Here is a 72,089-nt window from a genome sequence, read left to right on the forward strand (position 1 = left end):
TAGTCGAGGGGTTATTGTATATGTATATTTGTGTGTTTTATGTTTACTTTCTTTCCACTGTTTGACAGTCAGTGTTGGTTTGTTTACGTTCTCGTAACTAGCAGTTCGGCATAAGAGAACGATACAATAAGTATCAGTCTTGGAAATTAAGTCCTGGGTCGGTGGTGGAGGAGCCGATTTATTCGACTGAATCCTTCAATACGGTGTCCAACCATGGCCGCAGTCCGATGAATGAAACACGTTAAAATAAAATTCGTATTTAAAACAAATTAACTCTGCAAGTATAGCATGTATGTGTGTATGTTCTTCTGGATTGCTTCTGGGTTGTTCAAAAGTGCCCCTAATAGGAAAAAGTCGGCTTCCGGCCCAGAAACGGGGCTATTTCATGAAAATTTAAACATTAACTAGATCCTCATGAATGTTTGTATGTATGTTTCTGATATGTCCCAATGGCGATATTGTCCGAACCCTGGTCACCACTGACACATCCTCTCACAAAGCTTTCTTCGGCCCAAAGTTTTCGTAGAAGACACTTTCCCGGAGTACTGCGTAGTGGGGCTGAACTCAGAATACTGTGGCTGGGAAGCAAACTCCTTAGCACACAGCCACGCCTTTTTTGTTGTTTTCTTTCGTCTGTTTTTGACGAAGAACTATTGTCCAAAACGTCGACTTCAGAATTCAATCATTGTCCCTTCCTTTCTTCCTTCCTTCTTTCCTTACTGATAGTCTATTTATATACTTTGAACTTTCGTTCGTCGTTTTATGGTTTCCTGTTATCCTCGAGACTGTAGATAATCCAGTGTCACAATGACGTTGACTATACAGATTACCATACGGATTTACATTAGTACATTTTTTTTTAACTTCTCTGTGAAATAGGATTTGAGACACGCCATCTGTTGACTGAAATGTGAACTACCAACTGTCAAACTGATTAAATATATTAATCAAGTAGAAAACCACAAATACACGTCTGGATGTTTGTACAATCGGATTTAGAATATATCCGTTGTTCTTCTCTATTTTATGTTGTTTTTTTTTATTTTTGTAATTAAGCAGCTTTTAATTCCAACACTACAGAGACATCGTACCATAAAGTGTGTATGTATGTGTATGTGCTTGGACGATTGAGTGTATGTGTCTATGAATGTATTTATGTGTTTGTACGTATTAGTTTATGTATGTATGTATGTATGTATGTATGTATGTATGTATGCATGTATGTATATATGTATGTATATATGTATGTATGTATGTCATTATTCAGCTTTATTTCAAGATTTCTTGCCAGTAGAGAATGAGTCGGTTTCTAACCCAGGTCTAAGACTTCTTCATTGGAATTTCAACATGAACAACAGGGTATTTTTGTATGTAGATAGATAGACAGATAGATAGGCAGATAGATAGATAGATAGATAGATAGATAGATAGATAGATAGATAGATAGATAGATAGATAGATAAATAGATAGATAGATAGATAGATAGATAGATAGGTAAAGTGACAGACAGGCAGACAAACGGATAGGTAGGTAGGTAGGTAGGTAGGTAGGTAGGTAGGTAGGTAGGTAGGTAGGCATACAGACAGACAGACAGACAGACAGACAGACAGACAGACAGATAGATAGATAGATAGATAGATAGATAGAGTTATTGATCGATTGGCTGATTATTGATTAATTGGTTATTTCGTGAATTAACCGCACGGAAAATTTCATCTGCATGTAGCGTCCTTTGAAAGCTTTAAGTTTGCTGGATGCAGTAATTGAATCTTTTATTTATTTTTTATTCATTTCTGGGAATCATTAAATGGAAAACATGAGTTACCGTTCGATTATTTTGTCTTATTGGTGATGTTGTTAAACCATTCTCTTATGGAGGAACCAATGAAAACTGAAGCAGACCATTCAGGAATGACCCGTCCATCTTCAAGTCGAGCCCATTGGAGACTTCTTCTAAGCTGACCTGTTTTAGATAAGCTTCATTAAACACAACTTTGAATGTTGTTCTATAGCAAAATGTTTTAAAGGATTCACCAATAAGAAAACATAATCGAACGATATCTTAAATATCCGTGAATAATTCCAAGAAATAAAAAAAATCAATAACTGAAGTCACCAAAAATGGTTGAAACATTCTCATGTCATGCTGACCCAGACTTTCTGAACAGTTCGATGGCTGAAATATTTTCACTAACTCAGGAAGTGAAGATACTTGACACCAAACTAACAATATCTAATTACTTTTCCTACCTTCAATTTGGCTTCCATTCCTATCCTCTCCTATGGTTGAAAATGTTGGGAAACGACCAAAAGAGTACGATCGCCGATAGAATCGGCCGAAATGAGGTTCCTCCGAAGGATCTCTAGTATAATTTTACTCGACGAGATGTGAAGGCCAGAGATCAGGGTGTCTCTCCAGGTCGAGCAGCTATTTTTCGGTATTGAGAGGTCTCAGCTTCAAGTACTACAGACATGTGATTAGAATGTCACGGGAAAGAATCACAAGGCGGATTTGTCATGCTGCCGAGCCATCCAGCAGAAGACCTCTCTTCTTCTTGTTTAGTGATATTCACCCGGGAGGCGTTAAACCGGCCTCTGTTGAGTTCATCGCGTCACGGGTCAAGGCGATCCACGCATGTCTATCGGCAGCCGATTCTGCAGCGTGTTGAAGCCACTCTCGGTTCCAGCGACGAACGCCAAAGACTCGAAGGCTGGAAACGAGCTTTATATCTGCTTTGACTGTGGTGAGCCACGTCTTAAGCTGATCACATCCCCGCTTACGATTGAGATGGTTGGATAATATCCAAAATCTCAGATGGTCCCGTTTGGGAATCCATCCGGAAAGTCTAATAACAGTTGGTTTTGATAGGACCCGATGGAGGAGGGGCTTTAAGACATTACTCCAATGATTCTACCGGAAACTAGTAGGTAGAGAAGATGAGTGGATGGATTCTTGTAGTTCCCGATGCAGATCTAACCATTGAATGACATAAATGGATCAGGCTTTGCGGAAGCTGTATTGATGTTCACTGAGGAGAAAGAGAGATTCAAGATAATGAAGAACGTTACTGTCCATGGCTGTTTCTATTTCCTTGGAGATGTTGGTAGTGACAGCAAGGGTGCCAAAATTGGGTGGGTCGGTGGTGGGGAGGGGCTTGCCTTTCTTTGAAATGGGACACTGAAGAGTCCACGCGACTCCACAAATATATATATATATATATATATATATATATATATATATATATATATATACACACACACACACATACACAGATATATATATATATATATATATATATATATATATATATATATATATATATATATATATATATATATATATATATATATATATATTAAGTAAAAGTAACCTTTTGAAAAGTAGCTTACTGGCGATAACCTAAGTGTCTAAATCGTACCAAAGTAAGTTTCAACTCTCATCTTTTTAAAACTACAAGAATCAAGTTTAAGCTTCCAGCCCTGTGAATCCCAGTGATCCGAGAGTGAATGAATATTTCTTAAAGAAATTGTCCAGGCATTAGTGTTGCATGTGACAGTCTGACAAAGCGTAATGTTTTCTGTTAGAAGGAATGTCAGGAAAAAATATAAATCTTTTCCATCAACCTCTCTATTAAACTGATGCACTTGACAACTTTATCTCCGAAGACATCTTCTCTCTGTGACTTCTATCGTGCACCATTGACACACACACGCACACACACAAACACAGAACTCTCCACACACACAACACATGCAGAACTCTTCACACACACAACACATGCACATACGCACAGATGTGTATCGAAGGTGAGGGAGACAGCAAACAGCAAAGAAAGAAGGAATTGCTTTTCAAAATTCTAACGTAAACTCACAAATGGTCGATAAAGCTCTTCTTATCTAGATTGACTGTCGAAATCCAATAAGACATATCTAAAATTTGAATACACTTTGCAGTGATTTGAATTCCTTGTAATAATGACATGGAAAGTCAAATTTTATTTGAAAATTCTGATTTCGTCATTTTTATTTTTATATATTTCGTTCTGGTAAACACTATTGTTTTCTCCCGAACCACAGCTCGGATACAATTTTTTTCAGAATGAAAAAGCAGACGCGATTATTTTCATTAATTAATCTTTCTGATATCAACCCGCCTCAGATCGTCTTTAGGTCTATGATACAAACTTCTTGTTTTCAAGTCATCTAAAGCAAAACCTTCCATCAAAATTTTATGTCAATTTATGTTGCAAACGCCAGGTTAATAATGACGAAGTTATGTTTCTAAATTCTGCATTGCTTTCAAAATTAGTTGAAACAGACGTAGAGTATTTTAATAAAAATACACTGTTGTTGTTGTTGCTGCTGCTGTTGTTGTGGTTGTGTTGGTGGTTGAGAGAATGGATCAGTCACTAACTAATCAACATGTTTCTTTATCGAAAGAAAGCCATGAGAAACAGCATTAGAGTTTTGATTTAAATGTCCATGTTTATGACATGGCTTCACCTACAGGCTCTAGAAAATATCTACTCCTTCTTTCCTTATTTCCTTTCGAATTACATAATTAGTCCAAAATTAATTATACGTCAACACATTTTTTTAAAAGCCATTGTAAACTGCCTAGCAGAAAAGCCTTCGAGTGATAAACTAGTAACTTTTAAATTTAAGTCACAATTTTTATTTTTCTATTTTCAAATGGTGCAATTTTTCTTTTTTAAATGTAACAATTTTAATTTTTAGAAATAATTCTTCTGCGTTAAAATTTAGATTAGTTTCCAAACTTTAGCACAAAATTAAATTATGGATTCTTGTTCAAATATGCTCGGAGCGTTTTCGTTCTTAAATTCTATTAAATTGTTTTTACACTTTTTATTTTAAAAAAATTAATAATAACTAAAGCTCAAAAATACTGATCGATGTCGATATGAATTATTAAAACCTAAAATAATAGCATATACTTTCGAACTGTATTTATTACAACACCGTGTATCGTTGACGAACCGTGGTGGTGGTAATGGTGGGAGAAGGGGCTTCTACACTCTCTATCGGTCAGAGTTTTAATTAGTAGGAAACATTTCATATTTTATAAATTACTGTATTTAAAGCAGCGATCTGGCAAAAACAAATGTTGGCAGATTGGACAAAACGTGTTGCATTGTTTCTTCAGGCGGCGCTCTACATTCTGGGTCTAAATGCTGCTGAGGTAGACTTCGAATTTGCCTTTCGTCTTTTCGGGGTCAATGTAATAAGTCCTAGATGCGTGCTGAAGTCGATTCTCTACGAAAATACTTGATAAAAAGTTGTTGCTGTTGGCACTCCGTCGCTTACGACGTCGAGGGTTCCAGGGCAGCGGACTCGCGATCATAGGATCGCGGTTTCGATTCCCAGACCGAACGTTGTGAGTGTTTATTGAGCGAAAACACCTAAAGCTCCTCGAGGCTCCGGCAGGAGATGGTGGCGAACCCTGCTGTACTCTTTCACCACAACTTTCTCTCACTCTTACTTCCTGTTTCTGTTGTGCCTGTAATTCAAAGGGTCAGCCTTGTCACACTGTGTCACGCTGAATATCCCCGAGAACTACGTTAAGGGTACACGTGTCTGTGGAGTCCTCAGCCACTTGCACGTTAATTTCACGAGCAGGCTGTTCCGTTGATCGGATCAACTGGAACCCTCGACGTCGTAAGCGACGGAGTGCCAACAAAAAAACAACAAAAGAGAAAGTAAACGAAAACCTAGCGGTAATTGCAATTAACTCTCATAGAAAATAAGATAATTTCATGAAATTAAGAATTAATGATTCTAATGAGAAATTGTAAAGGTCATAAGTTAGATAAAGGAAAAAATCTGATTAAAGAACTTTAGAAACTAAAACTTCATTGTAGTTACTAACCTTATCGTTCCTAATTTTCTAGACACAGCCTTGATACTGGGCAATAGCCGCTTCACACATACACAAGCAGTCGATTCACCCACACAAGGTGATTCCCACTCGAGTATCTCGAGAACAGTCGACAACGTTATTAATCGGGTATCCTCGATATCTTCCGATAACGATGCTTTTATAGAGACTTCTGTGTATTATAATGAAGCGCTTAGAAACTCAAGATTCTCCGATAAGATTAAATACGTAAATAGCACCGAGACTATACAGCGTAAGAGCAGGAATATTTTATTGTATAACATAATGCTTCGTTTAGCGGTAAGAAATGATATAGCTAGGAAATTTCTAAATTTAACAGACTACAATTTTCCACCAGGAACATAAATATAAGATATTAAATAAGGACTATGTTAAGGTTAGCTATCCATTTTGTAAGCAATTTATTGTTATATCAGAGGAAATAATGCTACAAGGTTAAAGAAAAAAGAAAACAGTTGGCCAATTTTAATCATGCAACTTTAAAATTCGTGAGAGTTGCCCAACAGACACAAACTGATTGGAAAAATCGATAGTATAGAGCACTAAAGTAGAAATAAAGAGGAAAGATAAACCTAAAATATATATTGGAGCAACCAAAGTGACATTCTAAAATCGATTTTATCAGTACAAACATTCATTTGTCAACGTTACAACTTTGTCGGGATATTTATGGTTCCTACGTGAAACAAGTCTTCTCAAATTCAAAATTATCAGGTTGACGCAGATAAAGTACAACCTTACAGAAACGGCAGCTTCAAATCATAAATGCGGTGTGACCTTTGAGCAAAATATTAAGAATTTGTTTCAAGGAAGTAACAGCTTGAACAAAAGAACTGAACTGTTGGCTCTTTGTATGCATGGTGTTAAGCAGTTTTTGTGTAAATACTATTTCAACTTAGTTCGGAGAAAAATATTGATTTCGAAGCTTTTAAAGTGTTGCTCAAACATCGCAATTTCACAATAGAACAGTTTTAGAATGATCTGCCTTGAATGAGATTTACAAGTTGAATGCAACGGTAAATTAAAATGGAAAGATGTTCAGAGTATTCCCACGAGAACCAGAAATGATAAGAAAAGTTTGAGCTTGGAACAGCTACCTTTGCGCGGGTCACAAGCACAATTCTTCAAAATGTATAAAAATAGTGTTTTCTTCATTGTTCTTGAAAAGTATTTCAAAATATATTCAAACAATAGCTAATTCTACAGAAAAGAGGCTTGGGTTACCATCAGAAATGGGGAAACTCAGAGCCCTTTAGCTGTAATGTATTAAAGAGAACTCCACATTTTCACATTGAATTCTGTAACTTACCGCTTCGCTTCGTGGTGAATCAACACACACACACACACACACACATATATATATATATATATTGAGAAAAAAGGTCACCAGCATGTTTTCGAAAACAATCTTTTTATTTATTCATTCATTATTATTAACGCTTTCGTTCGTTTCTCGGCCTTGTCAAATAGAATTTTGTGAATGTACAAAAAAGCTTGTTCATTTATATAAAACAGATGTTTGTTTTTGTAGGGGGGGGTTGTTTAGAAGAGGAGAGCATTGTTTTTGTTTTTGGGGGTGAGGTTCCATGACAATAGAGATAGATAGACAGATAGAGAGAGAGGAGGGGAAAGGGGATCCCCCCTTCCTATTCACCATTCATTCATTTAGTAATTTACCCTTGTATTTAAATGAGTTTTAGGATGGTGACCTCTTCAAGAAAAAAAAAAAAAACAGGTGTGCTGTGGTCATCACTGACAGTCTTTCTGCTTTCTTTCTTTTCTCCTCCTTCCCTTCTTTCCTTTTCTTTTTCCTTTTTTCCCTTTTTTCTTCTCTTTCTTCTTTCTTTTTCTCCTCTTTGAGTTATATTTAGAATCAAAAATGTACTGTGTCCGCTTTTCTTTCAAACATTTAATTTTGGAGAGAATAAAAGCGGCTGAAATGAGATCCCGGTAAAGGATTTCCGAAATGACGCAGTTCGGAGATCGTGAGTCTCCCCAGTTCAAGCCTCTACTTCTCTGCATTGATGGGTCACGGTTCAGGTACTACGGACATGTGATTAGAACACCAAAGGAAAGAATTGGAAGGCGGATTCTTCAAGCTGAACCAGTCAGCGGGGCGATCTAGAGGTAGACCAAGAACGAGATGGTCTGATAATATCCAGAGTTTCAGCTGATCACGTTTGGGTAGCAATCGACAAAGTGTAACGACGGTTGCTTTTGATGGGACCCTATACAAGAAGTGTCTGAGGACTCTACCCCAACAACCATCATAAGAATAGTGGACGGAGAAGATGGATGGATGGATGGATGGAATTTAGAATAATTCTTATTCTAATGTTGATTGTTTGTAAAGTTTTAATACACACATGGGGCTGGAATAAAAATAAAAGAAAAGCGAGGTCTGAAAGGCACAAAAATTAGTTAAGGACAAAATGAATAAAGGAAGACGTTGATAATCACTACCGGATGCATTGTACCTGTTGATCTAGGGAGATGGCATAGGTATTTATTCATATATGATCAATGGAATACAACTTTATATACACATGCATACCTATCTAAATGTGTGTGACTGTTCGCTAGATTATAGGCAGTACAAATACATGCATGGAACCTACTAATGCACTACTAGTACTTCACTGTACCACAGTACAGACATGCGTGCAGAATAAGTGTGTGTGTATGTGTGTGTGTGAGCATGTGTGTTAATGATGTGTGTGTGTGTATGTGTGTAGTAATGAATTATTTTATAATATTACACAGATTTTTCGGTGAAATTAGTCTGTCTTCACAGCAAAAATATCGATCCGAACAGTTATTTATAGAATAAATATTTGTGTAGAACCAAAATACTTTATAGCCACTATATTTCCATAGCCTCGGAAGTATTTCCCATGTGGTCTAGTGGTTAGGATTCCTGGCTCTCACCCAGGTGGCCCGGGTTCGATTCCCGGCGTGGGAACTTATTTAAATTTTTAACTCAACCACCCATTTATTATTTACACACGCGACAGCGTATATAAATGTATATATTCATATATAGAGAGGGGAGAAAGATATTTAAGGACAACTATCCTTAAATTACTCCCTTCGACCAATGAGAAGGTTTTTATTTCGTTCAGATCCTCCAAGCAATCACAATTCATCAAAACATTATCTATGACGATGCCGGAAAGTCAATGGTGGCCATCGCCAAAGAACTTCTAGTATTGGAGAGGACTGGCAGAACTGTGGTACATTACGACATTTGATGCAAGTCGTATGCACTGAGTGGAGGTCAACTATTTGATCCGTGCGGAGCAGTTACTTATCAAGGTTAAAAATCATCATGAACATGACACGCTTTGTTTCTTCTCTGATGAAAAAGAGACTTCGACCAAGGCCGAAGGTCAAACAGAAGAAATGGCAGTTGATTACGTAAAGATCCTTCCGATACCCCAAGAGTATCCATCAGCTTTTACGGTTTTAGGAGTAACGAAGGTTATGTCATTCTACATCACATCTCTCCACAGGGTCTTAGAATCAATGCTATTGGATACGTTGAGGTATTGGAGGCAGTTGGTAGACCCTGATGGATGAAGTACGCATTGGAAAGCCATACTTGTTTCAACAAGACACAGCAGCTTCTCTTAACCCAAGAATGAATGTCAGACAATCTTTACGATCATGTGATATCGAACTGATCGATTCTAAATTCAGCAGATTTAAATCCCATGGACTACTACTTTCGGAGCGTTGTTGAAAGTTAGACTAATCGACGTCCTTACAATACTATAGTTTTACTGACGGCTATCATTGTCCAGGTGATGTCCGAAATAATTAATGACAATTTAATGCAGGTTTTGCATTGAAGCAGTCATCGAAGCTGAAGGCAAATTCATTGAATAATCTCATAAAAAAGTTCATCGAGAACATGTGCACAAATTTTTATTAAAATACATGTTTTCTGCTAGATTTGAGTGGTCTATTAAATTACCAAATAGAAGGGGAAAGCTGTGAAATTTGATTTGATGTTACTTGTGCATCTGTCTTTCTGTTCACTTAAAAGAATCTGTCTGTATTGCGGGAACCGGATCTGCTCTTTATGTAGAGTGGTTCCCTGTCTCAATGTCATACTCGTCTGTCCTATATAATGGTGTCCACAACCCGAGCAAGTTATTACATAAATTAGATTCTTAGAGGCACAAGTGAAGCTGGTTTTAATTGTGAGCCTCTCTCCTTGTTTGAAAAGGAAATTCGAGCCTTCAAGTATATGCATATATATATGTGTGTGTGTGTGTGTGTGTGTGTGTGTGTGTGTATGTCTATCTATCTATCTATATCTATTTGTCTATCTATCTATCTATCTATCTATCTATCTATCTATATATATATATATATATATTTATATATATATATATATATATATATATACACATACATGTATGTATGTATTTATTTCAGTTTCCATCCACCAAATCTCCTCACAAGGCTTTAGTCGGCCCGAGACTATAGCAGAAGACACTTGCTGAAGGTGCCACGCAGTGGGACTGAATCTGGAACCACGAGGTTGAGAAGGAAGAATAACAATGTTGAGAAATTATGTACAACAACCAAATCGATCAGAAACTAATGGAAAAATAATGACGACCTAAAGAAACTGGACGTAATATGGAAATCGAACATTACTTATCAGACAACACCCAAGATGATGCATTTAGCGACTTGCCAACGAATTATAATTTAGATTAACGAGATACGATAATGAAATAGACTAACAATAAAAAAAATACTGTTGTATACTGGGAGAGTCATTACATACACACTCTTTCAATTTCGCGTCTTTATTACTAAATTGGTTAGTTGTTTAGCCAACTAACTAATCGATTGCTCGGTTAATCAATAAATCAATTGTCTGTCGATTAGTAAGCTGATTAAATAATTAACCAATTGATTTATAATTTAGAAGTGAGACAGAACCAGGGCGTGTGTTTATTATTGGCGTAATGACCCTCTCGAGATACAACAAAATCTGCTTCACATGAGTTGACATCAAGAATCTTGCAAACCAAATACAAAAACGGAATAAAAATATACAACACCCTAATGCGGTATTTAGTTACTTGCCAATAAGAATAACGCGCGCGCGCACACGCACACACACACACACACACACACACACACACACACACACTAAAGAGACTGCTGTGGTAGAATTTAATCTTAAAATTTTTCCATATCTCTTGATGAGCTCTTTATGTTATTTTTCAATGGCGCTCCTAACTCCATTAGGATTAACTCCATTGGCCAATTCACGTCTCAAGACCTTCTCTGCTTCATCATCACTGTGCAATGACGGTCGTCGTGGTGTCTTGCTCGATCACTTTGTGGTAATTCGCAGAGTATTATGGGAATACTGCTGTAACCATCAAAGTCGGTGTGTCCATTAGATGAAACAATCAGCTCATATTGGGATTCGAAATCTGAATCTGTCCCGCAAAATCGGCGAAGCCGAAGAAATTGGGAAAATGACAGAACAGATTTAGGGTGTTTGGGATAAGAGGGAAAATAGTGAAGACAGAAAAGGAGTCGGTAGGCTTGCGGTAGGCGAGAGGGATTAGGGGGTTGGTGGATATTGCTAATAGTGATAGAGATATGGAGAATATAGTAACGGAGATGTTGGATACGGTGGTGGTGGTGGTGGGGAATTCCAAGGTATGAGGAAAAGAGTTAATAAAAGAGATGAACTTATCGATCTGTTGTCTGGTGAGGATGGTTGCACCAACACAGTTATCTATAGAGTCGTTCGATCTGCTAAAAATAGCAGCGAAATTCTTCAAAGAAGGATACATTGATGCAGGTATAGCTGTGTGGTTAAGAAGCTAACTCTGCAACTATATGGCTTGGGGTTCAATCCCACTGCGTGGTACCCCCCAAGGCAGATACCTTCTACTATAACCCTTGGAAGTGAATTTAGTAAACGGAAACTGTGTAGAAGCCCGTCATATGTACGAGTGCGTGTGTATGTGTGTGTGAGTTTGAGTTTATGCTATGCTTATCCCCTACCACCATTTATCAATCGGTGTTTGTTTGTTTACGTCCCCCGTAACTTAGCAGTTCTGCAATGGAGCACGATAAAATAAATACCAGGCATTATGAAAGTAAGTAACAGAGCCGATTTATTCGACTAAAACTCTCCAGTACGGCCGCAGACCAACATAAAACTGCTCAATCAGACAAAATAAGGATTAGACAGCAACAAACCTCCTTAATCCTCTTCATACGCCCTTTTCTGATTATAATATTTCGTGGGTGGGTCCATATGTGATTATACTGTCCCCGACTGAAATATATATATATATATATATATATATATATATATATATATAATATTATTACTTTTTGCATCGTCATTATCACCATTATTTCTGCAATTACGTATTAAAAGTAATCAGGATTTTCGTAAAATTAATTAATCTCTGTTAATTAATTAAGCTTCAGTTTTATGGATGGCTTACAGTTAAAACTTGAATCGATGAAATCGAAAGAAAAACAAACGAACAGATTTCCAAAATTAATGGAATTTTTAGTTTGGCACTTGTCTGCAACAGATGCTTCATTTGATTGTCCGCTTATCACAGTCAGCTGACCGTAGTTGTAGTAGTAGTAGTAGTAGTAGTAGTAGTAGTAGTAGTAGTAGTAGTAGTAGTAGTAGTAGTGGTGGTGGTGGTGGTGGTGGCGGTAGTAGTAGTGGTGGCGGTAGTAGTAGTAGTAGTAGTAGTAGTAGTAGTAGTAGTAGTGGTGGTGGTGGTGGTGGTGGTGGTGGTGGTGGTGGTAGTAGTGGTGGATGTCGTAGTAGTGGTGGTGATGTGTGTACTAATAGTAGTAGTAGTAGTAGTAGTAGTAGTAGTAGTAGTAATGGTAGTGGTGGTAGTAGTAATAGTAGTAGTAGTAATAGTAGTAGTGATGGTGGTCGTGGTAGTAGTAGTAGTAGTGGTAATGGTGGTGGTAGTAGTAGTAGTAACAATGGTGGTGGTGGTAGTAGTAGCAGTGGTAGTAGTAGTAGTAGTAGTAGTAGTAGTAGTAGTAGTAGTGGTGGTAGTAATGGTGGTGGTGGTGGTGGTGGTGGTAGTAGTAGTAGTAGTAGTAGTAGTAGTAGTAGCAACATCAGTAGAGATTGTTCTTGTATATTGATTGTTGCTGCTGTTGATGCCGTTGCTGTTGTGGTGGCTGTCGTCGTCGTCGTCGTCGTCGTCGTCGCTGTTATTGATTCGAGTCCTTAACTCCAGAGAAGAACTGACGAGCAACACTCAGAGACGCACTCTGCATGAAAACCAAATGCTAAAGTTGGTGTGAAGATACTTAATGGTGTAAACGAAGAAACTTCTTTAATTTATTAAAATCTCACTCGTAACGAGAGGAAGTAATCATTAGATTAATTACTAATTCTGATTAAGAAAGCCAGGGGAAACAACCCTGAAATCTTAATTAATTAAAAATATTTAAAAATAGAATGTGTGCCATGCAAGAGGAAATATGCCTGACTTTGATAGAGAGGGGAGAAAACTCCAAGCATATTTCGGTCTTATTAGACTTCTTCAGTGTTGTTAAATGAAAATGAAGATGTATCTTCTTTTACTTGTTTATACATACATACATACATATATATATACGATAGGCTTCTTTTAGTTTCCGTCTACCAAATCCACTCACAAAGCTTTAGTTGGACCGAGGCTATAATAGAAGACACTTGCCCAAGGTGTCACGCAGTGGAACTCAACCCGGAAACATGTGAGATTTCCTTTTTTTCCCGTTTTTTTTTTTGCAAATGAACACCGAGTGGTGTTATAAAATCAACGAATTATTTTTTTTAGGGGGGGTGGGGAACATAACCGCATAAAAGTTCCTTCGTTGATTTGTGTTGTCCTTATGTTTCTGACAGGAAGATGTATTTGATACAAGGAGTGAAGAAGACGTTTTTCCCAGCTAATATTGATTCTTTTGGCGACTAATCCTGTAACACTATGTGAAATAATTGATTTCGCTTGCTGTACTCAGACAAGCATTGCTGTTATAAATAATATTGTGAATGATACAAGTTGCACGAAGATCTGATAAAATCTTGGAGATCGTTGTTGTTGGCACTCCGTCGCTTACGACGTCGAGGATTCCAGTTGATCCGATCAACGGAACAGCCTGCTCGTGAAATTAATGTGCAAAGTGGCTGAGCACTCCACAGACACGTGTACCCTTAACGTAGTTCTCGGAGATATTCAGCGTGACACACAGTGTGACAAGGTTGACCCTTTGAATTACAGGCACAACAGAAACAGGAAGTAAGAGTGAGAGAAAGTTGTGGTGGAAGAGTACAGCAGGGTTCGCCACCATCCCCTGCCGGAGCCTCGTGGAGCTTTAGGTGTTTTCGCTCAATAAACACTCACAACGCCCGGTCTGGGAAACGAAACCGCGAGTCCGCTGCCCTAACCACTGGGCCATTGCGCCTCCACAAAGACAATCTTTAATCTCTGCAGATTAAGAGAAACATTTTTTTTTTTTTTATGAAGTGAATGCTTCAATAATCACGGGTTCGGATTCGAAATAGGACTTAGGAGATTGTTCAAATAAAATAATAGACATTCTTTCATACAATTTCTTTCGGTCTTTCTGCCTTATTAGTTTCTAAATTTGGCAAATTTAGAAATGAATCGAGTGGATTTCAGATTTTTTTAAATGATTAATTTAAATATTTTATCATTACAATCTCGTTTTCTTAAGCTTCTGGACAACGAGGTGATCGAACCTTGCAAGCTGTATTTGAAGGATTTCATTTTCCTAGCATTAACATAGGATAAAATAATCTTATCCGATATCAAGGCTGAGCCATCGGCGTAATCTGGATCTGTTATTGTAAAAGCTCGGTATTTGGAACTTCTTTTTGTAAGGGCAAAACCGTGTTATATTTGTTGGGATCTCCTTAAGTGCAAAGAAAGGATCAACATAAAGTAAGAATGGAAAATGTACAAGTGTGTCTCCTTGTAAAACAACAGAAAGAATGAAATAATTCTGTGTCTCCTTCAGATAAACCTGCTTTTTATCAAGTATTTTCGTAGAGCATCATTATTACACCTATTATTTCTTGAGGGATTTCAGAAGCTGGTATAATTTGTAGCATCTTAAAATTCACCAGTAACAGAATGGCAGGGAGACTTTTTGGCCCCAACGACATCTATAATTCGTCTGAGAGTTAATATTTACCCAGTTGTCGAAAGATTCTTTTCGAATTTATTCTGGTTTCTAATAAAAACTCTTAACGAGTTCCAGCCATATACGATCGTATATCATTATGTCACCATTCTTTGCAGCAACAGCTGTTAAAGTAATACTCCGATAATTCCGTCCAAAGTCTAAATAACTTTTTATAGGGAAAAGGATGATACAACCTTCAGTCCATTTCCTGGATGGGTTACGATCGTAGATAGAGTTGCACAGTTGGAGAAGTACAGCAATAAATACTCCAGCTTTCCGGACCGCGTGGCGGTATGTTACCTAAGACAGGAACTCTTTCTGTTTTCGATTTTAGTCAGAGCTTCTGTTAATTTATAAGCTTAATTTATCCAGTTTGATATTCAGTTTGTTTTATGATTATTACTAAATATTATTGCTGCTGACTGATGTTTTCCCCAAAAAAATTCTGACTTTGTAAGATTGTCTCATTAATTCGGATTAATTTGGTGCGCGAGCAAAACTGAAGTTTATTTACATTAAATTAAAAGAAGTTGTTACTAAATACATAGGAAACCACACACGGTGCATTCAGTTTTTGTATGCGTTCGTTTAATTATTATTTTGACTTTAAAAAAAAAATTATTGTTGATCTTCATGCATGAAAGACTGTCTTCCATTTGCAGATTGTTGATCGATCACGACTGCTTTTAACTGAAAAACAAATCAACCACATCTGGATATATTTACTCTAATCCAGTCAATTACAGGAAGTTTTAGTAATGATTATCCGTTTATAGATTGTCTTCTGATGTGGCCACACTTCTTCACTGGCAGCAAACCACCGTTCATTAACAATTATGACGCTAACAACATTGACGACACACTATGATGCGAAAAGAGATTACCAATCAGTCTGTAGCTAAAAGCTTCTTCGAGATACTATACGGGGTCTGATCAAAATGTATCGGGACTGGTGCTTTAAAAAGAAAACTGTAAAAAGAAAACTACAACACATATTAATTCGGCATTCAATCTCCTTCGAACTAGTTCTCTTTTTATGTCACACATTTTATCCAGCGTCGTTTCCGTAGATAGCAGCATTCCTGAAACTCCGTTTTTTTTTTGGGGGGGGGGGGGGAGGACAGCGAGCAGTTTCCTCCTAGCATTCTCTTGGATTTCCTCCGTGTCTTGAAATCTTGTTGAGGTCTTCCACTATGAAGATTGAGGCTTGGTTTCGGGGTCACAAACACAGACCCACAATGTGTCACCTGTTATGACCGTTTCCAAAAAGTTTTCCTCTTCCTCAACACAATCAATAACATCCTGCGCAACTGAAACCCGATCTTCTTTTTAAAACGACCACACTCTACACACTTTTCAGGCTTTTCTTCGAAGCACTGCTGTGAACAACGGAAGTGAATGAGAACGTTATAACTTTGTGTGCGTACGTGTCAGCATTCATGGCCAAACGCCTTCACTCTGAGCACTTTGGCTTCATTACCATAGCAACAGTTCCGATACATTCTTTTATCAGTAACTAAAAATATAACCAGTGAGTTTAGGTTCAGAGAGGAATAACGCTTGAACTGACATTAAAGAATGACTCGAACCTTCGACCCTTTTAGACACATCCTTTCATCGTTCATTCATTCATCTCTTTCAATCAAACTACAACCCAATGTGTTCTTATCAAAATGCAATGTGTTGCTTGATCTTTTCTTCGAGTGTTTAATACAAGAAATTGAGTAAAACACAGCAGGAATTAGAAGTGACGGAGATCTAGGTTCACTGACTGGGTTTGGAGAGAGTGGCACATGGGTTTCTGGCTCATGAGGAGACAGGCTTTTGTCTGTATGAAACGTATTAATGAGCGAAAGTTTACATGTCAGGCTGATGATCTTCTTTTGGATACGGTGTGTGTGTGTGTGTGTGTGTGTGTGTGTGTGTGTGCGCGCGGGGGGCAGCATTACTATCGTGGGTATGTGAGCAGTAAGCTAATGGAAGATGCACTTCTGCCCTTATAGGCATTGACAACTGCAGAATTTACAGACGCTGAAGGTGAAACCTAACGTTTGTTGCCAGTTACAGTGACTGTTAAAGATCATCAGAAATTGTGAAAAGTGCTTACATTTGTAGCATTTTACGTTCAAGAAGAAGAAGAAGAAGAAGAAGAAGAAGAAGAAGAAGAAGAGGAAGAGGAAGAAGAAGAAGAAGATGATGATGATGATGATTTCGGTAAATAGCCTAATGTAGCAAAGATGGATGGTTGGGTGACCAAAGTTCAAATCTGAAACCATTTACTTCAAAACTTCCACAATTAAGTTCTTCAGTCACCAACTTCCCTGTGGTACGAATACTGGGCTGTAAGACATGTATCCTTAAAGTCTATTTTAAATAAACTTAAATCAGTTTATTAGTATCCATGATGTAACAGCCTTATTTTATTTTTCTTGAAGTTAAATTCCGAGTACATAATGTTTATATCAATTTTAGAATATTTATGTTTTTTCTGAACTATATATAGTTTTAACCTATTCCAAGATACAACGTGTTGAGAGATTACAAACTCAATCTGTTGGATTTTCAATACTGCCAATAAAATCAAAACAAAAACGTTATATCTTAAATTTTAATTAAAATTACCATATTTTTGTTAAATGTAATGTATTTTGATATTTACTACGAAGTTTAAGGCGGCGAGCTGGCAGAGTCGGTAGCACGCCGGACGAAATGCTTAGCGGTATTTCGTCTGCCGTTACGTTCTGAGTTCAAATTCCGCCGAGGTCGACTTTGCCTTGCATCCTTTCGGAGTCGATTAAATAAGTACCAGTTACGTGCTGGGAATTGATGTAATCGACTTAATCCCTTTGCCTGTCCTTGTTTGTCCCCTCTATGTTTAGCCCCTTGTGGGCAATAAAGAAATGAATATTAACCTAGTGGAGGGTGGCGAGCTGGCAGAAACGTTAGCACGCCGAGCGAAATGCTTAGCGGCATTTCGCCTGTCTTTACGTTCGAGATCAAATTCCGCCGAAGTCGACTTTGTCTTTCATCCTTTCGAGGTCGATAAATTAAGTACCAGTTGCGTGCTGGGTCGATCTAATCGACTGGCTCATTTCCCAAAAATTTCGAGCCTTGTGCTTAGAGTAGAAAAGAATATCTTTAAAGCGGCGAGCTATCAGAAACGTTAGCGGGCGAAATGCCTAGCGGTATTTCATCTGCCGAAGTCGACTTTGCCTTTTATCCTTTTGAGGTCGATAAATTAAGTACCAGTTACGCACTGGGATCGATCTAATCGACTGACCCCCTCCAAAATTTCATCCGTCTACACGTTTTGAGTTCAAATTCCGCCGAGGTTGACTTTGCTTTTCGTCCTTTCTGGATCGATAAAATAAATACCAGCTGAGTGCTGGAGTCGATATAATCATCCAACCCCATCCCCTGAAGTTGCTGGCCTTGTGCCAAAATTTGAAATTAATATTCACAGTGAAGGTAAGGCGACAAACTGGCAGAATGGTTAGTTGTTGTTGTTGTTATTGTTGGCACTTCGTCGCTTACGACGACGAGGGTTCCAGTTGATCTGATCAACGGAACAGCCTGCTCGTGAAATTAACGTGCAAGTGGCTGAGCACTCCACAGACACGTGTACTCTTAACGTAATTCTCGGGGATATTCAGCGTGACAGAGTGTGACAAGGCTGACCCTTTGAAAATACAGGCACAACAGAAACAGGAAATAAGAGTGAGAGAACGTTGTGGTGAAAGAGTACAGCAGGGTTCGCCACCATCCCCTGCCGGAGCCTTGTGGAGCTTTTAGGTGTTTTCGCTCAATAAACACTCACAACGCCCGGTCTGGGAATCGAAACCGCGATCCTATGACCGCGAGTCCGCTGCCCTAACCACTGGGCCATTGCGCCTCCACAGAATGGTTATAAGACCGGGAAAAAATACCTGGCGGCATTTTGTCTGTCTTTGCATTCTGAGTTCGAATTCTGCTAAGGTCAACTTAACATTTCACCCTTAAAATAAGTACCAGTTGAGCACTAGGGTCGATGTAATCGACTTGTACCCTCCCTTGAAGTAGCTGGTCTTGGGTCAAAATTTGAAATCAATATTTACCATAAAGCCATTGTAGGAAATGAAAAATAAATGTTTCAAATATAATTTAACAGTAGGTGAACCAGTTCTACGTAGACATCTACGTCTACCTTATGTAGGTACCTCAAAACCTTCAGAAGGATATTAAAGAGCTGTGAGCCCTTGATTCTCATGCTATTACAGTATCTAATCCTGTATTTTGATGGGATTTTTGGAACAATGCGATGGCACCCTGTCCTTGTGTTAGTGTAACTTTCAACGTCAAAGTCTGGGAGCAAACGAAAAAGAAAATATCTGTCCTATCGTCGCATTTAGAATTTCTGCGAAATGCCGAAACAATGCTATAAAGTATGGCGAAAGTTACGTCCCTTATAACTGAAACTTAACACACGTATCTTTAACAAGACGAGTCGGTGCCAGACCATTTAACTCGCTAGAAATAACAACGGCACCAATGAGACATTGGGTAAAGTAGTTCTACCTATTCCTGCTGAATTAGGTTTGACCTGAAGTTTCATAACAGTAGAGGTGGGATGTGAGGAAGGTTGAGATTATTCAAATTTAAATCAACCAAACGTATTTAACTCGATATTAAAGATAGTTTAGTTGTGAATACCCGTTTTTTTTTTTATTTTATATTTGTTTGTTTACCTTTTTTGTAGAAACATGAACTTTGTACTTCGTTATCCAAATTGTAATTTCGTTTATTGACCATCGAGTGTGATTTCAGAGACATCTAGGGGCAAGTGTAGTTTTAGATAATAGAATGGGAGTTACCTCCCTTGAATCCTTCAACAACGAATGGTTCTAACGGTTCGCGACAAAATTTTCAGATCAGAGTAAATTGATTAAATCGACCCCAGCACTTGATTGATACTCATACTGTGTAATATCTCTCTTTCATCAATAGTAAGGTTACCAAGTATAAGACAGAAAAAGAACATGGAAGAAGGAAAAAGCCTCCACAACTAAGAAGAGAATTTGAGGAGGGGAAGTGGCTTTATGCTTGTATAAGGGATAATAGGGGGACAAACACTGGTCTCTTGCTATAAAGGAGATGCATGGATACCCTACATTTTATAAAGATGGGAGTAGTTAGGAACGAGATAAAAAGGGTAGTAATACCAGAAGAAATTCTCCAAGTACAAGAAGGGGAGCCTTAAAGAAGATACAGACAGGAGATCCGGAGAGGAGGAAGGAGAGGGTGGTTAGTTTCATAGGTTTTATTATCAGTTTTAGCCAGAGGCTGTGACCATGCTGGAGTATTGCCATTAAATGCTGGGGCACCACTATTGAATGCTGGAGCACTGTGATTAAAATGTTGAGGGTTGCTCATAGGAATTGAACTCATATCTTCTGTGAAAATAACAGATGTGCTACCGTTACACCAAAGGACATGATAAGAAAAAAATAATCCAAATAAAGCTTTATTTCATTACTGATATATTATATGTCTTAATAAATGACACTGAATATTCATAGCATGGCACCAAAATTACAAAATCAAAACAAGGGTTTTTTTTTATATATATATATATATATAATCCATTATGTTTGTTCAATCAATATTTACATACACCCAAACACACACACACTGTCAGTTCTAATTATGAATATTCCAACTATTTGATCAACTGAACTATCAACTTGTATTAACAGGTATTTACTACCAACTTCTTGTACCAACATGTATGTAACGAGTGAAACTTGGACCCTTAAGTCAGACAGAGTATGACAAGGCTGGCTTTTTGAATTACAGGGCCCAACTGAGAGGGCCTCCATTCAAATTTCTACCTCCCTAATTTCACTCAGAATGCTCGTGTCAAACCAAGGCTTTTGATATTTTCTCAAGAAGCTTTTGAAGTCAGATCAAACCCAGTACATGATGATTTCAGAGTGAGTTTCTTAAGCATCTGAACATGACTGCAATTTTGTGTACATCGTTGTTGTGGTCATCATCTTCGTCATCATTTTACATCCATTTTACTTCTCAGCATAGATTCAATGGGTCATTGCTGCTCCTTTAACTTTAGATGGGTCAGAGAAACACGTGCATTATTTAGATGTGTGTATACACACGTATCTGTGTATGTACGTGTATGTATGTGTGTGTGTATATGTGTACGTGTGTGTGTGTGTGCATATATGTGTATGTGTGTGTGTGCACGTGTGTGTGTACATGTGTGTGTGTGTATGTGTGCGTATGTGTATGTATGTGTGTATATGTGCGTGTGTGTGTGTGTGATGTCTCTGTTGTTAAGAAGATCACTTTGCAACCATGTTGATCCAGGTTCAGTCCCACTGCACAGCACCTTAGACAAATGTGGTCTATTGTAACCCAGGGCCAACCAAAGCTTTGAGTGGATTTTCCAGGCAAAAAATGAAAAGAAGCCAGTTGTGTAACCATGTATGTATGTATGTGTCTTAGTCAGGGGTGTATATTCTGGGTGTGCTAGGTGCCATCGCAAATGGCAAATTCATTATACTCATTAATTTAATCACAAATCTTAATGGAAAACTTTTGTTACACCCCTGCTTGAAATTTGGTGGCATTGGGGGTGACAGCACACCCAACACAATAACCATCATACACCACTGGTCTCAGTGTGTGTGTGTCTGGACAGTGAGAAATACTGAGTCAATTTTTAAACTAATAAAACATCATGAAAGCAGTGTCATTTGTTTGCAGTCTTCCAAGAAAATGTCTGAAGGGAAGAGAATATTACCATGCTTGGGACCAGGTGGGGTGGGGAGTGGGGCAACAGGGAGAGCATTCAGCCAGAAAAAAAAATCTGCCAAAAAAATCTGACTGATGCAAACATGGAAAAACAGACATTAAAACAATGATGATGATGATATATATAAAACATACAAATATATATATATATATATATATATATAGATGTAAATGAGATCTGTTTGTGTGTGTTCATGTGGAGTGTCAGACATATAGAAATAGAAACAGGAGATAAAAAAAATAAATATTTCTCTGTGATATTTGAATGAAAAAAAAGAAAAAGAAAAAAAAACTCTACAAAATATAATCATCTAGAAGAGAATCAGGGATTTCATTTTGGATTTCATCAAAATCACTGCCAGACAATACTGTTGGCGATGTTTCGTTTGAGTCCTTGTTTTTAACGTTCAAGGTTTCTTCATTAAGTTTCTGTTCAGTGTGTTGTTTGGCAAATTCAGGAATAGTGACCAGTTGTTCAATTTCTTCTAATAAAGCTTCTCTTTTTTCGTCTAGAAGCAGCTACAAGATAAAGCAATAAACAATGATTAGATGGGAGAGGGTTGTAGTTTGCTTGAAGCATTGTACATTGTTTGTAAAGAATAAAAAGTTTTGAATGATACAACAATATTGTACCATATCCGGCCCAGAATATTCTACCTGTTTAATGTTCAAATGAGCCAGATCTGGCCTCTTACACTTACCCTACAATGTCATTCTAAAAATAAACAATCACATCATTGAAATTTCATAGCTACGAGATAAAGCACGATTAATTCGAACCAATGTGAATAAATAATCATTGCAATCAAGAGAATAAGCTGAAGTAGTGGTGTTGCAGTGTTTGTAATAGTATGGCAGTGGTTGTACTTGTGTAGCAGTCAATGTAGTTGTATTGAAGTGGACGTGGTGGGGTAACAGTTTAAGTAATAGTGTGACAGTGGAGGTATTGGAGAATGCAACGGTATAGCACCACTGTTGCAGTATAGGCTACAGTGGTGTGGCAATAATGGACATAATGTAAATGGCTGTAGTACCTGTAGAGGTATGACATTAGCTGTAGAAGTGTAACTGGGAAAAAAGGTGAAAGCTGGACGATAGAGACAACTGGATAAGAATAGAAGAACCAAAGAATGAGTAAGAGAAAGAGCGAGGAAAAAAATCATCTCATGGTCATTTGGTAACTTATTTACCTGCGCTGAAGCGATAATCTGTCGAGCAAGTTTCTTGGACATGTGTTCTATATCCTTCACCAAATCCTTCACACTAGCTTTGGCTACGAGTGCTAGAGTTTTATAGCCAGCATTATAAAGCTGGTGAGCACGGCCCTGAAACAGAAACAATGCAAGATATTGGTCAGTTAATGAGAATACTTACATATATACACACATATATACATTTGGTGTTAGGAAGGGCATCCAGCCGTAGAAACCATGCCAAATCAGATGAAATAAACGAGTACCCTGTTCAAGCCTGTGTTCTTGTTTTTCTTATTATTGATGTGCTCTTTATATTATGTTATGGCCCTCCTCAGGATGCATAGGATCTTATATGATCACACAATGGTGAGTGTTTAATCTTTTAGCATTTAATCCAACCATATCCGGCTCAAATATTCTACCGGCTTTATGCTAAAACTGGCCAGATCCAACCTCTCACACCTACCCTACTATGTTATTCTAAAAATTTTACAAGTACACCATTGAAATCTGGAAGCTGTAAGAAAATGCATGATTAATTCAAAGCAATGTGAATAATAAGGATTACATTTGACGAAGAAATCAGAATGCTGTAGGGTTAACGTGATTAACAACATCTGGCATTAGGAAGGGCATCCAGCTGTAGAAACTCTGCCAAATCAGATTGAAGCCTGGTGTAGCCACCTGGTGTAGCCACCTGGTTCACCAGTCCTCAGTCAAATCGTCCAACCCATGCTAGCATGGAAAGCGGACATTAAACGCTGATGATGATGATGATGATTATGAGGTGAAACCTGAAGGGTAAAATTTTTGCATACTGAGCACAGCCATTCCTCTGTGTGTTTGCACATGTGTGTGTGTGTGTATGTGTGTGTGTGTGAATGTGTGTGTGTGTGTTTATGTGTGTGTTACTGTCTCCTTGCTTTGATATTTTGTGATAGTCGTAAGCAAGTGTCAACCTCACTCAAACAGTGTCTTTCATTTCCAATCTTCTGAGAGATGTCTGGACGGGGAGTGGTGGTGGGGGGCGCAGATATTACCTTGCCTGGAAACAGGTGAATGTTGGTGACAGGAAGGGTACCTCAGCAAATTTCATCAGAAGCAATGATACAGAGAAACGGTGGGGGACATTAAACAATGACGATGATGACGACGACGAAGAACTATCACCATAACCACCTCTATGTCAACTGACGATAAAACTTAACCCAGACACGGAAAACAAGATGAGATGGTGCTTACCTTTTTCACTCCAGGTATCTCTATCAGTGGAATAAGATCAAGAATGGTGCTGTATGACAGTTGCTGAATGAACAGCTCAAACAAGGCACTGAGGCCCCAGAATTCTTTTATTTCCTGCAATATTTACAAAGATTCTTTCACAATATGTCAACAACACATTATTACCTGTTTTATAAATTGCAAAATTCTAACTGATTAGCATTTTAATTACATCATCAAATGCAATGCTTATTATTTCCATTGTTTTTAATTAATAATGCATTATCCCATAGCTTTAAGGTTTCGATGTTGTGATTACTTTTAGAATAAATATATTTGATTTCTCTTTTCATAACGAGTTTCTTTTGTGAGGTAATTACTTACATGACACATGAATATACACCTTGAGAAGAAGACCCATCAAACCGAGCAAAATCGCAGTTGTAGCAGATACCGGTGTCACACAAATTGGTACCTCTGTCAGTGGCACATAAACACACCCTGGTGTCATGCAAATGGCACCCATGTTAGTGGCACGTAAAAGTACCTATGATACTCTCGGAGTGGTTGGCATTAGGAAGGGCATCCAGCCACAGAAAAACCATGCCAATTCAGATTGGAGTCTGGTACAGCCTTCCAGCATCCCAACCCAGGCAAACCATCCAACCCATCCCAAAGTGGACTACAGATGTTAAATGATGATGAAGATGATGATGATGATGACGTGCAAGAATTAAAACGAACATTGTTTACACATATGTAACATGCACAAACCTTGCAGAAGTAAGAAACGCATGTAGCAAAACTCAAAGCACTGCTGACGAGATTCTGCACAAAACCTCTTGGTTGTTGAAAGATTTTAGCCACTTCCCAGATGGTCTTCTGTTTCCACACTTCAAACAACATCAAGGTTAGATAAAATCGGTTCACAGCAAATTCATCAACAGGCTACAAGATAAACAAACAGAGAAAAAGAAAAATGAAGGCAAAGAGTCTTACAGTCTTCAGATGTTGAAATTTTGATAGAGATATTATTTATATTATTTGCATTATTTACATTTGACGGATATTTGTCCTCATCTTGTTTGTTGTTAACACAACGTTTCGGCTGATATACCCTCCAGCCTTCATCAGGTGTCTTGGGGAAATTTCAAACCTGGGTTAAGACCAATACACCATATGCCCAAGGCATGAATTTATAAAATATTTTCAGACGGTCAATTCATTAATAATTGCTTTCTGTTAGTAACCGTTACATACTAAATTAATAAGCATCTTTCTCCATTATAATATAGATATATACACACACACACATATATATATATATATATATACATATACACTTCCCAAAATTGCTGGCCCTACACCAAAATTTGAAACCAATATTAAAATACCTTATTAACAGTTCTTACCTGTTTCACCACTTGACCAGAAGCTTTTCGAGCTACATAGTTCTCAGTGATCCCCATGTAATTAGCAACAGAGAGTTCATCTGATTTTAGACTACTCAGCTGAAAATATATACATACAACAGACAGTCATACATTAATACACATATATATACAGTTAAAACTGAACTGTGAAAAAACAATTTCTTAGCAAATTCTTTTGGCATTAAGCATTTTTAATAAATTACTTTTTTTCATCAAGAGATGCCCGTTGAATTGCCAACAAAATTCAATTGATATCATCACCATCATCGTCATTTAATGCCCTCTTTCCATACCGGATTGGGTTGGTCAGTTTGACAAAGAGCTAGTCAGCCAGAGGAGAGTGCCAAGTCCCACTCTCTGCTTTGGCATGGTTTTCTCAACTGGATACTCTTCCTAATACCAACCACTTTCCAGAGTGTGTTGGATGCTTTGTTTACATGGCACATAGACCAGTGTGGTCACAAAGTAACTCACAATACTACTTCTTCCTGACTCAACTGGGGAATAGTTCTGATGGAGGTGGCTTTGTGCCAGGTGATGAGAGGTTAATGCATGACAGGGGGACAAAAAGAGGTGGAAGGGATTTTACGGTTGGATGCCCTTCCTAACACCAACCTCTCTGCAGAGTGAACTCAGTGCTTTTTATGTGGCACTAACACAAGCGAAATTAGTTTTGGCATGACTTTTTACAGCTGGATGCTCTTCCAGATGCCAACCATGTTACAGTGTGGGCTGGATGCTTTTAACATGGCACCAGCACTGGCAGAGCAACCAAGTAATTCACAAGACAAGGAATTATGATAGGGGCAACTTGTGTCAGAGCATGAAAGGTTAGAGGGTGACAAAGAGACAGAAGCAGGTGTTTTGCCACAACAGAGGTGGGCATTAGAGGAGGAGATCCAATATCAAATGATGAAAGGATAGAGTGTAACAGAGAAATAGAGAGGCAGAAATAGGTGTCTTGCTATAGAGGAGGTACATGGGGGAGAGAGAGAGGAACAGGAAAGGGGCCAGAAACAAGTATAAGTCTAATGAAAATATATGATGCTAGAAACTAAAGCACCTGATCCCAACTAATAAGCCATACCTGTTTGAAATAAATTATCCAAGAAGGTGTTACGGTAGAGACAATGTCATAGGGTGTTGTAAGGGCCAGCATGTGTAAATAGTTGGACACAACTAACATCTCAGTGGACTTCTTTAAATCATTATACAGCTTGTCACTGATATCAATATCAATGGACCCTGAAATAAAAAGGTTACACAATGTACGTGTATTTATGGAGGGCAGTGTGAAGCAGGAATGATATTACTATTGTACAGGTAATGAGAAAAAGTAAACGAGGTTAAGTTCTTGCTAATTAAAATCAATAAACCAATTTCAAATCTTAAAACTCTTTACATTTCACACTTATTCCATAACATGCTAATTTACCCACAGCCAAGACTGGACAAATGTAACTACTCCAGGTCAGTGAAGACCGGGGAACAACAGTGGCCAAAAGATGGTTCCAAACCCCTCATAACCTTTGAACTCCTGAATCAGGGGCCGCTACAGGATGCAGTTTAAAGTTAAACAAAGGACAAATATTGAAAATTAGATCAGCATTAACCTACCTTTATATACTGCCCTTCCTAAATCACTGATAGCCAAATTAAAATTAGCAGAAATGGAACTGTTTTCTGTTTTATCATCAGCATTTTCTACATGTGAAGCAGTATTTTGTTTTTGTTTAACAAGGCCCAAGTCCAGCAAGGACTGAAGGCAGTTTTTCGTTAGTTCATTGATATCACATTCCAGTTCTTTACTTTGGACATTCAACAAGCTATTAGAGATTATCACAAAGAGACTTGAAACATCTGTAGCAATCTGTGAAGAGAATCAAGAAAAATTCTTCTATATTTTTGTATAAAACTTCCACAAATAGTGTCACATGTTTAAATTGATCATTACCATCATCATCATATTTTAAAAACATCGAATGACTATGAAGGTGCAGCTGAATAAAATAGGGATCATAAGGGTCCATAGTTAAAAGAATTGGTTGAGAATTGTTGCTCTAATTCCACTGCCAATATTTTACTGCAAAACAGTATTCTATTTTCCCTTATACGGGCCTACCTCAACTTAGCAACTTCAGTTGTTTTGAGTTTTATCTTTTTTGATCTTCTGTCATTTTTTTAATGAAATTAGTGGAAAAAAAAAAAAAGCTGGGGTATGCCTGTTCTGCTTTTCACTCAAAGAGTGAAAGATTTTGTTTCCCAGTCAGTCAACAGGTTGTCATCATCATGTTTGATTTTTTTATTTTACTTGACTCAATTAGAATAAACCAACAGGATAGCAAATCTTTAGCTGAAAGCTTATGGTGAAAGTGAAATTGTGATTACCTGAAGACCAACAAGAGACAGGATTAGCAATCGAATCCCTTTACCATCATCATATGCCAGACTGCTGTGACAGCTTTCCATTGGCTTACTGATCAGTTCTTTAACCTGAAGGAAGACAAAATAGAAAAAGTAAAAACAAAAACAAAAAAACATTATAGACTTAATAAATGAATTTCATCTTCATCATCATCATCATTATTGTTTTAATATCCATTTTTCTATGCTCATATGGGTCAAATGAAATTTTCTCTAGTTGGATGCCTTTCTTGCCATCAACCCTTGTCTCCAAGCAAGGAGAAATATATCTGGCCCCCGTTTTTCCCACAGAAGACCGGAAATGTACACCCTCACTTACTACTAAGTTATGAGAATGTTAACAAACTAATTAATACAGGTTGTGAAGCAGTGCTGGGGGTAAAAACACAACACAAACGTAAATATGCACTCTCACACATAGACTCATATACATACAAAGGGTTTCTTTCAGTTTCCGTCCACCAAATCCACTGACAAAAATCTGATCAGCCTGGAACAAAACTTGAAGACGTTTCCCCCCAGGTAACACACAGTAAACCTGAAGCCAGCGAAGGAAATTACACCACTTTACAACTACCTTTACAACTACCTTGTTCATACATCTTCATAAATAAATATGTACACATCTTCACACCAAAGTAAATTTAAGGTGAACATCTGAATGAATTGTGGAATAATATTTTTTTTACATCTTTAAGAATCCATGGAAATTTAGTTTGCGAAACCTTAACAAAACTCGTTACCTTTTCTTTGTCCTTTGGTGCAACTATCAGAATGCTTTCTCCCGATTTATCAATACCTGCTCTACCAGCTCTTCCGATCATTTGTAAATACCTACATCTGCTGATGAAGTACTTACCAACATAAGGGCTGCGCAATATAACTCTAAGCAAAAAAAAACAAAAATAAATAAATATTTGAATTTTGTAACAGTAGCTGCTCTATAGTAAAAACTTAATTAATATAATATATTTAATATTAATATAATATATTTAATATAAGGGGGCAACCTGGCAGAATCGTTAGCACGCCAGGAAAAAAGCTTAGCAGTATTTCATCCGTCTTCGCTTTCTGAGTCCAAATGCCACCGACATCAACTTTGCTTTTCATCCTTTCTGGGTCAATAAAATAAGTACCAGTTATGCACTGGGGTCGATGTAATCGACTTACACCCTCCCCAAAATTACTGTGAATTTGAAACCAATGCAACATACTTAATGTATGTCTGTGTTTGCAAAGTGAGAAGCTGTGGTTTTTGTCTGAGAAAAATCTTTTTATAGATGTATTATGTTAAAAAACATGAGATGCTTCAGAGCTCATAAAAATGAAACTGCCCCAGAAATGACTGCGACAGTGACAGATATGTATTTCGCCATTGTTGTGGCTTTTCAATGTCACACACTTGTGTCACTTCTGAAATGAAATCAATCAAATCTCTGAGGTATATATAGAGATGGTATACAAACTATACACTGATTTGAAATAGTGCTGCATGAGCAAGATAAAATTCGAATTATGCAATAGGAACAGCTCTATAGTGAAAACTTTATCATATAACTTGCTTAATTTCTGTATGCAGCAAAAGAACCCAAAGCTGCAGTTTTCATCTACAAAGGGATTTATTTTTCTCAGACAAAAATCACAAATTCTGGCTTTTCAACTGTACATGTGTGTTCAGTATGCTATATTGATCAACTTTTTAATAAATAGATAAACTGAACAGAATGAGTGTCAAATACAATTGAGTTAAAAGAGTTTGTGGCATTCAACTGAAGAATTCCTCATTTTCCTTGCTGGCATGGACCACGTGGCTTTTCAAGGACTAGGTGAGATTTTAATCTAAATTATTGCTCTCTTAGACGTAGTATGTACGTAGAGAGGCAGGCTATTGCATAAACAGGTAGATTGAGATGAAGATGTACAATTATAAATTTACAAAGGAAAGTTTGAAATTTCTTACTTTCATTTTGAATGAATATATAATTCAAAACAAACCGTTTAGCAGGAAGATTGACACCTGCCGCCAATGTTGAGGTACAAGCTAATAAGCACAAAATGTTAGACGAGTATGCATCTTCTATCGACCTCCGTTCATCACTTGTAAGCCCACTGTGGTGGTAAGCAAGACCAAAAGGAATTGTTTGTGCTAAAACCGGGCACAAATAGCCATTGTTGTCAGCTTTTAAATCTTTCAGCAGTTGTTTTTTTTGAGATTTGTGAATATCTAAGAAGTTCCTGCAAATAGAAATGGTCAAGATATAGAAGAAAGAAAAAGACATTAGCTGCATTTAACAAAAAGATGTTCCTTTAACCAATGAGGGTATTTTAGCTACTTCACTGTCTCTAGAATGAAAACTGCATGCTTATAGCACCAAACCAGAAGACTAACTTAGCTAGAAATACCAATAAAATGAATCATTTGAAGAGTATGGAAGAAAATGATCATGAACAAAAGTGGCTGAAATGGGGTCCCTCAAAAGGATCTTTGGAGTAACATTACTTGACAGAGATCGGGGAGCAGCTACTTCTCCACACTGAAAGGTCACAGCTCTGGCACTATAGACACATGATGAGAATATCACAGAAAAGAATTGCAGGTTCTTTTCTGTTTGGCTGCCACTTTTCAATTTCTGTTCCAATTCATTTCATATTAGGTGTAATGATGTAGTTTTATATGCTAATCATTGACATGAAATTCCAGGCAGTGCACAACATAGTCATGTTATTATGAAGAATTTATAAGAAGACTAATGCTGAAAGATACATGAATCATGAGAGATGAGAGGTCTTCAAACATTTAGAAAATTATGACTTGAGTATGGCCCATGAGATGTCCAACTTAAATCTAAAACAAGTGAGTTGAGAAAGAAAGCAGACATGTGGAATACCAGTCACTGTGTGCAAGAGAGATTACTCAGATGTTTAATAAAGTATAAATGAAGAACTCCCATCAATGAGTAAACAGTCGAAGGTCTCAAGGTGGAGCAGAGACTCAGAGAAAGTGGAAAAAATCTATGGCTTTCACAGAAGAGGTGGACATCAAATTGGAGATTACACTGTTTAAAAAACACCTATGGTTGTGTGGTTGAGGAGGTCTCTTTGCAATCACATGGTTTGGGTTCAGTTATGAGGGTAAGTATCTTCTATTATAGCCCTGGGATGACCAGTGCCTTGTGAGTGGATTTGGTTGTCAGAAACTGTGTGGAAGTTTGCCGTGTGTTGTGTGTGCATGTGTGTGTGTATACACACATAACACACACACACATATAGTAAATCCAAACAAAATGATGACACAAACACAATAAATAACAATGCGAGGATGTGGTACGTGTGAAGTATTAGCAGACGCTCAGGGAAAGAAAGAAAGGAGGTTGAATATGTTTTCAGCAAAGCTCTTCTTCAGAAACAGAGGTAAATCCAATAGAAAAGGAAGACAAAGGAAAAATAAAAATATATTCGTCCTCAGCCGCCTGGATTACTGCTCACAGCTGTGGTCACCCACCAGTCTGAAATTAACAGCAGACCTTGAAGCAATCCAGAGGAGATTCACAAAGAAGATTGTCTCTTTGCAACTGGTCAGCTACTGGGAAAGGCTGAAACAGCTAAGACTCTACTCCCTGGAGAGAAGGCGGGAGAGGTATGCAGTAATATACATCTGGAAGATCCTGGAAGGAATTGTGCCAAATTTTGGCATTGAAAGCTACACCAATGCCAGAACGGGACGGCACTGCATAGTGCCAAAGATCCCAGCAATGCCATCGCGCTTCAGGACCAGTTACTGCAACAGCTTGGGATTCAGGGGCCCACAGCTTTTTAATATTCTCCCAAAGAGCCTGAGGAATCTGCACAAAGTAGATGTAGGAGTTTTTAAATCAAAGCTGGACCTCTTCCTATCGAGAGTTCCAGATGAACCTACCTCGCGGCAGGAGGTGCAAATGAGAGTTGCTAAATCAAACACCATTCTTCACCAAGTGCCACATATTGTAAGAGGCTCCCTGTAATAACAGTGTAGCAACACGGTGGTGCATCAGCATGGCCGCAGCTCTGAGCTGAAACTTTGAAATGAATATATATATATATATATATATATATATATATATATATATATATATATATATACACACATATATACATACACACACGCACACATACACATATATGCATTTATGCATGTATGTGTATCTTTGTGTTTGTCCCTCCAACATCACTTGAATACCAGTGATGGTTTATTTATGTCCCTGCAACTGAACAGTTTGAGAAAAGAGTCCAACTGAATGAGCACCAGACTTAAAACTCAAGCACCGGGGCCGATTTGTTCAACTAAACACTGCAAGGCTGTATCCCAGCATGGCCACAGCCGAATGACTAAAACAAGCAAAACAAACGGAAAATATGAATCAAAATGGTATAAAGACATTCCATACCTTTTATATTTGGCCAACATTTTGGTCAGCATGGTTGCCACATTTTCACAGTTTTTCTTTGTGGAACAAAATACCAAACATGAGTTGTCAGGAATGACTTCCAATACGAGACCCAGCAGATGGTCAGGATCTATTTTGCACATTTCCTTTTTGTACTGAAATAAGAAACAATACAAGAATCTTTAACCCTTCAGCATTCGGATTATTGCATCAATGTGTAATGCTTATTTATTATTCATTGCTTTGAAATTAATGATACATCACCTTATATACTCTTTTACTTGTTTCAGACATTTGACTGTAGCCATGCTGGAGCACCGCTTTAGTTGAGCAAATCGATCCCAGGACTTATTCTTTGTAAGCCTAGTACTTATTCTATCAGTCTCTTTTTGCCAAACCGCTAAGTTATGGGGACGTAAACACACCAGCATTGGTTGTCAAGCGATGATGGGGGGACAAACACAGACACACAAACATATATATATATACATATGCATATATATACGACGGGCTTCTTTCAGTTTCCATCTACCAAATCCACTCACAAGGCTTTGGTCGGCCTGAGGCTATAGTAGAAGACACTTGCCCAAGGTGCCATGCAGTGGGACTGAACCCGGAACCATGTGGTTGGTAAGCAAGCTACTTACCACACAGCCACTCCTGCACCTATTTCAATGATAAGGTTGTTTACTTTTAGAATGACATTGTAGGGTAGGTGCAAAACTCCAGATCTAGTTGGTTTGAACATAAAACAGGTAGAATGTTGTCACTGGACATGGCCAGTTTGAATACTAAAGGGTTGAAGAGAAAAAATCAAGAGGTTTGAGCTGGTTGGCCGAGTTGCTCTCAGCCATGCTGCTGTGCCTTGAATGGAGTTCACAGAGATCACCGGACACCCGGCAGAGACCAACACAAAGGCGAAGGTGTGGCTGTGTGGTTTGAAGCTTGCTTCCCAACCACATGGTTCCAGGTTCTGATCCACTGTGTGGCACCTTGGGCAAGGGTCTTCTACTATAGCCTCGGGCCAACCAAAGCCTTGTGAGTGGATTTGGTAGAGGGAAACTGAAAGAAGCCCATCGTATATGTGTGTGGGGGGGGGGGATCCCTGCAACACTGCTTGACAATTAATGCTGGTGTGTTTACGTCCCCATAACTTAGCGGTTTGGCAAAAAGAGACTGATAGAATAAGTACTGGGCTTACAAAGAATACGTCCTGGGGTCGATTTGCTCGACTAAAAGTTGACTGAAACAAATAAAAGAATAGTCCACCTCTTAAGAGATCAGAGAAATCGTTTAAAAATCAGTTACCAAATTTTTTTTTTTTTTTGTTAAATGTGTAAAACAAAATACAAAAATTAATAACAAACCTGAAATGTGGCCACTCTGTTATGAACTAGGATCTCTTCTGAAAATTTTGGACATACACGATAGATATTGTCGTCAAGCTTGATGTATTCAGTGAGTGTAACCTTTTTTTAAAAACAAAATATAGCAGATCAAAGAATAAATGAGAAAAGATTAAGTTTAGAGACCATTGCTCCTCCACTCCCCCTCTACACACACATAAACAAAAAGTCAAATCTTAACAGTAAAACCATAATGATGTGTCCCTGGACAATAACCGGTATGTAACCCAGGCTATATTTTCTTAATGTATGTTTAAGCAACATTAATCATGGACTCAAATCAACGCTTTTACTGGACCATACTCATTTATCTCAGTTCTGAGTTCAAATTCCAACGAGGTCGATTTTGCCTTTCATCCTTTCAGGGGTCGATAAATTAAGTACCAGTTGCATACTGGTGTAGATCTAATCAACTGGGCCTCCTCCCAAAAAATTTCGGGTCTTGTGCCTAGAGTAGAAAAGAATCGTTAGCATGCCAGGCGAAATGCTTAGCGGTATTTCGTCTACCGTTACGTTCTGAGTTCAAATTCTGCCGAGGTCAACTTTGCTTTTCATCCTTTTGGGTTTTGGGGTTGATTAAATAAGTACCAGTTACACACTGGGGTTGATGTAATTGACTTAATCCCTCTGTCTGTCCTTGTTTTTCCCCTCTATGTTTAGCCCCCTGTGAGCAATAAAGAAAAGAATATATAAATATGATATCTGGGTGTGCCTCTTTCTGCCCCCACATAGGCATATGTACGCATGGGAATGTGTACACCTTGCTCAGAGTTGCACTAAACACTAATTGAGATGTTGTAGCCTTATTTACACTGCCCTAACTTTAGTGGTTTGGCAAAAGTGACCGATACAATAAGCACCAGGCCTTAAAATAAATACCAGGATCAATTGTTCAGCTAAACCCTTCCTAAACCCTTCAAGGCAGGGCTCCAGTATGGCCACAGTCTAGAGAATGAAACGAGTAAAAGATGAAAGATATTACTCACAGGTCGAAAATCATTTATGTAAAGCTCTGCCTTCAGGAATGTCTTCAGGTCGTTGATGTTACTTAATGTGGCACTCATACCAATTATTTGGCAGGAATCTGTAAGAAGGGAAAAACCAACCATCAACAACAATATTTAGCAGATGACAAACGACAACAGCAAAATTTCTTTCAACTAGAAGCATTCAAATCATTTTCCTACTTTAGATGTTTTTGCAAACAACTTGCACATGCAAGTGCTACCAGTCGAGAACTCCACATACCGGAAGCCAGCAAGTGTAGGGGGTCATCAAGAGAGAATGTGCGCTGTTTCAGGGCCTACCTCTCGATGGCATCATTGCGCACAGGTTCCTCTCACTGATATGAGGCCCCACTTGCTAGATCAACTGGTTATCAAATAAAGCTCAATAGAGATGCAGGAGTGACTGTGTGGTAAGTAGCTTGCTTACCAACCATGTGGTTCTGAGTTCAGTCCCACTGCGTGGCGCCTTGGACAAGTGTCTTCTACTATAGCCTCGGGCCGACCAAAGCCTTGTGAGTGGATTTGGTAGACAGAAACTGAAAGAAGCCTGTCGTATATATATATATATATATATATATATATATATATACATATGTGTGTGTGTGTGTGTGTGTGTGTATTGCTGTTTGTCCCCCCACCATCGCTTGACAACCGATGTTGGTGTATTTATGTCCCTGTAACATAGCGGTTACAGGGACATGATCTCCTTAATGTATAATAATGCCATAAAACATAAGACTGTACTTCAGTAGTTCAAGTCGAAGTTACTTACATCCATAACTTAAAGTTTTAATTAAAGTTGCTTCCAGCACAGCACCTCTGCGCCCTCCTTCACCCAACATGTGCAGCTGAAACAGAAAGTTGAAATTCTCTTATATTAAATATATTTTACAGAAAATTCTAGATTAAAATCTACATATTTTGAATCAGTGCTTCATTGAAATAGTTACAGTAGTTGACATCAAACCAAGAGGTCAATAGTTCATATTTCATCATCAACTTTTTCATGCTTGCATGGGTCTGTTGTGGTGGATTTTCTATGGCTGAATGCCCTTCCTGTCAGATGGAATTTGAGCCAGCTTTTATCTACAAATGCCGTTCCTGTCACCAATCCTCACCTGTTTCCAAGCAAGGCAATATTCTCCGATGACCATTCATGTCTCAAAAGATTCGAAAAAACAAAAGGACACTGCTGTATGACCACGTTTGGATGGGGCTTTTTACATACCACTGTCACGAGGAGCCAGTCAGGCAGCTCTGGCAGTGACCCACGCATGAATGAATGGTGCTTACCGCGTGCCACCAGCACTGGTAACAGCCACAACTACAATTTCCTCATGTCTTTTCTAAAAGATATTAGAGTCAAAGTTGAATAAAATTGTTCCAACTGGCAATAGACACACACACACACACACATAAATGAAAAGAAAGATCACTGGCGTCCGTCCAAGTTTCTGTATAAGACTACAATAGAGATGTAATGTTACCGTGCTCTCTCTCTCTCTCTCTACATATATGCAAACATCCATAAGCATTTTTTTTTTAGAGATGAGGAATAATGTACATTATTTACATTTGACGGATATTTGTCCTCATTTTCTTTGTTGTTAACACAAGGTTTTAGTTGATATACATTCCAGCCCTCATCAGGTGTCTTGGGGAAATTTCGAATCTGGATTCTCATTCCCACAGGCATATGGTACAGTGGTTAAGAGCGTTGGCTATTAACCTCAAGATTTCGAGTTCGATTCCAGGCAGTGACCTGAATAATAATAATAACATCGAAAAATACCTTAGGAATGAGAACCCAAGACACCTGATGAAGGCTGGAGGGTATATCAGCCGAAACTCTGTGTTAACAACAAACAAGATGAGGACAAATATCCGTCAAATGTAAATAATATCCATAAGCATGTCTAAGCATTTTTATGTTTTGTCAAATATAATCAAGAGCATATACATCATGATTACTATTGCTTAAATAAATTTTTAAAAAATTAACAACAAACAAAAGCCTTACTTCATCAACAACCATCAATCCCAGTTTGCCCATTCGATTCAGTTCAATAAATTGATTAATCAAACTGTGAGCCTTCTCAATGGTTGCAATATACAGGGTTCCCTTCTGGGGACGATTAATTGGTGGGTAACGACCTTTGCTCCCTGCATACTCTTCTACATGGAAGTTCAATTCAACAGCCAGTTCTGCAATGGCCTTCACCTTGGTTGAAAGACAACAAATGACGATTATGGATTTATTTTTATCATTAGATAGCTGAAACAATAGACTTCTAGATTTTAAAAGCATTATTTACAGCAACATTGAGTGCACCCATCTCCTTTATTTTATTATATTCTATAATAAGTAATTAATTACTGACATGTCAGCATTAATATTCATTTATTTATGCGCCCTTTTCAAGCCTAGCCAGGCTCATGGGCCCGATTTCCCAGTTTCTATGGCGTATGTGTTCTCCCCAGCTGGACGGGACATCAGTCTATCGTAGCATTACTCAAGAAACAGGAAGAAAGAGTGAAAGAAAGTTGGGGCGAAAGAGTACCACAGGGGTCGCCACCACCCTCTGCTGGAGCCTTGTGGAGCTTTTAAGTTTTCCATGCTAGCATGGGTTGGACGATTTGACTGAAGACTGGCGAACCAGATGGCTGCACCAGGCTCCAATCTGATCTGGCAGAGTTTCTACAGCTGGATGCCCTTCCTAACGCCAAATACTCCAAGAGTGTAGTGGGTTCTTTTACGTGCCACCGACACAAGGGCCAGTCAGGCGGTACTGGCAACGTGTGTGTAGTAAATATAAAGCAAACAAGATATGCTGATGATAAAGTGAGGGTCACTGTATGACATCTAAAATACAAAAGTGATAATGATGATAGTGGAATCATCAGACCACTAGCATAGCTGGGGAGGGCGGTCCGCTCTGGGTGGCACTTTTGGGTCTGGTGTAGGCAATATGTGTTTTTTGTAGGATCTGGGAGCAGCAAATGGAAGAGCCACCCTGGGTGGTACACACTCTGGCTACACTAGTGCATTAGACATAATATGGGATGATTTTGATAATAAATATTTGTGGTCAGACTTTACCTTTTCTTGTACGATTGAAACGTAAGGTAGGACTAACATGGCGTTTTTCTTTTGGCACAGCAACTGTCGAAGAATGAGTATTTCAGCAACAAGAGTCTTGCCACCACTTGTAGGCAAAGAGTAAATGAGATTCTGATTGGTTGATTGTTCAGCTAATGATAAACACTCTTCCTGCCAATCTAAGATGAAGACATAAATAAACTGATTTTGATAAAACAATGTAGTTGATCAAAAAGTAATGTCGTTTACAATTGTTCATCAACAAAACAGCCAATGCTTTGACAAACACACATGCAATCATTAACACACGCACACACACACATACTATTTGGTTTCTGTCAACTTTTTAAAAAAACACAAAAAAGGTGGCTGAGTGATAAGTAGATTGTTTACCAACCACATGGTTCTGGGTTCAGCCCCACTGCGTCGCACCTTGGGCAAGTGTCTTCTACTATAGCCTCGAGCCGACCAAAGCCTTGTGAGTGGATTTGGTAGACGGAAACTGAAAGAAGCCCATCGTATATATATATATATATATATATTATATGTGTGTGTGTGTATATATATATATATATATATATATATATATATATATATATATATATGTATATATATACATGTGTGTGTGTGTGTGTGTGTATATGCTTATGTGTCTGTTTTTGTCCCGCCAACATTGCTTGACAACCGATGCTGGATTGTTTACGTCCCCGTAACTTAGCGGTTCGGCAAAAGCGACACGATAGAATAAGTACTTGGCTTACAAAGAATAAGATCCTCGGGTTGATTTGCTCGACTGAAGGCGGTGCTCCAGCATGGCCGCAGTCAAATGTGTGAAACAAGTAAAAGAGTAAAAAGAATAACAGAATATCAACAGAATCTTAACTCACCATAAAGTTTCTTGATGCCTCTCTGTTTCTCAAAGAGTTCTTTGACTTTCAAAGGAAGACCATAGAATGGTCCAATATCAAAATTGCCAACGCCCATCTCCTTCTCTTTCTGCACAATTTCAAGACCTGCTTCTGCTTCAGCACGCCTATCATGTTGCATTTTCTCAACGTATTTAGCAATGTTTTGCGAAGTGTGCCCTTGAGCATTCTGGAATAGGCGCTGGTGGATGTGTTTCTTTAGAAAAGATGTACCCATGGTCTTTGGATTTGAAGAGGTTTTCGAATTTGTATCATCTTCCTTAGAAAGGACACTTTCTTCCTAAACAAGTTGAAAACAAAGGTTATGATTCAAACATGAAGTGGACAAATATCCGTCAAATGTAAATAATGTAAATAATTTAAATAATGTGCAAAGAATATGAGTTGAGAAAAAATATCATCATCATCATCAGCCTTAACAAATTCCATCTAACCCATGGAAATGTGGAGAAATGAATATTAAACAAAGAAGATAATCACATTAGACACACCAGATAATGCATTCTATAGATAACCTTACTCACTTTCGAAGAATTTTTGACTTGTTTCTCCTCCTGGTTCTTGAAATGATTCAGAGATTTCTTTTTGATTTCAAAATCATCATTTCCAAAGATTGAATCTAACATTGTTGAGATTGATGAGGAGAACATATCACTCTGGGAACTACGAGTTGGTGAAAAATGGTCGGCATCTACCGACTCTTTAGAAAGCTTTCTTCGGAAAGGGCTGGATTCTGAGACTTTTGCACTGCTGGTTTTAGTCGAATCTTTTGCTGGTTTGTGAAGTGGAGACAGACTGAAAAGTTCGGTCGAATAAGTTTTGACTGAGTGAGGTAGATGCTGACCAGAAAAGAGATCAGCGCTTTCAGATTGTACAATAATTTCATCTGGTGGTGTTTCATATAATCCAGTAACTGTTTTATTTCCTTGAAATTCTTCTGTTCTGTCATTACAGAATTTTTTCTGTTGCTGGACGGCACCAACAAAATGTGTGAGCTGAGCTGTTTGTGGGGCATTTTGCTGCCTGTCATACTGAATAGCAATTCCAGAAATATCAAGCTCTGCTAGATCAGCATCACTGTTCTCAAATAAATCTCCCTCATCATCACAATCACCATCATCTATTAAAATATCCTGAAAATAAAATAAGAAGTGCCAGAGAAAGGTATGTAATGCACCACTCCACAATTCCATCCTGGTAATCAACAACTTGACTGAAATAGGCATCAAATCTGTCCCTCACCCTCCCTCCAGTCCTAACCATGCTCCCTGTAACTTTTGGTCGTTTCCCCAAGCTGAAGCAGATGAGACACCTTTAGGCAGAGGACTTCAGTTTGGAGGACTTCCATGGGGCCTTCATGAAGTAGCCAGAGCACTACAACAAATGCAATGAAGTCATCATATCTTACTTTGAAGGAGATTAGAGTTTGGTACTTCTTTGAAATTAATAAAAGTCTTTCCTGAAAAAGTCTCAAAACTTCTGGGACATAATACAGGTACACTATAAAGTAGTAATAAGTTTGAGGAATCATGTCCTTCATTTCTTTTGCAGAGAAACCAACTTTAACCCACCTCTAAATGTTGAACCAGAGGTAAAAATTAATGAAAGCAAATAAATCAAATATCATTTTTCACAGTGTCAATAAAGGAAAACTTTTTTTTAAGAAATACCTGAGATAAATGTGTTGATGACAGTTTTTTAGATTCTTTTCTACAGTGGCCACTTGTTTTTATTGGACGTATCATCTGTTCTGAATTTTTGGGATTCGAGATGTTTGCATAACCTTCCTCTGCAAATGTGCTCTTAAACCAAATTTGTTTTTTCTGAGGGGAAATTTTTGATGATGAGGCTTTAGTGGCAACTCCAGATGAACGTTGTGAGGAGTTTTCCGTTTGATTATCTTCAGTCTTCCTTCTGCTTGCTGACGGAAACTGAAGGCTATAATGAGACAATGCTCTTTTCTGTACTCTCGCCTTACGGCATGGGCCTTCTTCAATAACATCATCATTCATAGCAGTCCCTATCAAGGGTGCATGAACTAACAGCAGGCTGACAGATCTGAAATAAGTTGTGCACATATATTAGCTAAACATACAAAACAAATGGGATACAATGCAATGTTTGCAGTAAACTCTATCGAAAACTGTTTTGAGTTCAAATCCCATCAGAGGTGACTTCACGTTTCCTCACTGCACCCATCTGGAAAAGTAACTGCAACTTACAGACTAGTTTCTTTGAGATTTGCCTCTAAACTTTCATACTGTACCGATCCCTCCTGTCTGAACTTGGATTCATGGACAGGCTAACATTACGCAACATGGTAACATAAACCTATAAGAATTGGATGAGATATGATGGCTCGGCCGTCTCTCCCCAGTTCTTATATTAATCATTAAAATTCAGAAATACAACAACACGAGGGATAACGGTAACAACAGATCAATAGTTTATTCTAGGTTGGTGTAGAGCCGTTTCGTTCCTGGGTAAATAGGCATGCCACTAGAATACCAAAGGAAGCTTCGACCACATGTCGGTATCGAGCTGAGAGAATACGTGTTGTCACCACCGCTGCTGGAGAGAAAAGAGATCGGACGCTATAGCTTTCTCTCCACCTGTTGCATTGCGCATGCGTGCTCGGGTACTTCCGCTGACGGCAAGTCCCTTGCACATGCGCAATGGCACTTCCCAAGATGGCGGCCAATGGCGGCCACACGCGCAACTACAAACCAAATCACGAACCCAAATCCTAATAGAGAATTTTAGAACAGCAGACCCATCCAGTCAGATAATCAACACATCTTCTGGCACATTACAATTACATTTTGTGGCAGCTGTCAAAAATGTCAGTAAATATCAAAGGATCAGCTTTGGTCTTTGTGCCAAAATGCAAATATTCCAAAACATTCACCATTCTGTTATAGAAGACTGCAACTCGATCTCTCATCAGAGATATCTTAAGAGCGAAGGCAGGCAGTTAAAAGGCATTCTCTTTCATTACATTCTCACATATCACTAATGTTTTGACTAAAAACATTCATTATTTTCTTCAAACATCGATACAGACCTCGAAGCTTTCCTCATCGTCGCTCATTCACCACACCACTAAACCTTATACTCAGGCTCGTCTTAACAGTATCATTAACTGTATCATAGATCCCTGGCAAATCAATGCACTGGCCCCTATAATATATATTCACTGACAGCAAGCCACAGTAGATACAAATGAGAATTGAGTCCCTAGATCTGTGTCCCACCTCACTAGCGGACAGATGTGCTTTAAGACGGTAGTAATTACAATCGGAATAAAGGAAGAAAAAAAAATAACTATCTCTCGTTACTTTACTCTTTTTTCTGTTTGATTAACTTCGGATTAACATCAGACACACAGACACACAGAAAACTCCGACTAGAAAAGCTGTCAAAACTTTAAACAAGTAAACTTATCAATTAAAATATATCTTTAAGAAAACTTTTATACGAATATAAAAGAAAAGCATCCAGCAAAAAAAAATAGAACGAACAGACTTGAAATATTAGAAAACTAACCTTTTCTTGTTTTGTTTTCTTTTGTTTTACATTAAAATCTGGTGAATTGTTGGATCACATCTGCTAAAAATTGAAAAGGTAAATAAAAACTTTCTGCTAAAGAAAGATGTTTGTTTCGTTATTCAACGCTTTAATTAACGCGGGTCACTTATATCAATGACAAAATTAAATGAAAACTGATTACACACTTTTCATTCATGATATTTATATGTGTTCATTGCACACAATTTGTATCCGTGCGTGCGTGCGTGTGTGTCACACACTGATAGTGAGTGGGGTCGACTTTATTTTTATTGTTCTAAGCGGTTCCCGCGAAACGATATTTAAGCAAATGTTATTCTGATTGATGAATCTGTCAGGTAATACGACTTATTTATTGTCTTTGCTTTGTTTTTTCCACCCAGCTCTTCTTCCCTCCGACGATGAAATCCCAAACAAGATACACTCGAGAAAAGCTTCATTACAATTATCGTTAAAAAACGTACGAACGTCACACGATCCTGTCTCTAATTATTGTTGTTTAGCACCGTGTCAGCCACGTATCCGCTCTCTATATTTAGTGTGATTGAAGGAAATTTTTTTGCTGTTTACATTTTGTCCAGTGATCGTGGAGAAGAGGGTCACTTAATTTGTTCTTCACAAATTTTAGTTGTCATGATGATACCTGCTCTGAGGCCTATGCAAAGTTGCAGGAAGTGTATGGAAAGGAGTGTATGGGCCACTTGGTCAGAATTATCTTTTACATATGTCTATTAATCTATCTGTCTCCATTCATTTATATCTTTCTCAGTTGATTTTTTTTTTTGTGTGTATGTCCACTTGTCTGATTTATATATTCATACTGCCAGTGCCTCTGGACTGTCTCTTGTGAAGGTGGCACGTAAAATACACCATTTTGAGCGTGGCCGTTGCCAGTACCACGTGACTGGCCTTCGTGCCGGTGGCACATAAAAAGCACCCACTACACTCTCGGAGTGGTTGGCGTTAGGAAGGGCATCCAGCTGTAGAAACTACCAAATCAGATTGGAGCCTGGTGTAGCCATTTGGTTTTACCAGTCCTCAGTCAAATCGTCCAACCCATGCTAGCATGGAAAGCGGACGTTAAACGATGATGATGATTATACTCATACTTTATCAAGGTTAATCTGTGCCAGGTGGCTTCACTTTTTGTGCTTTACCATGGCAACAGTCCAGATACTTATTGGTCAGACCACGTATCTGGTCTGTTGGCTTGAACAGCTTAATCAGTTTGAATACTAAAGTTCCTAAGAAAAATGATGTCTTTATTTTCTATTATTTTTGCAGGCTTTTGTTCCCATCAATACTCATTTGGGAGTCCAGACTTACAGCATGTGATCCAGTGCAAACACCAATTAGGGACAATTGGTATACTCAGTTGAGTCTAACACAGAACAGCCAGAGATGAGGTAGTTAATCGTTTCTCAAATGGTACCACAAAAGTGGCAGGTAGGATCAGCAAATATTTTTAAGAATGTTACTTTGGTAATTTCTAGCGAGTAGACATGTATCCCGTCTTCAGCAAACCACCTGTTCTTATCCCTTTATCATACTTTCACCTTTCTCAATACTACACTCCAATTATTTACATTATTTACATTTGGATATTTTTCCTCATCTTGTTTCTTGTTAACGCAACATTTTGGCTAATATACCCTCCAGCCTTCATCAGGTTTCTTGGGGAAATTTAGAACCTGGGTTCTCATTCCTAAGGTATTTTTCAATGTTGTTGTTATTATTACTATTATTATTATTATTTAGGTCACTGCCTGGAATTGAACTCAGAATCTTGAGGTTAGTAGCCCGCACTCTCAACCCAAATGTAAATAATAATAACATTGAAAAATACCTTAGGAATGAGAACCCAGGTTTGAAATTTCTCCAAGACACCTGATGAAGGCTGGAGGGTATATCAGCCGAAACGTTGTGTTAGCAACAAACAAAATGAGGACAAATATCCATCAAATGTAAATAATGTACGTAATTCCTCATCTCTTAAATATAGAACTGTTCTATACTCCAACTCACTTGAGAGGCTCTTGTCTTGCAAGTTACTTGGGGACTTCCCTAATACAGGTACCATAAAAAAAAGCACCCAGTACATGCTGTAAACTGGTAGATGTTAGGAAGTATATCAAGCTGTAGAAACCACACCAAAGCACGACGTTGGAACTTGGCACAGTCCTCTGGTTCTTTGTTTCCTGTCGATCCATCCAACTCAAACTGGAATGGAAAAAGGGATGTTAACTTACGGTGATACACACACACATTCTTTTATTCTTTTATTTGTTTCAGTCATTTGACTGCGGCCATGCTGGAGCACCGCCTTTAGTCGAACAAATCGACCCCAGAACTTATTCTTTGTAGGCCTAATACTTATTCTATCGGTCTCTTTTGCCAAACCGTTAAGTTACAGGGACGTAAACACACCAGCATCGGTTGTCAAGCGATGGGGAGGGGACAAACACAGATGCACAAATGCACACAGACACACACATATATATATATATATATATGACGGGCTTCTTTCAGTTTCCGTCAGCCAAATCCATTCACAAGGCTTTGGTTGGTCTGAGGCTATAGTAGAAGACACTTGCCCAAGTTGCCATGCAGTGGGACTGAACCTGGAACCACGTAGTTGGGAAGCAAGCTACTTAACACACAGCCACTCATATGCCTATACATAATATACACATGCATTGTGTGCGTGTGTGTTGATAAGTGACAAAAGAACAGGTGTTACATAATCACTCTCATTAGCTTACAGCTGTTTCTGCTGTGAGAAATATTGCATGCTTATAGCTTTCTTAAAGCCATTTGAAAAGCCATTTATAGTGCAAAGCAATTAGATGCATAGAGTTGGTTACATACAGAACAATATATTTAATGATATAATGATGCAGTTTGAGGGTGAAAAGCCTGTCCAGAGATACACACACATATATATATTTATATAATTGAGATTCAGTTGAATTAAGTACAAAGCACAAAGTCAGTCCAGTATTACTGCACAAACACACACATACACACACACACATGAATATACATAAATACATGCAAATAGATAATACATACACATAGATAGACATGTACTTATACAGATGTACATCTATGATTTTTTTCAAAGAATCTATATTAAAATATAAAAAAAATAAACAACTTTTTTTTTTATTTTATTTTTAAAATTTTTATTTGAGTTGGTTTTGTTCTTTCAGGAACAAACTAATTTCTTAACTTGTTCTGTCTTGGGACCATACCACTAAACATTCCAACACAATGTCAGAGAGGTCTAATAGAAGGCGAAAACTTCCACAGTGGATGCTGTCTTTGGTCAGTTCCAATACTGAAACTACAAGAGATTCTGATAATAATCAGTTTGATGCCAATTGTGATGTTGAGTCAGAAGATAATGACATAGAAGAGCTCTCTAAGTATTGGTTTATCTTTTATTAAATATTTTTGGTTATCTCTAATCCTATGCCTGTCCAAAGCATTTTCATAAGTTTGTCTTAAATGTTCATATTTAAATGTCATGTATGACCTATAGACACTAGGAAAATCTGTTTTGTATATCACATGTAATACTAAGGACAGACAAAGAGTTAATAACTCGTCAAACATAAAGATTCAAAGTTTTACAAAACAATTTAGCATGTACATTATTTACATTATTTACATTTGACAGATATTTGTCCTCATCTTGTTTGTTGTTAACACGTTTCGACTGATACACCCTCCAGCCTTCATCAGGTGTCTTGGGAAAATTTCGAACGTGAGTTCTCATTCCTAAGGTATTTTTCAGTGTTGTTATTATTATTATTATTATTATTATTGTTATTATAATTCAAGTTATTGCCTAGAATCGAACACAGAATCTTGGGGTTAGTAGACCCTGCTATTAACCACTGCGCCATATGCCCGTGGGCACCTGATGAAGGCTGGAGGGTATATCAGCCAAGACGTTGTGTTAACAGCAAACAAGATGAGGACAAATATCCGTCAAACATAAATAATGTATATAATGTACATAATTCCTCATCTCTTAAATATAGAACTAAATTAGCATGTATTAGCACATGGTTGGGAAGCAAGCTTCTTAACTTCAATGCCTTGTCTGCACCAAATTTTGCCGAATTACAGTCACCATAATTAATTGGTTACTTGCTGCCTTATTGCATTATTTTTGAGATAATGATTGTACATTATTAAGAAATGTAGTTGGTTTATCATATTTCCAACAGCCTTGACCGAGCCAATACAGTAATGTATATGATGAGTGAACAAGAGCTGCTACATATTGCCATGAAAACACTTCATACGGTAAGACTAAAGTTGCATATGATGCTTGTCCTAATTCAGCATGAATCACCATTTCCACCACTAATGAGGGTTGGACAATCCCCACATTATCTCACCACTCATTTCCCATTGGTCACATTATTATTATTATTGGTGAGCTGGCAGAATCGTTAGCACGCCAGGCAAAATGTTTAACTGCATTTCGCTCGTCTTCACTTTTTGAGTTCAAATTCCGCCGAGGTCGACTTTGCCTTTCATCCTTTCGGGGTCGATTAAATAAGTACCCGTTACGCACTGGGGTCGATGTAATCGACTGAAACCCTTTGTCTGTCCTTGTTTAGCCCCCTGTGGGCAATAAAGAAATAAGTTGTTCATAGTTGATAATCCAGCCTGAGAGTCTAACAACAGTTAGAGAAAATCTTCCATTTCTAACCCTAAATTCCATAAGCCTTCATATATTTGACCAACAGTGCTACATAATAGTGCTACATGTACCCTGAATGCAGAGGATATGAAGACTGGAAAGGAAGCTGGTTGTACAATGCCAGTGTGCATGTGCAACAAAGTGCAAATGTGTTGGGAGAAAAATTTAGCAGAACACGAAAAGCTGGTGGCATGCCAAAACACACCCAGTACTCTCTGTGAAGTGGCTGGTTTTAGGAAGGGCGTCCAACCATAGAAACCATGCCAAAGATAATACTGAAGCTCAACCCAGCTTGCCGGTCCTGTCAAACCGTCTGACCCATGCCAGCATGAAAAACATGTTAAATAATGAAATAAGCAACAGATATATGCAAGGTAAAATACTGTGCTGGTATGGTTATGTGATGCATACGGATAGACTCCTGCGTAACAAGGTGCCTGATGATATGTATTTTTGTTGGTCTTTTTATGTGTGTGTGTGTGTGTGTGTAAAAGCACCCATTACACATTACACTCTCAGAGTGGTTGGCATTAGGAAGGGCATCCAGCTGCTGAAAATTATGCCAAATCACACTGGAGTCTGGTGCAGCATGCCAGCATAGACAACAAACGTTAAATGATGATGATGATGATGTGTGTACGCATGAATTTTAATTGCATATATTATCCTTAGTTCTTTCCTATTTTTGATTTGATTTTAGGAAAATGAAGATCTTCGCTCTGATGAAACACTCACCACAAAACCTACAAAAATATGTTTCAGAAACAAAACTCTTGTTAACTTTCAATCATCCAGTCATTGGAACCAAGTAAATTCTGTTGCTATTAATGATAACAGCATTGATGATAATGACAGTGAAGACAACCAAAGAAGGGTTGATACGAGGCGTCCTCACATGAAAATCGAATCTCATAAGAAAATTAATGATTCTGTTAAAAACAAGAAATTAAAAACAAAGACACCAAAGACTTCTGTAAATATTCATCAAATAAGGAAAGATACTGAACCAGTTCCTCCAGATACATTGTCTGGTCACAGCCATCAAAAAACCACAGGTACAATATTGACTAATCGAGATATTGAGACAGATCAGATGGCAACAAACAAAGACATTCATATTAATAACAAACAGTGGACAGATGAAAATATTCAAAAGGATAAAAATGGCTCCACTTTACCCTTCACTATATTCAGCTCCAGAGAAACAATCTCTCGTCAAAAACCCGATCTGTCAATTTTAGATGAAATATTTTTGTAATAAATTTGAAAATCTGATTAAATTTTCTTCTTTCCTTTTAACTGATTTTACATCCAGTTTTCCTTTTCTTCATTTTTCTGTGAGATGGATGAGCCAATCTAATCTATTTATATATATATAATATAATATAGGATAAAATCTTTATAAGAATTTATCAAGTAGTCAGCGTGAAAAAAACCCCATAAGGAAAAAAACTCATCGTCTTTTTCCCATAAATATATAATTTATATAAGGGCATTAACTATATAGTTATGCCTCACGCTTAGAGGGACTAAAAAAGTAAAAAAACTACCAAAAAATAAGCAACATATTTATTGAAAGCGAGGGAATGCAACTTTCAAAAATTAATCTCCTAAAAACATTTAACTTAATGGCAAATCACTGGTTTCTCAATTAGTACAGCAACAACTGTGAAGTAAGCTGCATCTTTTGTTCATCAGTACACGTATGGTCGAGACATATAAAAAATAAACAAAAATCAACATACCACGATGTGCCCAACAATAGTACGATGACTTCTGTTCATTATATATCCATGAAAGAGGTTAGAATTTATCCGGTTGCATCTCAGTAACACGTGCTTATACAGAATAATATTCAGCACTGAATATATTCTAATTATTTATAATATAATATAGGATAAAATCTTTATAAGAATTTATAAAGTAGTCAGCGTGAAAAAACCCCATAAGGAAAAAAACTCCATGCTGACTACTTGATAAATTCTTATAAAGATTTTATCCTATATTATATTATAAATAATTAGAATATATTCAGTGCTGAATATTATTCTGTATAAGCACGTATTACTGAGATGCAACCGGATAAATTCTAACCTCTTTCATGGATATATAATGATGAACAGAAGTCATCGTGGTATGTTGATTTTTGTTTATTTTTTATATGTCTCGACCATACGTGTACTGATAAACAAAAGATGCAGCTTACTTCACAGTTTATGCTGTATTAATTGAGAAACCAGTGGTTTGCCGTTAAGTTAAATGTTTTTAGGAGATTAATTTTTTAAAGTTGCATTCCCTCGCTTTCGGTAAATATGTTGCTTATTCTTTGGTAGTTTTTGACTTTCTTAGTCCCTCTAAGCGTGAGGCATTACTATATAGTTAATGCCCTTATATAAATTATGTATATATATATATATATATATATATATATATGCACATGTATATATATACACACACATGTAGAGCAAAAGTCTAAGGTCCTGGTAGGGTGTAAAGTAAGGGGGTTTCCTGAGAAGCACTCAACTCAAATACAGAGCACTGTTGGGTTCCAGACCAATACCAGAATTCTTCAGGTGTAGAAATTCCAAGTTTTATGACAATCACACCGTAAAGTGGATTTGGCAAAGAGTAATTAATCCAAATAATAATAATAACAAGACAAAGAAAATTCTTCAACACAACTTTAATGATTCGTTACAATTGTTTCTGTACCAACTCTATTCACAACGCCAGTTTACACAAATATTCAAAGCAAAAATTTACATAAAGTTTGTGGTTTTAAACATTAGAGAAGCATTTCATCAGACTTGCAACACACAAATGCACATCATCATCATCATCATCATCATCGTTTAACGTCCGCTTTCCATGCTAGCATGGGTTGGACGATTTGACTGAGGACTGGTGAAACCGGATGGCAACACCAGGCTCCATCCATATTTATATATATATATATATATATATATATATATATATATATATATATGTATATATTTCGTTTGGGATTTGGTTTGCAAGATTTTTTAGGCACGATAAGAAAATGACTCTCCCCAGACACAACAGTATATATATATACATACACACACTCGCACATACATACGTATACACACACGAAATAGATTTCTGCTTAGTTTCTGTTACCCAAATTTACTCAACGTATTGTTTGGCTCCAAGCTATCACAGAAGACACTTGTCCAAGGTGCAGTGCAACAGGACTGAATCTGAAATCACGACTGTAAGGCAAGTTTCTTAACCACACAGCCATCACTAATAAACTTCTTATAATTAGTTTGTTGTTGTCCAATAAACTTCAATTTGCAAGAGAAGGGTTTCTTCCACACTTCAGTTTAAGGGCTTCCCTCCAGAATGTATTCGTTCATGTCTTTTTAAAAGAGTGCTTGTGATAAATGATTTCTCACAGATGTCACAGTGATAGGGCTTCTCTCCAGTGTGAATCAGTTTGTGTCTGTTTAAATCGCTATTATTGACAAAGGATTTCCCACAAACTTCACAAGGACAGGGTTTTTCCCCGGTGTGTCTACGTTTGTGACTTACAAGATCAGAATTCCGATTGAAGGATTTGCCACACATCTCACAAAGATAAGACTTTTCTCCTGTATGTATCTGCTTGTGGACGACGAGAGTTGAATTTTTACAGAATGCATTGCCACATATATCACAGCGATATGGCTTTTCTCCCGTATGTATTTGCGTGTGGCGTTTTAAATCATGATTTTTAAGGAAAGCTTTCCCACATATTTCACAAGGATACGGCTTCACTCCGGTGTGTATTTTTTTGTGCGTATTCAAGTGGCCATTGGTGAGAAAGGCTTTTCCACATACCTCACAACAGTAAGGTTTCTCACCAGAGTGCATCAGTACGTGTATTGTAAGTTGTGAATTCACATAGAACGACTTGCCGCATATCTCACAGTGATAAGGTTTTTCTCCAGTGTGAACTCGCTCATGACTTTTTAAATCACTACTATTCACAAAAGTCTTCCCACACAGTTCACAGTGATAGGGCTGTTCTCCTGTATGTCTACGTATGTGAATTGTAAGCTTGGAATTTTCAATGAAAGACTTACCACATATTTCGCAATGAAATGGGTTTTCTCCTGTGTGTATTCGTTTATGTCTTGTTAAATTACTACTATCAACAAAAGATTTTCCACAAACTCCACAATGATATGGCTTCTCTCCTGTGTGACTACGTATATGGATAACAAGAGCCGAATTATTAAGAAAAGATTTTCCACAAATTTCACAGTGAAATTGTTTTTCTCCTGTATGTATTCTCATGTGATTCGTTAAAACACTGTTATACACAAAAGACTTTCCACATATATCACAGTGGTACGGTTTCTTCTTATTGTGTATTTCTTGGTGTGTGAAAAATTCACGTTCTGAAGAGAACGTTTTCTTGCAATTCTCACACTTATATTCCGGAATTTTTCTTTCCACTGAACTTTGATTCGTGAACGTTTTAGTAAGTAAAACTTTCTCTCCGCTGCATGTCTGTGTAATTGAACCTATACCGTTGAAAACAGGTGTCTCGTTACGAGACTCCAAGTAATTCACATCTTCCATATTAATTCTAATGGAATTCTTAGAAACTGAGAGATGTCAACGAGCGTAATCTGGATCAGCTTCCTCGTCTTGGTATCACAGAATTGCGTTTACATGTCTAGAAATGCTTGTGAGTGACTTGGTCCTTTCCAAGTAGCACAAGTATTGTAGACCAAAATATTGCAATTTCTTGGTTTAAAATTGTGGTTATTGTTAACTGTGGAGTAAAATAAAATATTTTGTCTATAGTGTGCACAATCATGTGAAATGCGTGTGTGTGTGTGAGTTTTTGTTTCTTTTTTTTGACTGTTTAAAACCGACGACTAAGAGAGACAGGCCAGTTTACACACAAACTCCATATATATAGTCTTGTAGTCCTAATAAATGAGGGTTATTCACAACGTATGGTAGAAAAGTGTACAATGAGTGGATGATCACAATTCAGCAATATTCTGGATTTCAACTTGAAGGCTGTTGAAGCAGTTTTGTCCATGTTCAGCAAATTCGTGCGAAACCAATTCACGGTGTGATGTAATCTGGGGAGAAACTAAATATATAAGTAATGGAACATCGACCGAAAAACATGTTATCCACAAACATTAAACCTCAACATGAGACAATCATAATACATGTTACAGTCTAAATAAATTAGCAGTTAAATACAGATAAAAGGCGGTGCTCCAGCATGGCCACAGTCAAACGACTGAAACAAGTAAAAGAGTAGATGCTCTATAGGCGGTGCCATTTAGAATTTTCCCCACTAGAATGACACCGGTGGCATATGCTACATGTCCCTGTTAAAATTTATTGCATTCAGAAACACTTCGTTATTTAAATTTCTTCTATTACAATCATCTGCCTGTGTAAATCAAAAGCGTGACCGAGCAAAATAACTCTTGCATATCTACATGATCGTTTGACCCGTAAGAAATAGTTGTCAAACACCCTTCGAACCAGAAGCTATGTGAACTTATTCGATAGACGAGTGTTTGGTGGGGACAAAATGTAATAAATTAAATATTATTTTTAAAAGTATGGATAGCAAAACGACCCATTTTTGGTAATTTAGAGGTATTTAATTAAGAACAACGTTAGGAAAAACATAAATCGTAAGATGAATCGCTGTTTGAGTCTGCAGTAATACAATTATCTTAAGTAACAATGAAACAAGTAATGATTCTTTCGTTTCGCTATTTCAGGAAAACATGATGTGTTTATACAATCTCAATTTCTGCTGGACAGGTCGCGATTCTCTGTATTTACCGACATTTCTTACTTAAATTAACTCAATTCAAAAACTAAACACATCTACGATTATTTCAAAGTTTCCGCTGGAGATATTTTAGAAAGGGGATAGACGTCTTCTTTGACATAAAGTTAAATATACATTACAATGTAGAAATGCATGATAGTCAAAATAAATTTCGAATAAGACGTAAGTATTTCGTTTCGGTTATTCTGTATAGCCAAATTATTTTTGTATATTCCCCATTATTGTTGGTTTCATTTTAATTGACGCCGCTTTTTGCCAGGATTACCATTTTTCTTTTAAATTTTTAGCATCATGTCACCACGCGGGAGGCGATTGAGCCCCAAAACTTTATGCACCGATATCGTTGACGATGAAAGAATTATTCGCGAGTCCTGGACATTTTGTGATCTCGTTCAACATATTTCGACAAATGATAAGGCAATTGCCTGGTTGGCGAAATATAAGCTTATAAGCAATTCTGTTACATGTCCAGCTTGTGGGAACCCGTGTACAATCATCGGCTATAAGCAAGGAATTGACGGAAAACGATGGAGATGCCCAAATCATAATTTCTCTCGATCGATTCGTAAAGGATCCGTTTTCGAGAACAGTCGTCTCTCGTTGACAACATTTACATGGCTTATGTATATGTGGTCGAGGGATTATCTGCTTTTCGAAATGGGCCATGAGACAAACGTTTGTATGAAGTCGATTATCGATCTGATCCGACTGGTCCGAGAATTATTAGAACGGTTCCTAGAAGATCATCCGGCTGAATTAGGTGATGTCCCACCCGAGATTGGAGGGTTCGATTTAGAGACAGGTGAACCAAAAATCGTTGAAATAGATGTAACTAAATTTGTTAAATCTAAACGTAATGAAAAGAAACATGCGAAAGAATTTTGGATTTTTGGTGGAATCGAACGGGGAACTGAGAAATGCTTTCTAGTACCTATTGAGTATCAAAATAAAGAAGCTTTCGAAGCTGCAATTATCCGATGGATTTTACCAGGTATGGTTTATAAAATCCGGTTTCTCTTTTATTTGTATCATCTTCAATCTGCTTTTAAATTTAGTTTCGCTGGGACCATTCTTTACCCCATCCCCTCTAATCACGCCTGTCGTTCTTTAGTTTTAACGCCAATGGCTCGTTAGAATTTGTGGTGTGTTAAACTTAAAGGAAGTTAGTATCATTAAAGCGAATGGTCATCTCTGGCGGATTGGTACTAAGTATCAACGCGCCTTCTAAGATACAAACTTCTTGTTTTAAAGATATCTAAATTCTTCCATCAAAATTTCTTGTTAATTTATGTTCCTTACATCAGCTTAATAATGTCAAGTTTTTTGCTGAATATGTTATTTTCGAAATTATTTAAAGCAAAGGAAATTTATTTCCACATAAATAACAAGAGGATTTTTAGCATAAGTACAGATTAGTGCCACAGCTTTTCGTATAACTTTCTGAAAAGGGCAATTTTTTTAATGAAACTCTGTAGAAGTATGTTTGGGAGGGTATAGATTACAATTGTGTTCACATGAAACGAGATATATACATGTATGAGTGTGTATATATATATATGTGTGTGTGTGTGGCAGGCTTCTTTCAGTGACTGTTTATCAAATCCACTCCCAAGGCTTTGTCAGAGCTGTACAAGCCATGTACAGTGGTGTTGTCAGTAGGGTGCGCATCAGCCATGAGTACAGTGATGAATTTAGTGTACAGGTAGGGGTTCACCAGGACTCAGTTCTCACTCCACTCTTATTCGTCATAGTCCCCCAGGCCATAACAGAGGAACTCAAAACTGGATGCCCATGCGAACTACTATATGCTGAGGACCTTGCGCTTATTGGAGAAGATATTCCAGGTATGGAAGTAAAACCTGGAATCAAAGGACTTTAAAGTTAAGCTTCCAAAGACCAAAGTTGTTAACAAGTAAGAAGATAAGAACTCTTTCCGTTAGGTAAACGGCCCTGCTCAATATGTAGGAAAGGAGTTGAAAGTAATTCCATTCGCTGCATCCAGTGTAAGCAGGTAGATTAACAAATAAGGTCATCTTTGTATGTGGCAGATGTGCAGGAACAATAAGCACGAAGAGCACACAGGAATTAGAGTCTCTCAAATGCCCAAGAGGCTCTCTTGAGGTTGTAGATAGTTTCTCTTACCTAGGTGACCAAATTAGCAATGATGGAGGGTGTTCTGAAGGTATTGTTTCTAGAATAAGAATAGGATGGAGGAAGTTCAGAGAGCTATTACCTCCGTTGACAACAAAAGGACTCTGAGAGTGAAAGGTAGATTGTATGATACTTGTGTACAAACAGCTGTACTTTATAATAGTAAGACATGGGCTCTGAATGTAGAAGATATGCGTAGACTAGAGAGGAATAAAGGTAGTATGTATTGATGGATGTGCAACATCAGTGTGCTTGAACGACAAAGTGCAGATGTGTTGAGAGAAAAGTTGGGCATGCAAGAGAGAAGACTATGTTGGTTTGGACATGTGATGCATATGAATGAAGATAACTGTATAAAGAAATATGCCTATCACTGAAAGTGGGTGGCACCTGTGGAGGAGAGAAGCCCTGGAAGACATGGGATGAAGTGGTGAGGACCAATCTCAGGATGTTGGGCCTCACAGAGGAGATGACGATGGAGTGAAATGTCTGACGAGATGAGGTTCTGGAGAAGACCCACCCACTTCAACGAAACTGAGTTCTAGTCTCCGTTTTTAGGCCATCATATGTAATTTGAGAGAGATTCGGCTGCTAAATTTAACAGGTCAAGAGGCCAAGTAGTGGCCTTCTCATTTATTTACATACATATACTCTCACTGTGCGTGTCCACAATATGTCTTAGTTAAAGGACTGACTTGAGAAAACCTGGAATGTTCCGTCCATTCTGAGAAACTGTTAAGTTTATATTAAATTTCTAAGTTACCTCCCTTGGTACGAATTTATCCTCAGCAAACCGAACACTTTATTTGAAATATTTTGCCTCTTTTTTTTTTTTTTTACCCCCCAAAGAACCAACTCTGGAACTACTTTCCTGCCCATTATACTTTTTTCAACAGTCGTCACCTTTCAACAAATTCAAGCTGAAAGTCAATCACATTGACTTCCAGTGTTTCAGGCTACAGGAGAAATTTTATGGTTAGACATGGAATCAATGAAAACCAATATTAAAGAAATGACTAAAATTGACTGCGATTGCTGTGTGATAGAAATATATTTTTTATGATATTGAATCATTTTGCTAAAATAACACTTACGCTAACTTCAATATAGCCATGCTGAAGGCATATAGCCTAGTGGTTTGCGTGCTGCATTCATGATTGCTTGATCATGGTTTCAATTCTCTTCTGGGTGGTGCATTGTGTAGTGAGTGTTAATAGCCAAGTTTATGAACAAGATTTGATTATTTTTTTAATCAGAATCCATTTTCATTTTTGAGTTCTTGGAAAATGTAGGAATGACACAAACCTTCACTTCACGTCCTCTATAAATATAAAGGTTCACGACAGCTTTTTTTTTTTTTTTTTTTTTGTCTTGTAGGTACCCACATTGTGTCTGATATTTGGGCAGAATATCTGGAAATTGATCAAATCCAACAAGGCATATATACTCATGAATTAATAGATTATGATTCAGAAGACACAGAAATCCACACCAGAAATATAGACAAGTTGTGGATAAGATTAAAAAAACAATTTCAAAGAAAACATATTAAATTTCTATTTCAGTCTTTCTTAACGGAATTTACATGGAGGGCTCACTTTAAAAATACTGACAAATTTGCTGCTCTAATCTATTGTATAAAACACTTGTATAAAGTTTAATAAAGTTCTTGTTTTATTTTTACTTGTAATTACTTTTAACCCATATATACCCCTGGTTGCGTTTTTGCAACGCAAAACCTACTCCTACTTGTTTGGACATAAACTCGCCAGGAAGCACCAGATGTTCGGTAGGGAGTCGACACCCGTAGCTAACAGTTGTTATTGTCCTTCTCTTCCAGATTGTAAAAGCTTACCATAACGTTTAATCTAAATACAGTGAAATTTTAAGGCTTCATTTTTTTTATGAGCACATATGGGTTAATTGTAGTTAAGTATCGAGTCTCAGGTCACTTGTGAGATCTCTGATGAGTGCTACATGTAACATGGGATCCAGTACAATCTGCTACATGATCAACTCACTGGCAACTTAACTGGTGTGTATGCATGTGATTAGGGACCACATGTGAACTTGTATCCTCACTCATAGGTTGGAGATAACTCAACCCACCCCAGGTGAATGCCACCACAAGTACAAGCAAGTTGAACCTCAGAAGCAATTTACCCACTGCATGGTACCTTGGGCAAGTGTCTTCTGCTGTAGCCCCAGACCATCCAAAACCTTGTGACAGAAACTGAAAGAAGCCCACAATTTTTTTTTTTTTTTTTTTTGAAGGGTAGACACGTTTATGGGTGATATGCTGTACTCTGTCCCTGAATGCAGGGGTCGATGTCCCATAATGCAATGAAGCAGTTCTGTAGGTGTTGATGCTGAAATTCCAGTGAAGGAGCCTTGGATCTAGGTTAGAAACCGGCTCTTCGAGAAGCTAAAATGCAAGTGGTGATATTACTGTTTGTAGTTGGGCTGCAACTAATAAAATTTGTTGATATTTCCTGTCACCAATTTCTCCTCTTTAATCTGCATTTTCAAATTCGACTGGAATCAAAATCTCTTTATTTTGAAAGCAGGTTAGCCTTGGTGACAGGAAGAGCATCTGGCTATGAAAATCCTGCCTCTAGTACCTCCCTGTCTAACCTTTACTAGCAGGAGAAAAGGTTAAACAAATGCACAAGGTGGGTGCTGAAAAGTTTCTGGCTTTAAGGGTATCGTGAAAGGCCTGGCTGGAGGCCCAAAATTCCAACTTCTTTTACGGGGCTTAAGAAACCTGAAAAACCGCTGCAATAAGTGTGTGAATCTGAGGGGGGAAATACATTGAATAAAATCACATTTATATGTAAATAAGAAACTTGTAAATTTTAAATTAAAATTTAAAAACTATACTGTATTTTGGTGAGTAGTATTTTCTAGACTGTCCAGTTAATCTTTTTTCAAGATTGATTCACCACTGAAAAACTATTTCACATTTCTAAAATTCATTACAAAATATTGTTTAATAAAAATTGTTTCTAGACATAACTTTTAATGTATCTCCTTTGTTATCCTCTGGGACAACACGATTTCTGTTTTGTCCGCTAGGACCGTGAGACATACTTACAAGCCTTCTTAGATATTTCTTTGTTGCGAGGAAGAGGAAAAAGGGAAAGATATGATGAAACAGGCAGGGCCCTTCATCAAATTTAGAAAACTATTTCATTAAGAGACATCCACAAATCTAAAATTAATGGCTGCCACATCTTTAAGCAAATAAGCAGAGTATCCATTAGCTTACAGTGTCACAGGTAAATATAACATTTGATAGGCTTTTGGTTGTAAATCATAAAACACGTTGAATCCATATTTATTCTAAGCTATAGAAGTAAATGAATTACAATGATAAATAAAAGATATGTTCATCACTGTCAATCTTTGGTGAGGAGAACAACTACTGTAGCCATTTTATCTGCTTTTTTTTAATTTTCAACCAACTTTATATTATCATTATGTTACCTGAAACAAACAGCTGCAGCCATTTTATTGTCATAACAATAAGTGGAAATGTTATAAATCACCTCTCTCCTTCTCTTGCTTTTCTCTCTGACCAGGTAACCAAGTATCTCCTTTTCATCAGCACACCTGGTAGACGAAAACTGAAAGAAGCCTGTCGTATATATGTATATGTATATATATATGTGTGTGTGTCGGTGTTCTCTCCACCCCCCATCCCCCCAACATTCCATGACAACCGATGCTGGTGTGTTCATGTCCCCGTAACTTAGCGGTCCGGCAAAAGAGAACCAATAGAATAAGTACTGGGCTTACAAAGAATAAGTCCTGGGGTCGATTTGCCTGACTAAAGGCGGTGCTCCAGCATGGCCGCAGTCAAATGACTGAAACAAGTAAAAGAGTAAAGAGTAAAGGTGTTACACAGTGGAACTGAACTCGAAACTACATGGTTGGAAAGCTAGCTTCTTAATAGCACAGCCATGCCTGCACCCATACATACTGAATAAAATATTGCCAGAGATAAAAAGAGAGGATGGTTAGAGTTTCATTTCTAGTTACATGATATTTATTTGCAAAACAGCAAAATTTGTTCCACATGTGGACTACATTTGAAAAAAATTTGATCTGCATGAAAGAAACTTTGAAGACTCTTCTAAGGTTTTTCTAAAAGTACTGAAATACAGTCAAACGATAGCTTTTACTAAAAGCACCCACTACACTCTTGGAGTGGTTGGCGTTAGGAAGGGCCTCCAGCTGTAGAAACCCTGCCAGATCAGATTAAGCCTGGTGCAGCCTTCTGGCTCACCAGTCCTCAGTCAAACCGTCCAACCCATGCCAGCATGGAAAACAGACGTTAAACAATGATGATATATATATGTATGTATATATATATATATGTATATATATATATATATATATATATGTATGTACATATATATATATATGTATGTATATATATATATATATATATATATATATATATATATACATATATATATATATATATATATATATATATATATATATATATATATATATATGTATGTTGGTATATATATATGTATATATATATATATGTATGTATATCAATAGATACATACGTACATGTATACATAAACAGACGGACAGACAGATAGATAGATACGTGGTGGGTGTTGACTCATCAGACAAGTAAGACCATTGATGACAAGTTAACTTGTTTTGTCAGTGACCATGACAAAATGGATTTTTAAAGCCAGAATATGACTTGCATTTTTCTTGTAGCAAAAATGTAATATTCATAATCATGAGTTGCAATTAGTAACTCATTCTGCATAGCACCTTGATTGTTTACTTTTGTGCACCTTGTGAGTCAAGATTGGCTGGAAAATACCCTGCCACAGTAGATCACATGTCAGCTAGAACATAGATAGAAAGATTGAAAGATAGATAGATAGTGAAACAAATCAACCCCAGGACTTATTCTCTGTAAGCCTAGTACTTATTCTATCGGTCTTTTTGCTGAACTGGTAAGTTACAGGGACATAAACACACCAACATCGGTTGTCAAGCGATGGTGGGGGACAAACACAGATACACAAATACATACTACACACACACACACACACATATACACAACAGGCTTCTTTCAATTTTCCATCTCCCAAATCCACTCACAAGGCTTTAGTCAGCCCAGGGCTACAGTAGACAATACTTGACCAAGGTGCCACACAGTGGGACTGAACCCAGAACCATGTTGTTGGGAAGCAAGCTTCTTACCATACAGCCACTCTTGGACTGTGACTGACACCACTGTTGCATAACCAGCCCATTTAAAATTAGCCTTGAACCTCTGGGCAACATGTTGTGCTTGAGAAGACCTGTTCAGTCAAGTGAAGTCATAATAGTGGCTGATGCCAGTGCCACCTGACTGGCACTCGTATTGGTGGCACGTAAAAAGCACCATTGAAGCATGGGCCAATGCCAGTGCTGCCTGACTGGCTTCCATGTTGGTGGCACATAAATAGCACCCACTACGTGTAAGGAAGGGCATCCAGCTGTAGAAACCTCGTCAGATCAGATTGGAGTCTGGTGCAGCCGACTGGCATACTAGTCCTCACTCAAACCGTCCAACCCATGCCAGCATGGAAAATGGATGTTAAACAATGATGATGATATATATTTATTCAGTGTTGTAATCTTTATTTTTAGAGTCTACCTTTACAATATATACATCATCATCATCATCATCATCATCATACATGCCTATATATTTATATGTGTGTTTGTGTGTGTGAGTGAAAGAAAGACATTTCTTACAGAAATTGAGATTCTCTGAAGAATGAAATAATCCGGCACACCCACTCTTAAAATGAATTCTGAACCGGATTACAAAAAAAGAAAAAAAACAGAGAGTTACCAATACATTCCCATTTGTTTATTTTCTGATAATATTGTATAAAATGAGGTGTCAAAATATTTCATCACTGATGTAAAAACTGTTCACTAACTTCCCTCTCATTGTATCTCTGGTTTTGGTTCTGGAAGTGTGTCAACAGCCAGGCTGTAGGAAGATGATGAAATTTTCTCATGTTTTATCAAATACAGTCCATAAAGGAAAAACTGTTACACCTGACATTAAGTGTGTGGTGTCCATGGTCAACATGAATCTTGCATAATGCAAGCATAGTGTGTGTATACTCATCTATATCTATGGTGCAGCTTCCTAGGGCTAAATAGCAGCAGTATGATTCCCTTATTGGGACTGTCACATTGAGTTGACAGTGTACAACTGCTGTATATATATATATATATATATATCCTTTTATTGGTTTCAGTCATTTGACTACGGCCATGCTGGAGCACCACCTTCAGTCGAACAAATTAACCCCAGAACTTATTCTATGTAAGCCTAGTACTTATTCTGTTGGTCGCTTTTGCTGAACCGCTAAGTTATGGGAATGTAAACAAACCAACATCAGTTGTCAAGTGGTGGTGGTGGTAGTGGGGAGAAACACACACACATAAATATATATATCATCATCATCATATATATCCGGCAAGCCAAGTAAGATCGTTGCCAGTGCCCCTGGACTGGTTCTTGTGCGGGTGGCACATGAGATGCACCATTTTGAGCGTGGCCGTTGCCAGTACCGCCTGACTGGCTCCTGTAGGATTTTCGAGCGAGATCGTTGCCAGTGCCCCTGGACTGGCTTGTGCGGGTGGCACATAAAAGACACCATTTCGAGCGTGGCCGTTTTCGTGCGGGTGACACGTAAAAGCACCCACTACACTCTCTGAGTGGTTGGCGTTAGGAAGGGCATCCAGCTGTAGAAACTCTGCCAAATTAGATTGGAGCCTGGTGTTGCCATCCGGTTTCACCAGTCCTCAGTCAAATCGTCCAACCCATGCTAGCATGGAAAGCGGACGTTAAACGATGATGATGATGATGATATATACATGATGATATATATGGATATATATGATGGTCTTCTTTCAGTTTCTGTTTACCAAATCCACTCACAAGGTTTTGGTCGGCCCTAGGCTATAGTAGAAGACACTTGCCCAAGGTGCCACCTAGTGAGACTGAACCTGGAACCATGTGGTTGGGAAGCAAGCTACTTACCACACGGCCATGCCTGCACCTATGTATATATCTATATTTATATTTATGTTTTATTCTATCTTTTGTTTTCAGTCATTTCACTGTGGCCATGCTGGGACATCTACCTTGAAGAATCTTTAGTTGAACGAATCGACCCCAGCACTTGGTATCCTTTTAAGTCTGGTATTTATTTTGTCAGTTTCTTTTGCTGAAATGATGATGTATGGGGACAAACAGACGTAAAGACACCCATACACATACACACATATATCCATACCAACATGGGGAATGGACGTTAAATGATGATGCATACATACATACATACATAGAATGGTGGAATGTGGTTGTCCAGGAATAGGAGCAGTTTCCACTGATGTCCGACCACATCTGAACTGGTGGTGCCAGCGCTTGACTGCATTGTATGCTGGTGCATCGTCACAATAAATTTCTTTCATCTCATCGATTGTCTCTTTTGCTGTATGACCTTTCAAGTATAAGAACTTGATCACCGATCTGCATTCAACTGCCTCCATTATAACACTTTAGTACACTTCATCAGCCATAAAAGACAAACGAATGCTAGAGGGAAGCTGTAATTTACAATGTGACATATAAAGAAATGTATGGTTATACCTGTACAAGTTCCGTTTTCTGCAATAACCAGAAGTGGGTCAGGGGAAAACTTTAATGAACACCCCTCGTATGTGTGTGTGTGTGAGTGTATATATATATATATATATATATATCGAGGCGATGACTACTGACCGAGACCTTTCGAAATGTGCTGTGCGTGAGAAGACCTGGCAAGCCAAGTGAGATCGTTGCCAGTGCCCCTGGACTGGCTTGTGCGGGTGGCACATAAAAGACACCATTTCGAGCGTGGCCGTTTTCGTGCGGGTGACACGTAAAAGCACCCACTACACTCTCTGAGTGGTTGGCATTAGGAAGGGCATCCAGCTGTAGAAACTCTACCAAATTAGCTTGGAGCCTGGTGTAGCCATCCGGTTGCACCAGTCCTCAGTCAAATCGTCCAACCCATGCTAGCATGGAAAGCGGACGTTAAACGATGATGATGATGATACACACACACACATATACTATATATATATACACATACACACATTTGTACGCATTCATTCGTATGAACACATATGTTTAAGAGCTTGCTATCCATATTTCTTTCTTACATTGAACAATGGAATCAATAAATCAAAACATTTGAGGACAAATCAATTTGGCCATTTATTCATTGTGACACAGATGTATACTCACACACACACACACGCACACAAATATATATATATATATATATATATATATATATATATATATATATATATATATATATATATATAAGTAGACTTACTTGCAAAAAAGGACGTGTGCGTTCAATAATGTAATAATACAAAGAATATATATACATGTATACACACATATATGTACATACTTATATATATATATGAGTGTATATACTTGTCTTTTAGAAGACATCAAAGTTCAAAGTGTGCAAGATCTTTCTTTTATTTTATCACCACCACCACCACCACCCCACTCTGTCACCACTGCTGTTGCCAACACTGCCATACTACCACCAACACAACTACAGCCTCCTCTACCCCCCCCCCCACTACTTTAATGTTCACATAAAAGAGACGGTGGCTCTGTGATAAAAAGTTTGCTTCCCAGCCACATGGTTCCAGGTTCAGTTCCATTGTGTGGCACTTTAGGCAAGCATCATCTGCTATAGCCTCAAGCCAACATAAACCTTGCGAGTGGATTTGGTAGGTGGAAACTGAAAGAAGCCTGTTGTATGTATGTATATATATGTGTGTGTGTGTGTGTTTGAGTTGTCTCCTACTACTGCTTGATAACCAAGGCTGGTATGTTTATGGCCACATTAACTTAGCAATTGAGCAAAAGTTACTGATAAAATAAGTGTCAGGTTTAAAAAAAATTAGCTACTACTCAATTTTTGCCAGCTGAATGAACTGAAGCAACATGAAATAAAGTGTCCTGCTCAAGGATACATCGCGCCGCTAGGAATCGAACTCACGATCTTACGATGGTAAGCTGAATATCCCAATGACTACGCCACGAGCGTTCGCCTAAGTTAAAATAGTTTAATCCTTACAACCAAAACGTTAATATAATTCATTTGAATTGGTAAAAATTAACGATGAATTTATTTTCCTTAACACAGACATGCTACTCCTGGTTCTCATACACTCGAAATATACCCCTGGGGTACTTAAAAGTTCGTTACCCCTGACACGCACAGAGGGGCTCTCAAAAACAGATTGTATTAGTATTTCAAGGAAAGCAAGCGAAAATAAAACATATAAACTACGTTCGTTATCTCCCTTTAATCTTATAGCAACACTATATTACACACACACACACACACACATACATACATACATACCTATGTATATTATATGAGAGTATATACATATGTATAAGCTTATGTGTATGTGTATACACGAATACATATATGTATACTTGTATGTGTAAGCGTTACTCTCATCTGAAAACTGGTTTCAAGGTCTGTAGAGAACTTTCTCATGGAACAGAATAATTACATAAAGATTTCTCACCTGAGTACAATGCCTGTCACACAATTACGATTCCAACTAAGTTCAGGGCCTTTCTCCTTTACCAAGGTCTCTTAGTTGGTAGGGGCAAGTGAGAAAGAGGGAGGAATTATCTTCAGACAAGGGAGACCCAGCCTGATTGCTTGCAACCGACTGGACTCTGCTAAGGGCAACCGGGGAACGGGGGGAGTGGTGGGGGCACCGGGTAATTTATTTTGGTTTGACCCAGGAGGATGAAAGAAAAAAATAAATTGACCTTGGCAGAATTTGGTACTTATTCTATCGGTTTCTTTTGCTGAACTGCTAAGTTATGGAGAATGAAACTTAGAGAATGGAGAATTAAAGACCTCAAGTGTCATATGGACCCCTGCTGAGAATCACTGCTCTAAAATCTCCTCCCATCATTGTTATCGTCGTTGTCATCACTGCTATCATCATCGTCATCACCATCATCACCATCATCATCATCATCATCATCCTGGCTGAACAACCTATCCCAACCAGATAGGGTTCACTGTATGAGTTGTGCTATTCATCCTTTCAATCACTGAATACAAAACGTGGATCATGATACCTCCATTCGGATGATTATCCCGAGCCACCATCTCATCCTCATATGCCATTTACAGTTGAGTTAGATGGAACAACATGAAATGAAGTGTTTCGCTCAAGAACTCAATGCACAGCTGGCCAGGGGACCAAAACCCCAATTACACGTTCATGAGTGCCATACCCTAACCCCTATTCCATGCACCTTCACATCCAGCTCATCAGTCCTGGAGGGTTTGCAAGGATCATGGACAACGCCACTTCTTCCAGACTCAGCAGGTTAAAAAAAAAAACCCGAAAGCGAAACAAGTAGCAGCAGCGGAAGAATAAAGCAGAGCCTTGTTTAGCCGCACCAATTTCTCCACTTTAACCAACCTTTCCTAAAATTTACCACATGGAAGTATTTCCTGCTCTGTATAAACCTTCAGGTAGTGCTTTACGGCATTTATGAAGGATTCGAGCGAGATCGTTGCCAGTGCCCCTGGACTGGCTCTTGTGCGGGTGGCACATAAAATACACCATTTGACCGTGGCCGTTGCCAGTACCGCCTGACTGGCCTCATGCGGGTGGCACGTAAAAGCACCCACTACACTCTCAGAGTGGTTGGCGTTAGGAAGAGCATCCAGCTGTAGAAACTCTGCCAAATCAGATTGGAGCCTGGTGTAGCCATCTGGTTTCACCAGTCCTCAGTCAAATCGTCCAACCCATGCTAGCATGGAAAGCGGACGTTAAACGATGATGATGATGATGATAGTCTGAGAGGATAGACTCTGTCTTCAAACTTTTCAACCACATATACAACACAACTTATTTTGCTAAAGACGCCACGCAGAGAAAGACAACCTGCTCTTCCTTGCCAAAGGAAGGTGGTGATGATGATGATGATGATGGTGGTGGTGGTGGTGGTGGTGGTGGTGGTGGTGGTGCATTGTTACTAATAGATTCGGCTAATACTTGAATGCACTCTGCATGTGATAACAGCTGTCTGGCATAAACCTAACAATTCAACAATGGACATTTCGAGTGAGTGATGGCTAGATGGATTTAGTAAGCTTGTACACATCTCTGACAGATTTCGTCATCATCATCATCATCATTTGATATTCAGCTTCCATGCCGATGTTGGTTGGTTGGTTGGCTGGCTTGACTGGGGACTGACAAGTTGAAGGACTGTGACATCCTCTAATGACTATCTTGGTACAGTTTCTATGGTTGGGTACCATAGGAGTGTACCAGGTGCTTTATTTATGGTACCAACGTTAGTGATGGTCACCTTGTAACTTGCAAAGCTCTGGAGTAGCCCCTATAACCATTGGAGAACAGAAAATTTTGGCCCTTAACATCTTACACTGTAAGGGAGCCAGGCTGCATCCAAGTCATAACTCCTGACTGCCCTTCTGGTTGTCAGAGACTTGTGCATTTCAACTGCTAGGAGATTTTTATCTGGTTGTAGCCCCTCTTTGTAGACTCAGCTTTTAAACTTATGCTCAGAGAAGAAATAACATTGGTTGTCATGGTAGTGGTGAAACGTCAACACTGTCACAATGACTCAGTCAGAGTTATTTTTCCCTTATCTCTGTAACATAAACACAGTGTTCGGAGTTGGAGAGGAACACTACTGTTAACATCATCATCATTATTTTAATGACCATTTTTCCATTCTTGTATAGGTTAGACAGGATTTGTTGCTTTTGTTCATTGTCATCAGAAAACACCTCTTCCCTTTAGACAATGTTTCCATTACACAGCATTCACTGGTGTAAAGGGTTTCAAAATACCATACTGTTTTGACCTCATAGCCTGTCTCCTCAGTAAAAGTTACCCAGCTTCACTGATGAGCCTAACAAAAGCACAAACTCTTGTTTGTAGGAATCAGCAAACAAATTATTTACTGTTGTCTGCCAAACAGATAATATAATTCATGTGGTACAGCTAGTTACATTGACCCTAACACTAAACCAACACTACATTTTATTGACTTCCAGCTCCCATTAAAATAAAAGATGCAGCTGACCTCTGCAAGATTTGAACTCAGAATGTAAAAGAACTATAACATATATATCACCAAATAATGTTTGTCATATGCTCTAACAGTTGTCCCAGTCCAACACCTACTCCTGTACAAATATGGTACTTGAATGGAAGGTGTAGTATGTACTGAAATAAGGCCGTGTATTTTACTACTAGTTTAAACTAGTTTAGACTAGACAAGGTTGGCGGTTGGGGTGAGGGAAGGTATGAAAAGAATGACCATATCAAATCAACAGTAGTAGGTCAGTCAGGCAACACAGACAACTTAAGATATATGTATGCCTCCTACTGTCACTCTGAACTCTGTACTGCATAGTGTTTCCATTGATAACTGTGGGAAAGAGGAGGAGGAGAAGGACGTGAAAGAGGCGGGAAGGAGTGTGACAATTTACTAACTGGTTTGTTGTTTAACTCCAGGTCAACCTCTGGAATGAGCAAACCCCTAGTGATTAAAGAAGTCCTAACCACGATCATCCCGTCTTTCTTTTTCTGTTGGATAAATACGTCTATGATTACATTTATTCTTCCAAGAGTGTTCTGGCTTAAGCAGAAGGTGCGATTTTGTGGGAGATTTGGCTGCTATTTCTAGTAAGTCGGTCGAATCGTCGGTGACAGCCAAAGAGTTTTAAATCTCTTGAAATTACTTTTCACGACATTTACAACACAAATTACCATCTCAATTCGCTGGAAAACGGACAGAAAACAACCCATAACTACTTCAACCTCGGAATTCTTTTCCTGTCATTGTGCTTCCATCACCGCCTCCAGCTTTTACAAAATTCCCACCACCACCACCAACCTCTACCCCACCCCAAAAAAACAAAACAAAATAAAACACCAACCCCATCAGCCTCTACATAAACCTCCGTACAGAATCTCTCCAGTTTTTTTTCTCCTTCGTATCCCGCCGTTAAGAGTGCTAGAGCTAATTATATGTGCTTATGACATATGGAAAAAACATGCTAAGTTCTTTAAAAAAAAGCCAACTCGTTATTTATTTACTCAAAACTTTTAAATCTAATGAAATGGCATGGCATTTCCCAAGAAAGATTAGTGTCACTCAAATGAAATATAGAAATATGGCAAGAGATAACTAACTTTGAATATCACAGTGTTTCGGTATAGTAACAGCAAGCTTTGGCAAGTGGAAACTTGCGACGGGATAAGCGTACATCAAGAGATATCTTCAGAGGCGGGACTCCCGTCAAGTAAATATTTCGGTCTATTAGTTTTTGATACTCTGAGGGAGTCGGTATCACCTAGGTCACGACTCCTAGGTACCCCATTGTTGTTTTCGAAATACCATCTTTGGTGGGGATTGAGCCTGGAACCTACGAGTGATATTATTTCCCTGAACTATATAGGCTTAGGAGTGGCTGTGTGGTAAGTAGCTTGCTTACCAACCACATGGTTCCGGGTTCAGTCCCACTGCGTGGTACCTTGGGCAAGTGTCTTCTACTATAGCCTCGGGCCGACCAAAGCCTTGTGAGTGGATTTGGTAGACGGAAACTGAAAGAAGCCCGTCGTATATATGTATGTATATATATATATATATATATATATATATATATATATATATATATATATATATATGTGTGTGTGTGTGTGTGTGTGTGTATGTTTGTGTATCTGTGTTTGTCCCCCCAACATCGCTTGACAACCGATGCTGGTGTGTTTACGTCCCCGTAACTTAGCGGTTCGGCAAAAAGAGGACCGATAGAATAAGTACTAGGCTTCCAAAGAATAAGTCCTGGGGTCGATTTGTTCGACTAAAGGCGGTGCTCCAGCATGGCCACAGTCAAATGACTGAAACGAGTAAAAGAGTGAAAAGAGTATATAGTACATGTCGCTTTGCCACGCAGACTTTCGAAAGAACTTGCATTGAGGATCTATTTCAAACGGATTTCCCGCCTTCTATTCTCTTTGTAGTGGTTCACTGTGTTCTTTTTCAGCTCCAGCTATCATGCCTTTTTGTCTGTAGCCACATTGAGCTCTTCTCACCTGTCTCTGACAGGTGTTCAGGTGTTGTTGTGCACCCGAGTGTGAAAAATTTGACATTTCAGCTACTGCACAAGGTAGATAACTCTGTTTGCTTGGTTTCTCTTGAGCCAATAAAGCAGGTGCTTGCGAAGGGCGCTTGTATGTTGCTAGAAATAGCAATGAAACTACCTTCGAAATAGATCTTACTGCCTTGAAATTGGAAGATGTAGTGTAAGGTGCGTCTAAAAAGGATCAGGTAATCATAACTCATATGTCTTTGCGCATAGATCCGGGCAACAAGGATTGACTTGAGGCTAAACAACCCCCAACGCTAGCGGCAGAAGCAAGAACAACAGAAACTATAATAAAAACAGCAACAACTACAACATCATCATCATCAGCAGCAGCAGCAGCAGCAACGACAACAACAGCAGCAAAGACAACAACAGAAACTATAATAAAAACAGCAACAACTACAATATCATCAGCAACAGCAACAGCGATCGCTGGTCTGCTTGTTTTGTTAATCTGTCCTTCCTTCCAAAGCCTGTTTTAGACTGGTCTAACTGTAGACTGTGACATATTTTATAATTTACAGAAGATACTGTATCAACTGTCTCAACAGAAGTCTATACACTCGACCCATCACCTGGCTTAACCCTTTAGTGTTTAAACTGGCCTGTTGTATGTTGAAACTGGCCAGATCCAGCCTCTCACACCGACGTTACATTCTAAAAATAAACAATCGATTCATTGAAATCTTGGAGGTATGAGATAATGCATGATTAATCCAAAACGATGTGAATAAATAAGCATTGTAGTTGACTGAGTAATCTGGCGATGAGCTGGCAGAATCGTTATCGCGCCGGCCGAAATCTTTAGTGGTATTTCGTCTGCCGCTACGTTCTGAGTTCAAATTCCGCTGAGGTCGACTTTACCTTTCATCCTTTCGGGGTCAATAAATTAAGAACCAGTTATGCACTGGGGTGGATCTAATCGACTTAATCCCTTTGTCTGTCCTTCTTTGTCCCCTCTATGTTTAGCCCCTTAGCAGTCCAGTATGAACACTTAAGGTTACTAATCAAAGTTACACAATATCTGAAGATTTGACAATGCAATCTGCTTTTTATTGTTGATGAAATATACATAAAATCATGTGACTAAAATTTAACGAACAAACTATCCTGTCTTGTTTTCTTTCTATATGTCTGTGTATATGTATAAATATATACATGCATAATTCATACAAGCATCCCCCGTATATATATATATATATATATATATATATATATACATCGTCTAATGACAGGAGAGTCCATCATATATATATATATATATATATATATATATATGATGGACTCTCCTGTCGTTAGACGATGTATGAGGGTTCAACAATTTCTTACCGAACAACCACACAGATGATTTGTTTATAGTGATCAAATGTTTGTGCAGACATAAGCTCACTCCCTCCATCAGACCAACATTACCTGTACAGGTGCAACCAGGTGCCACATGTCAGATATCGAATGATCACAGAGCAACATGAAATAAAGTGCTTTGCACTCAAGAACACACAATGCATGGTCTGGGAATCGAACCCGCTATCACGCAATCGTGAATGCAACACCTTAACCACTAAGCCACGCACCTTCACACACACACACACACACACACACACACACACTCACATATATATATATATATATATACACACACTGTTTATGTATATATGTATGTATGTATTCAGAGAGAGAGAAAGATAAACAAAGAATGAGAAGATAGATAAAGCATATACACACTTAATAAATTCAATGAATTTAAACTACAAACAAAATCTTTAAATATATATTTAAAACCACCAGAATTTTAGAGAATAAAAGATATTTGCAATTAAAAGCTCTTGTTGAATGACATGCAAAATAACTCATATTAATTTCAGAATTTAAGCTAATAAAAATTATTTTATCAGCTGATAATTTAAACTATGGTAACGCTGTTATTCTGAAGTGGTAACCTCATTCTCCACAACTCATGCATTCTCTGGCTTTTATATTGCATTTCTGAACTCTGATCGTATTATGGTCCTCAAACAGATTTTTTATGTATGCATGGCCATTCACTCTACAAGTATATATAAGGCTTTGTGGCACCGGTCACGTGTTTTTTAAAGTAACCCTCTATTGTGTATTTGTAGTCTTATTCATTTCTAAGTACTTGCAGAACTGGTGTCTCTTCTTTACAAAACTAATTCAATGTGACATAGAACTCAGAGTGTTTCTTTGCTTGTTTGTCTCTCTATCTTTCAAACTGCTTGTCTGTCTGTCCGTCTGTCTGCCAGTCTTTCTGTCTGTCTGTCTGTCTACTTATTTATTTGTCTTGTCTATATTTAATATGTATATATTTATTTATTTATTTATTTTTTTTTTTTAATTTTATTTATTTATGTGTTTCAGCCAAGTGGCTGCGGTCATGCTGGTGCACCACCGTGATATATATATAATA

The 72,089-nt window shown here is 38.0% G+C and overlaps 4 protein-coding genes and 1 non-coding gene across 9 annotated transcripts; 3 read left to right on the forward strand and 2 right to left on the reverse strand.

Moving 5' to 3' along the window:
* Nucleotides 1-8,808: 8,808 nt before the first annotated feature.
* Trnae-cuc (transfer RNA glutamic acid (anticodon CUC)) lies at nucleotides 8,809-8,880 on the forward strand. The gene has a single exon. It is a non-coding gene; the product is annotated as a tRNA-Glu (tRNA).
* A 13,222-nt stretch (nucleotides 8,881-22,102) lies between these two features.
* Nucleotides 22,103-42,776, reverse strand: LOC106877873 (helicase POLQ-like). 2 transcript variants are annotated; one of them, XM_014926910.3, is made up of 20 exons: nucleotides 42,637-42,776; nucleotides 40,761-41,148; nucleotides 39,615-40,223; nucleotides 39,052-39,370; nucleotides 38,165-38,343; nucleotides 37,085-37,285; nucleotides 35,837-35,912; nucleotides 35,044-35,141; nucleotides 34,019-34,120; nucleotides 32,652-32,806; nucleotides 30,223-30,462; nucleotides 28,971-29,112; nucleotides 28,192-28,296; nucleotides 27,421-27,673; nucleotides 26,891-27,048; nucleotides 25,783-25,881; nucleotides 25,145-25,318; nucleotides 24,392-24,505; nucleotides 23,144-23,278; nucleotides 22,103-22,472 (listed from the first exon to the last, which is right to left on the reverse strand). In XM_014926910.3, the coding sequence occupies exons 2-20, from the start codon at nucleotides 41,100-41,102 to the stop codon at nucleotides 22,248-22,250; spliced, it is 3,726 nt and encodes a 1,241-aa protein (XP_014782396.1). In that variant the 5' UTR covers nucleotides 41,103-41,148; nucleotides 42,637-42,776; the 3' UTR covers nucleotides 22,103-22,247. The 2 variants fall into 2 exon arrangements, with proteins under 2 accessions (XP_014782396.1, XP_089222276.1); XM_089366150.1 differs by lacking the exon at nucleotides 39,615-40,223.
* On the forward strand, nucleotides 42,576-48,657 carry LOC106877878 (uncharacterized). 4 transcript variants are annotated; one of them, XM_014926930.3, is made up of 5 exons: nucleotides 42,576-42,714; nucleotides 43,942-44,103; nucleotides 45,870-46,085; nucleotides 46,896-46,974; nucleotides 48,078-48,657. In XM_014926930.3, the coding sequence occupies exons 3-5, from the start codon at nucleotides 45,931-45,933 to the stop codon at nucleotides 48,633-48,635; spliced, it is 792 nt and encodes a 263-aa protein (XP_014782416.1). In that variant the 5' UTR covers nucleotides 42,576-42,714; nucleotides 43,942-44,103; nucleotides 45,870-45,930; the 3' UTR covers nucleotides 48,636-48,657. The 4 variants fall into 4 exon arrangements, with proteins under 4 accessions (XP_014782416.1, XP_089222277.1, XP_014782409.1 ...); XM_089366151.1 differs by having other exon boundaries at nucleotides 43,942-44,063; XM_014926923.3 differs by lacking the exon at nucleotides 42,576-42,714 and adding an exon at nucleotides 42,858-42,995.
* A 1,917-nt stretch (nucleotides 48,658-50,574) lies between these two features.
* On the reverse strand, nucleotides 50,575-52,108 carry LOC106877808 (uncharacterized). The gene has a single exon (XM_089366152.1). The coding sequence runs from the start codon at nucleotides 51,965-51,967 to the stop codon at nucleotides 50,720-50,722; it is 1,248 nt and encodes a 415-aa protein (XP_089222278.1). The 5' UTR covers nucleotides 51,968-52,108; the 3' UTR covers nucleotides 50,575-50,719.
* A 1,315-nt stretch (nucleotides 52,109-53,423) lies between these two features.
* Nucleotides 53,424-57,053, forward strand: LOC106877799 (uncharacterized). The gene is made up of 2 exons (XM_014926817.3): nucleotides 53,424-54,210; nucleotides 56,748-57,053. Exons 1-2 carry the CDS (start codon nucleotides 53,511-53,513, stop codon nucleotides 57,029-57,031), a joined length of 984 nt encoding a protein of 327 aa, XP_014782303.1. The 5' UTR covers nucleotides 53,424-53,510; the 3' UTR covers nucleotides 57,032-57,053.
* The last annotated feature ends 15,036 nt before the right edge of the window (nucleotides 57,054-72,089 follow it).

Source organism: Octopus bimaculoides, chromosome 18, assembly GCF_046866305.1.
Source record: "Octopus bimaculoides isolate indiv1 chromosome 18, ASM4686630v1, whole genome shotgun sequence".
Lineage (NCBI taxonomy): Eukaryota > Metazoa > Mollusca > Cephalopoda > Octopoda > Octopodidae > Octopus > Octopus bimaculoides.

Coding starts and splice junctions, on each gene's coding strand:
- LOC106877873 (XM_014926910.3), bottom strand. CDS start 41,102: ATGAATGATGATGTTATTGAAGAAGGCCCATGCCGTAAGGCGAGAGTA. Junction 40,224..40,760: donor CATCAACACATTTATCTCAG/GTATTTCTTAAA, acceptor TTTTATTTTCAG/GATATTTTAATAGATGATGG. Junction 35,913..37,084: donor GATTGATGGTTGTTGATGAA/GTAAGGCTTTTG, acceptor TTTCTGTTTCAG/CTGCACATGTTGGGTGAAGG.
- LOC106877878 (XM_014926930.3), top strand. CDS start 45,931: ATGTCAGAGAGGTCTAATAGAAGGCGAAAACTTCCACAGTGGATGCTG. Junction 46,086..46,895: donor GACATAGAAGAGCTCTCTAA/GTATTGGTTTAT, acceptor TATTTCCAACAG/CCTTGACCGAGCCAATACAG. Junction 46,975..48,077: donor CCATGAAAACACTTCATACG/GTAAGACTAAAG, acceptor ATTTGATTTTAG/GAAAATGAAGATCTTCGCTC.
- LOC106877808 (XM_089366152.1), bottom strand. CDS start 51,967: ATGGAAGATGTGAATTACTTGGAGTCTCGTAACGAGACACCTGTTTTC.
- LOC106877799 (XM_014926817.3), top strand. CDS start 53,511: ATGTCACCACGCGGGAGGCGATTGAGCCCCAAAACTTTATGCACCGAT. Junction 54,211..56,747: donor TATCCGATGGATTTTACCAG/GTATGGTTTATA, acceptor TTTGTCTTGTAG/GTACCCACATTGTGTCTGAT.